The 68264-nt window shown below is 32.4% G+C and overlaps 9 protein-coding genes, 1 long non-coding RNA gene and 1 pseudogene across 15 annotated transcripts; 3 read left to right on the top strand and 8 right to left on the bottom strand.

Annotated features, from left to right (window-relative positions):
• Positions 1-9901: 9901 nt before the first annotated feature.
• LOC25485190 (folate-biopterin transporter 1, chloroplastic) lies at positions 9902-17564 on the bottom strand. Its single transcript, XM_024770209.2, has 9 exons — positions 17216-17564; positions 16295-16518; positions 15741-15805; positions 15459-15621; positions 14682-14830; positions 14332-14586; positions 14054-14222; positions 13865-13957; positions 9902-10929 (listed from the first exon to the last, which is right to left on the bottom strand). The coding sequence occupies exons 1-9, from the start codon at positions 17430-17432 to the stop codon at positions 10630-10632; spliced, it is 1635 nt and encodes a 544-aa protein (XP_024625977.1). The 5' UTR covers positions 17433-17564; the 3' UTR covers positions 9902-10629.
• Positions 10875-15623, top strand: LOC112416422 (uncharacterized). The gene is made up of 2 exons (XR_003006887.1): positions 10875-11011; positions 15417-15623. It is a non-coding gene; the product is annotated as an uncharacterized lncRNA (long non-coding RNA).
• Positions 17565-20035: 2471 nt separating the features above from the next.
• LOC120577902 (FCS-Like Zinc finger 13-like) lies at positions 20036-21091 on the bottom strand. The gene is made up of 2 exons (XM_039829807.1): positions 20881-21091; positions 20036-20248 (listed from the first exon to the last, which is right to left on the bottom strand). Exons 1-2 carry the CDS (start codon positions 21048-21050, stop codon positions 20161-20163), a joined length of 258 nt encoding a protein of 85 aa, XP_039685741.1. The 5' UTR covers positions 21051-21091; the 3' UTR covers positions 20036-20160.
• Positions 21092-23766: 2675 nt separating this feature from the next.
• LOC25485187 (FCS-Like Zinc finger 8) lies at positions 23767-26322 on the bottom strand. Of its 4 annotated transcripts, none has more exons than XM_024770203.2 (3): positions 26179-26322; positions 24777-25596; positions 23767-24223 (listed from the first exon to the last, which is right to left on the bottom strand). In XM_024770203.2, exons 2-3 carry the CDS (start codon positions 25571-25573, stop codon positions 24151-24153), a joined length of 870 nt encoding a protein of 289 aa, XP_024625971.1. In that variant the 5' UTR covers positions 25574-25596; positions 26179-26322; the 3' UTR covers positions 23767-24150. The 4 variants fall into 4 exon arrangements, with proteins under 4 accessions (XP_024625971.1, XP_024625967.1, XP_013469818.1 ...); XM_024770199.2 differs by lacking the exon at positions 26179-26322 and adding an exon at positions 25714-26037; XM_013614364.3 differs by lacking the exon at positions 26179-26322 and adding an exon at positions 25797-26037.
• A 2804-nt stretch (positions 26323-29126) lies between these two features.
• On the bottom strand, positions 29127-31073 carry LOC25485186 (non-specific lipid transfer protein GPI-anchored 5). Its single transcript, XM_013614363.3, has 2 exons — positions 30643-31073; positions 29127-29456 (listed from the first exon to the last, which is right to left on the bottom strand). Exons 1-2 carry the CDS (start codon positions 30959-30961, stop codon positions 29305-29307), a joined length of 471 nt encoding a protein of 156 aa, XP_013469817.1. The 5' UTR covers positions 30962-31073; the 3' UTR covers positions 29127-29304.
• A 2879-nt stretch (positions 31074-33952) lies between these two features.
• Positions 33953-34394, top strand: LOC25485185 (uncharacterized; annotated as a pseudogene).
• A 4727-nt stretch (positions 34395-39121) lies between these two features.
• LOC25485184 (non-specific lipid transfer protein GPI-anchored 5) lies at positions 39122-40280 on the bottom strand. 2 transcript variants are annotated; one of them, XM_039829803.1, is made up of 2 exons: positions 39873-40280; positions 39122-39436 (listed from the first exon to the last, which is right to left on the bottom strand). In XM_039829803.1, exons 1-2 carry the CDS (start codon positions 40183-40185, stop codon positions 39258-39260), a joined length of 492 nt encoding a protein of 163 aa, XP_039685737.1. In that variant the 5' UTR covers positions 40186-40280; the 3' UTR covers positions 39122-39257. The 2 variants fall into 2 exon arrangements, with proteins under 2 accessions (XP_039685737.1, XP_013469815.1); XM_013614361.2 differs by having other exon boundaries at positions 39122-39439; positions 39873-40277.
• Positions 40281-43529: 3249 nt separating this feature from the next.
• LOC25485183 (non-specific lipid transfer protein GPI-anchored 5) lies at positions 43530-44511 on the bottom strand. 2 transcript variants are annotated; one of them, XM_013614360.3, is made up of 2 exons: positions 44146-44511; positions 43530-43851 (listed from the first exon to the last, which is right to left on the bottom strand). In XM_013614360.3, exons 1-2 carry the CDS (start codon positions 44459-44461, stop codon positions 43703-43705), a joined length of 465 nt encoding a protein of 154 aa, XP_013469814.1. In that variant the 5' UTR covers positions 44462-44511; the 3' UTR covers positions 43530-43702. The 2 variants fall into 2 exon arrangements, with proteins under 2 accessions (XP_013469814.1, XP_024632199.1); XM_024776431.2 differs by having other exon boundaries at positions 43530-43848; positions 44146-44510.
• Positions 44512-45553: 1042 nt separating this feature from the next.
• LOC112418665 (uncharacterized) lies at positions 45554-46198 on the bottom strand. Its single transcript, XM_024775129.1, has one exon. It carries the CDS (start codon positions 46196-46198, stop codon positions 45554-45556), a length of 645 nt encoding a protein of 214 aa, XP_024630897.1.
• A 5123-nt stretch (positions 46199-51321) lies between these two features.
• Positions 51322-52646, top strand: LOC25485182 (non-specific lipid transfer protein GPI-anchored 20). The gene is made up of 4 exons (XM_013614359.3): positions 51322-51762; positions 51885-51911; positions 52154-52228; positions 52348-52646. The coding sequence occupies exons 1-4, from the start codon at positions 51423-51425 to the stop codon at positions 52557-52559; spliced, it is 654 nt and encodes a 217-aa protein (XP_013469813.1). The 5' UTR covers positions 51322-51422; the 3' UTR covers positions 52560-52646.
• Positions 52647-58075: 5429 nt separating this feature from the next.
• Positions 58076-60967, bottom strand: LOC25485180 (provicilin). Its single transcript, XM_039829959.1, has 6 exons — positions 59985-60967; positions 59668-59843; positions 59476-59556; positions 59030-59350; positions 58541-58832; positions 58076-58425 (listed from the first exon to the last, which is right to left on the bottom strand). The coding sequence occupies exons 1-6, from the start codon at positions 60919-60921 to the stop codon at positions 58229-58231; spliced, it is 2004 nt and encodes a 667-aa protein (XP_039685893.1). The 5' UTR covers positions 60922-60967; the 3' UTR covers positions 58076-58228.
• Positions 60968-68264: the final 7297 nt, after the last annotated feature.

The following is a 68264-nucleotide window of genomic DNA, read 5'->3' as shown; positions in this document are numbered from 1 at the left end:
TTTTGTTATGCGGGCTAACGGGCTACCCGCAGCTCATTCGGGCTAGCCCTAACGGATATCGGGCTAAAAAGCCTTATTAAAATTCGGGCTCAATATTTTAGGCCCAAACCCTATATTTATTTGGGTTAAACGGGCCGACCCGTTTTGACAGCTCTATATTCTCCTACTCAAATTAGTTCTCTTCATTTTGCTAATTATGATGGGATTTTGTATCCCCGCTTTTTGCTTTGTAGTCTTTTTTTTTGGCTCATATTCTCTTTGTTTTAAAAAATGATAATCAAAATATCTAATTCATTATTTTTTGGCTAAAATATGGTTTTAATCCCTGCAAATATGTCTCGTTTTGGTTTTAGTCCCTGGAAAAAAAAAATTGTTTTTGCTCCTTGCAAAAATTTTTGTTTTTAAAAATAGTCCCTTTTCAAAAACAAAAAATTTTGCAGGGATCTTTTTAAAAAACAAAATATTTTGCAGGGACCAAAAACTACAAAATGGGTTCAGTCATCATGTGTCACGTATGCAAATCATCACAAAAATGGGGTCAGGGACTATTTTAAAAAACAAAAAAATTTGCTGGGACCAAAAACAATTTTTTTTTTTTACAGAGACTAAAACCAAAATGAAGCATATTTGCAGGGACTAAAATCATAATTTAGCCTTTTAGAAGAGTTTATGTGTTTCTAACCCTCCGATACCACGTTGACAGAAGTATCATTTCATTTTCATACATTCATGTTCACACTACATTATTGCATGCATCAGTTCATCTAGATATTTAATTTAGTGAGAAGTAGAAGCACCAAAAAGAACTTAAGCATTTTATTTTTGCAAAAGCAGTTAAAGTTAAAGCATGTTTTTTTTTTTAATTTGCAAAAGTTTAAGCATCAGTTAAGCATTTAAAATGGCTATTAGAGAGAGTTAAGACTTTGTACCCAAAAAAAAAAAAAGAGTTGAGACTTTCCGTGAACTTAACTCAGTTCATAGGGATATTGCATATTATATGCGGGGGTTGGAGTTCAAACCCCGGATATCAAACTTCTCTACAATTAAATTGTGTGAGCTCTAACCATTAGACTATTTGAAAAAAATAAAGAGTTGAGACTAATCAAATGCTGACTTTCGAGAATTGATTAAGGATATAAAATTGGAAAGTATGCATAAAAAATATTTCGGAAATTAATTAATTTAGAAGTTTTTTTTTTTGGAAGAATAATTAATTTAGTAGTATGACTCCCAAAAAAATAAAATCAAAAATACTATTATTAGACGATTGTTTAATCTCCATGATGATTTTTAACCCGCCAAAGTCCCCCCTCCCATTTTTCTATGTTTTTTCCACTTACTCATACTTTTTTTTTTCAAACATTCTCCTCCAAACTCGCAATCAAACCTAAAACTCTAAGTGTGTACTCTCAAGATAACTGTGTGCTATTAAAGGTCGCCCACTGATTGAAAACTTCACATGGATGCATTTGTTTTTGAGTCCCTGCCAAAAGTGTTGTTGTTGCAATATAAAAGTAATGTTATTTGCTTATTCTGATTGGATCGGTTTAGAGTGAAAAAATTACTTGATATAGTACCTTCGATTTTATGATTACATTCAATTGTTTTTTTTTAAAACAAAATCAATTTTTTTTCAATTTGGATTGAATTGGTTTTCGTTTTTTTTTTCTTTCAATTTTTGTTTTATTCGGTTTCCCATTTTTTAATCCGTTGTTGTAATCTGCATTATTTTGGATTGGATATGAATATTCCTACATAAAAGTGAAAAAAGAATGATATTATGTGGATATAAAAAGTTTTGTTTTATAAGAAACTATACCACTTTAAAATTATCATACGATAACAACAAATTGACGATTTGACTTCACTTTGCCAGATTTTTTCGTTGTGTTGAAAGCTGTAATAACACAAACTACTCATGGCATGATCTATTGGTTTATTTATATTTGCTTAAAATATGTATATTTTTTGTTTCTCTTTCGTAACCAAGAAATGTTTTTCATGTGATTCAAGTAAATACGTGAATGTTCTGTCTTGCTCAATAAGTTTTGCACTAACATGCAAACAAGTTTAGCAACTTCCACTTGGTTATCAATTTGGCAAACTGATCAACATGGCATTGTCATTCATGTCATGAGACAGCCCCACCCCAGTGCAAAATTTTGCACCTTTCTCGTATAAAGGGACGGAACCAAGAACTAAGTTTAGATGGATCGAGATGGAAGTATAATTTATTAAAAAAAAATTAATTAATATATACTAGTATAAAAAAAAAAAATTAAAAATGTTTAGGGGGACTGTGGTCTCTGTTTCTCCAATTTGCTTTGTTAACTTTTATTGATTTCTATTATTTTCTATGATGTCAAGCTGACTATATCTTAACATCATTGATGGAAATATAAATTGTTTATTTGTTATTTCTCAAAATTTTAATTTCAATTTTTTATTTGTATTTCATGTAGCTTTCACCTACAATGCTGCATCTAATAATGTGAACTCAATTTCAAAACCAATTAGATATGAACTTCTCATAATTAAGACTCGTGGAAGATCATAATTGGCTTGTCATTGTTAATGAGCTCAAAACCTTGAATTGATTTATCTACAAATGAAACACAAGTCAAAAGTCAAAGTTGGTGTGTATATATATAAATATAGGATTAGGTTCAATGTTATATAACATTGGTATTTCAATGGTACATAAGTGTTATTCCAATAGATTTGGTTAGGGTTAGGGACAAAGTAACCTGATTTTGAAGGCTCAGATGATTAATAAATAAGCCACAGAAAATGAATATAGTTAGGTTCATGCAATGAGAGAATCATAATTGAGATAGCTAACTTCGCAACAATAATTGCACACATTAGGTATGTTTTTATTTAGGACCACTATTGCCAGTGACCAAAACATAAAAATGGAATTATATTAATTTGCCAATCAATATAGTTTTCTACTTACCTCAAAAGAACTTTGGTTGGCCCTACACAGGAAAGTTATTGCAACGTAAAAACTATAGAGGAAGGACACACAAGTTTAAAGTTGCTTCAAAATAAAATTATGTAAATTCAGAAATTTTAAAAAAATGAATGTCCATGTATGACCTTATCCACAATTATCTCATTAGATATTATTAATATAAAAATTTGGATGATCTATCTTCAATTGCAAAACACTGTTGCCCGCAATCTCCCATGCAAACCTAATCCTTAACAAGTGTGTATGTAAGTCAATAATTAATAGAGTAATAATGTACATTCCTCCTAAACTACAATCACGAATTTAGCTTTTGTTTGGCAAAGTCAAATTGGGAGGAAAAACAATCGACAGGTTAGAGATTAATAATGTATCAAGTCTAATTAAGTTCATTATTAGTCTTGTTTCTTTTTCTAGAGGAAGTTCATTATTAGTCTTTGTTCACACTTTCTTTCCTTCAATCATATTGTTTTCCACCAAACATTTGGTTTCTTACAAAATATCATAAAAACACATAAGATGAACACTACTAGAAAAAGAAAAACTAGGGAGGGAAATTAGTGACGGAAAAAATAAAATCCCTCACAAATTTCTTGGCCGCAAAATTTAGTAATGGAATTAGAGAGGGATTTCACGTTCTCCCTCTCTGAATTTCCCTCACTAATTTTTGCTTTTTTAGTAGTGAAAAAATAAATAATTTTGTGACATGATGACTAAGGTCTAGCAAGACAAACCTTTACTTTAGGCCTTAGTCCACCTCAAATTAAACACGTAACTCGATAATTTTATGTGAACGTGGCGTTAAGATCTACTGTGGTATTGTGCGTAGTGCAGCCACTACAGAGCCGTTGGATCAAGAAAAAAAATCATAACTTTAATTCAACTATGGGATTGAAACCTATATCTTCATATTCTTGTCTATATTCATGACTTGTTCATTCAGAGACATCGATTGAATTAGGTCTTAATTTAATTTCCTTCGTTTCTAACTTTTTTTTTTCGGAGTCGTTCCTAACTTAAACTTATCAATAATTGGTGGATATGATAACGAATTCCTCTTATTAAGTGGTTAGCATTGTTTCTAAGAAAGAGTTGTATGTTGGATGAAAAAAATCATTCTTTTGCCTTCACTTGATTTTTTTTTTTTTTTTTTGGGGATATACAGAAGATAATTGACAAAAGACAAGTCATAGACATGATGTTAAAAATCAACCCTATGTCCAGATGTGCTCTGTTTCATACCAAAGAAAGACACACACAATACAAGGACCATGCATAGGAATTAATAAATTGTGTTGGGTTTACACTAAGCTTGTGATAGGTGAGTTTGGTTTTCTTTATTGAGGACCACCAAGTTTGATTAGCAAATATTGTCCTTTCATATAGATATCAATTACACATTTGATATCACCTATAGCTAACAGGTCCACAGACAAACCAAGGCTGTAAAGACACATTACCATTTTCATGGGTTCCAAACATGGGGCAGCTTGTCCGTTAGGTGTGATGCAATTAAAATCACCATAAAATGGTGTGTCTGAGTTATGTTTGTGAGTCACAAGCCAAACCAGACTACCATTGCCATTTTTTGCAAGTATGCTTAGTATTGGCAAATCAATGTGCACCAAGTTTTAAAACTATATATTATTTGGGTGTAAATCAGGTATCCTTTGCGCGCAACTGCAGAGACTAATCCCTCGAACATTGTGAAACCCAAATGGACGGCAAGTTCTCCCTAAGAATTTTAACGCTACTGCATGCCCAAAGCTGGATTTGAACCCAAAACTTTGATTAAGCTAGAAACGACTATGTTATAGTATAGATCAAATAAATTTTTTAGGATAACTTCTATGAAAAATACTTGGCTACTGTTCTATAGGAACTATGTGGCTGTTTTGAACTAATGAAAAAAAAAAAAAAAAAAATTGGCCAACTTTTATTTACCAAGAGGAGCTATTCCTTAAACTTTATGTGCGCCTACAAACTTGCACATTACATGCTTATCCTATCCATTTATTCCTTTTCAAAATCCAAAAATATATTTATTATTCTTTTTGTTTGTTTACACTGTTCTTCAATATTTATTGTCCTACATAATTTTTTTTTTTTTTTTGTGACGGGATTGTCCTACATATTATTGATTGAATTGAAGCTACAATATGAATCTAATCCTTCATGCAAAAGCAAAAGCAAAAGCAAAAGCGAAAACAATATTCTAACCCTTGAATTGTTCTAAGAGACACTCTACTGGGGTCCTTCTGATATTTCCTTTTCAATGATAATAATAATTTTCTTACTGATATTTCAATATGGAGGTAATGTGTTTACATAAAATTTAGAGGAAAATTAACCTATAATCTCATACCAGTGTAAAATACTAATGACCAAATTAATGTTCTTAGGATATTTTCATTTTGAAATTTGATGGAGGTAAATCATGAAGAAACTTGGCAATGAAAGTCAAATTCAAATATAATAATCACACATCATCAAAAAAAAGAAATATAATAATCACACGGCATGCCCATGTTTCACCTTAAATAGTATAAGTTTTTTCTCTGACTTTCTATTGAACAGTTTCCCTATATATGCTGAAAGTTTTTTTTGTAATTTCAGGAGTCATTGATTTCTCACATGCAAGCCCTATTTAGTGGTATTGTATATTTGTTCAAAAATTTAATACCTTTCACATGGCAACTCACATGTCACTTACCTTTCAAATGTGTCCTCTTCCTACCCAACTACTCCTCAATTCCATTTCGGTTACCAATCATTTAGCATTTGTTAACCGCTTTTTAGTCTTGAGAACTGAGAACTTAACATTATATTAACAAACACCATAGCACTGATAGTATAAAGAAACTAAGAGAGCCAATAAAATTATGGATAAAACTTTCATATAGGTCCAAGATACAAATCAATTATCATCATTGGTGCTATATTTTAATCACTTATCATCATCATTAGCAGTCTTTTTGTCTCTAATTAATTATAAAGTTAGTAACCACCTCTAATTATCAGAGGCTGCAAAGGTGCATGCATATGTGAATACTCCCTCCGTCCCTTAATAAGTGACCTATTTGACCATTTCACACAGATTAAGAAAAGTGTAAAGATAAAAGAAAGAGAGTGATACTTTTCCTGAGTTGCCCTTGTCATTATTTTGAAACTTTTTCACTTTTAAGTAATGATTACTTTCTTTGTTCCACTACAAACTTTAACATGGGGACCACAAAAAGTATTTATAAGGGGTAAATCTGTCAAATTTTGCTTAAAAATCTAAGAAGGTCAAGTATTGTGGGACAAATATTTTTTACAAATAGGTCACTTATTCAGGGACGGAGGGAGTAATATTTATCTATGTATATTTTCTCTTTTCTTTCTTTGTATTGGTCAATAAGTTTCAAGATACTTCGGTTTGTTTTTTCACATAATTTTCATGGCACATCATTTCACTGACAATTAGACATTTATTGAACCAATAGCTTCGTCGAATTCAGAACATAATCCAAGATCCTCTTAGACATTATTGGTTCTGTGTAACTGTATAGTAATTTCGGCTATATATTTTTTTATAAGCCAATAATTAAAATCACAATAAATACATGACCAGAATCTTGTATTGATGGATGAAACTTGCTTTGACCATTTTCCTATTCTTATTTATTCAGTGGGGCATCTCTCATATATTTCATGGCATTCATGAGTCTTGAGCTTTTTAAAACTATGCTTTAAACTATTACTCTCTATTCAATAGTCTCCAAAACATACAAAATAATAAATAGTTCCTAAAGAATATCCATCAATTTAGCCCTATAACATTTTAAAAACAATGACAATATAGAGATAATTTATATCTTTTGAGGACTAATTAGTATTTTATATATTTTAAAGATTAATTTGTAGAAAGGGTACCTTAGAGATTAAATTGAATGTTTATTCTTGTTTTTTTTTTTTTTTTGAACAAATGTTGATTCTTGTTATTATATCAACTTTGATCATTTGGACTCGAACAGCTAGATTTCAACTCGAGTCTGCCTTATAACTATTGGAAGCCACTCTGTCCTTGGGAGCAATATGTGAAGAATCGCAACTAACAAAGCATTTTGTATCTAAAATCCTATTCAAAATGAAGCAAAAAGTAGACAAAGAAAAAGCAGTAACAACAAAGATTAAAAAAATAAAAATAAAAAAAATCATGAAACAAACTATACTTAAATAAATTTGTTAAATGGTAGAGGAAAAGAAGTACATGTATATATACATAATGCAAGCAGAAGCTATGCTTCATTATTTACTAACAATTTAACTTAAACTTGTATAAGATGGAAAGATAATTACAAGTACAGCAACATAATTTAGATTAGATAAGACATTCTTTTGTGTTGGTAGTATATTGTTTCTTCTGATTCCATGGTGCAGAATGATTTGGACCATTGCATTGTGAGCAAATAGTGTCACATCGCAACTTGGCAAACTCCAGCTGGGATTATATGTCCTCTAAAGTTTCTTCAGCTGGCTTTTGTATCATTTGTGATGCTGATTATGCAGGAAAATAAGGCTATTCAATTATGAAATCTAATTGGGGTGGGGTGTGTTGTAAGAAAAGGATGGGATTAAAAGGAACATATTTCAATTAAGGTCGATCTAAGTAGTAAGAGAGTCGGACACTTTAAACAAGTGATCAGAAGTTTAAATTGTCTTTTGTGTATGGAAAAAACATGATCGGGTAGAGAGAACTCATCCAAACAAGTTCTCTAATGAAGATTAATAATTTAATACAATGTTAGATAGTTTCTACCGATAATATGATTTCAAAAACAAATTCTGTCAAATGACACAAATACAACATGTCACGTAAAATATATTATTGACCAACAAAAATTTCGATTTATATACTTAGTAGATATAAGGAAAATGACAGTGTTTATAAAAACACTATTCACAACACGATGAGAATTAGTCGTATTCTTCAATTTCTAGCCACAAATGCAGAGCTATTGTTGTTTCACCCTTAAAAGGTAATAATTCGTGTGTTTCTTACACTGAATCTATTGTAATAGCACTACCCCTCAAGTTACAAGCGTGCAATCAAAAGTCAATATTGGATATGGGAGCATAGCCATGTATGGTCCCATAATCCAACACAGTTAGCAATTCAGCTAAAACACCATAAAAATATGCACAGTATTTTCAGAAACACATCATGGATAGAAATGTAAACTTCCTTTGTAACACAGGCACATAACAAATTATTTGCAGAGTTTGGTAAATAAGGAAGCATTAGGATCTGAAACAAAACTACAAAAGAATCAAATGTCTTGTCGCTTTTATATTTCTGTACATTTAGACTGAAAATGTTATTTACAAGTATGTATTCAAGTAATTAAAGAAAGTAGACTCCAAATAATGATTAATGAGGATCTATGTCAATTCATCAAACAAGAGGGATATATGGTCTTAAGCAAGCATGGAATGTGAACTCTTTTGCCGGGGAACCCGGTCCTCAAATAATGTGGTAAGACTATGAAAGGCTCAACTGGTCACATATATGAGTGAGACTGTGTGTATGTGGCTTGGACCAGAGCAAGGTGGCTCCAAATGTTTGATCTGTGACCCACTTGTCAACTTTCTGTTGTTAAGAGGATGACTAAAAAAGCAGCGAGTGATGACAATGCATAGCATGACCCACCATGTGCACTCTGACTGTAACATCCACCTTCACCCACATATATCAAGCCGCAAAATCCCAAAGCTAGATCAGGTTAACCTACCTTTCTTACGGGTTGAGATTATCTTATTAAATTATTAGGCTTTTCTTATTAATTATTTGACTGCAATTTTAGTCTTCATTTTTTAACAGATTCATGAATTTAATCTCCTCATTTCTACATATAGTATTTTAGTCTTCTAGTTTTCAAAATTCAGACGTTTTTTCAACCACTGTATTTGGAGAAGATTTTTGTCAATGTGGCAATTTGGATGATGAGGTAGCAAGCGACTGAGTGACATGGCAATGCTCATGTTGATTAAAACTCACTTGTCCTCCTCATATATATATATGTGTATATGTGCGTGCTGCGTATATGAAAAATGAGTTATAGGTCATCGACATTGCCGCATCACTCGGTCACTTGCCACTTCAGTATTCTACTTGTCACATTAGCAAAATTAAGAATCTTTAGATATTCCTTTAATTGTACAACTTCCTAGATTGATTGTTGTTACTCCTAGAGTATACAACTTTCTAGCCTAGTGCTCACTAATTAAGGATTCAATGTATTTATTATAGAGTAATGATATTTAGACAACCAATTTCCAACAACTTTTAGTGACAGTCTTTTTCCTCTCTTTTTATTAGACAATAACAATAGAGAGAGAGAGAGAGAGAAAAAAAAATGAAGAGAGAGAATAAAATTACAATGAGAGTATGAGAGAGAGTTGTCACAAAAGTTGTTAAAAAATGGATGCTCAAATATCATTACTCTTTATTATAAGACCATTATAAATACAAGGTGTGAGAGATCTCATAAATACACAATTTACAGAGTTTACATATTTTTACAGAGACAATGTCTAGTATTTTGAAAACTAGGGGACTAGATTTATGAATTTAAGGACAAGAGGGCCAAATCCTTGAATTAGTAGAAATAAGGGATAAAAAAACAAAACCTAAAAAAAAGGGAAGCCCGGTGCACTAAAACTCCCACATACGCAAGGCCTGAAAATGAGTCCCACCATTTTGGTGTATTGTACGCAGTCTTACCCTGTTTTTTTTTTTTTTTTTTACAGAAGAGCACCACGAACCTTTCAGTCAAGTGACAACAACTTTACTGTTGCGCCAAGGCTCCCCCTTAAAACTAAATATTAATAATTCAGATATGGATAAAAAAGACGTAAAAATACTCAAAAAAGGTTGTTTTAAGATATTAGTAATTCAAATATGGATACAAACTAAAAAGATGTAAAAATACTCAAAGAAAATGTGTAAGAGATACACCCTAAAATAGGTAGATGAGATTGCTGAGCATAAGCAGTCCATGATAATTACTTACTCCTATATGGTACTAAAGCTTAATGAATTTTCCATACATACAGAAGAAAGAAACATCAAAGAAAAACATGTAGCCTGTTGTTTACTTTAGGTAAATGACAATTACAAAAGCTTGTATAAACAGGACAAGAGAAGTCTAAATTTCAGCTTTCATTGTCAAAAGACTATTATTGGCTATTAAATTCAGAGATTTAGTCCTTACAAAGAAGTAAAAGGCCACAAGATTAAATTAAACAAAGGTAAAAAGGTACTCTACAAACTTACAAAGCCCGTGAATGTTCTGGAGGGACAGATACCTTCTCCTTGGTGGCTACTGGCTAGCATTGTCTTCTGTCAATCCAGAGCATATTGTATAGCACTGTCTCAATGTTCTTAAAATGGCACTTTCACCACAAAACCAGATTTAAAGTGAATTTTGATCTTGTGTTATTAAAATCTATAATCGAGATGGTTTACAACAAGGCCCTGGCGGCAACTTTAGCATCGTACTATCTACAAAACTCTCTATCTGCATGTGTATGTGATGTATGTTGAATTTGCAAGCATCAAAAGCAAAACTTAGAACAGCTTGGATAAGAAAGGCGGAAAACAACTAATATCATCAATTAGACTTCATCTCAATTTCGGAATCGTCCTTTGGATTTGCATCAGGATTGTCCCCAGGGAGAAGACCAAGAAGTGGTAGAGGCAGTAATGAGCTAAGATTGCAGAGGATTATCAAAGCTGCCAAGTTATCAAATTTGTCCTTGGTAATTCCAAATACTTGAGTCAGGCCTGCACCTATCAATCCCCCAAGAACACTCCCTCCATTAGATACAGACATGAGAGTTGCAAAAAGAGTTGCCTCCATCCCCTCAGGACATAATCTTGCTGCTAGCACAAGAACGGGCATGAAAGAAGCCTGAAATACACTAGCATTCAGACGCAAGGCAAATTTTGCAGAAACAAATAATATCATAGTTGAATTAAAGCCCCAAAAGAAGGTAATTCATGCAGTGAATGATATTATTGCTTGGTACTAATTTTTTAGTAAATCATAAAAACTATCAACATTGACTTGCCAATTGCCATTATCAAAGCTACGATCAGAAATATATTCCCCTTATTAATTTACTTTTGCATGTGAAAATGAGCATCCTAGGGAAAATAGTTGAAGGATTCCATTTTATAAAAAAGGGAAGTAAAACCAAATATATTTTGGCATGAAGTACCCTAAAAATCCATGGAAAACCATGTATACTTGCAAATAAGCAGTCTACATAGAAAGCTTCTCGTTTTTCTGTGGTTTGTAAACATTACAACAACTACAAATGTTGAATTAAATTTCTTACAGATTACTAGAGGCCACTATATGAGTTGCAAAAAGTATGAAGAGAGTGAAATCTTAGTCATCAAATGATATCAAGAAAAGGTGGAGGGGTAATTTTCACAACCTAAGACTTCAATAGGCTGATCCTGATTTATTGAACTTTAATAGGCTTAAATAAACATTATGGAGGATGATCAAAATAATACTTTTGATTTATTTTTTTATCAAAAAAAATAATACCTTTTTATAACATATGTGAATGAGATAAAAAACATTGAAGAGGATGGATAATGGCAAAGCAATTGCATACTTATTGAGATATAGATGGACCCAGAAATGAAAGGCTTTAGAAGGTGGTAGGGACCAAAACCAGAGAGAGAGAGGAAAGAAAAGTAAAATTGCTGAAATGGGAAATAATTACAAAGAAAGTAAACTCTGTTTCACTATCGAGAACTTAAGACTCCAGAGGGAAGGAATTGCCAACAACATTCACACTGATCATTGTACTCCTCCCCACTAGATTAACACCTGTGAATACAGTTTTCAGCGTAACTGACTTGCCAGGTCATTAAGCTATCCTAGCCTTCCCCATTTTGCCCTATTTTGTCTCTTCAGGTATGCACCTTCAAAAATCCTGGGCATTTCACATATTAACCGTATGACTTTGAATTCCCCAATAGCCCCCATTTTTACAACAACTAGCCTAACATCTGCCCAGAACAACCACAGCCTATGTTGGAAATTGACTTCTTATAGTGAAATCATCTTTCAATGAAGCATGTTCCAAGGTTTTGGCCTTCCACTTTATCGCTCATTAGGTAGTGATGTCACCTTCCCTTATTTGTCTAGTAGCCAACATAAACTGAGGATCAGCCTCATCATTGATCTCCACTTCCATTCCCTCTGGTAATTGCAGCTCAACAGGATAGGACCCCACACTGCTCTTTTAAGCTGAGAAACATGGAATATTGAATGGATCGTAGAAGTTTGTGTGAGCTGCAATTTACAAATTGAAAAGGACCAATAATTTAGGATCATTCTTTTTGCCATATAATGGTGTCAGTATGGCCTGAATTTCAAGAAGGACCAATAATTTAGGATCATTCTTTTTGCCATATAATGGTGTCAGTATGGCCTGAATTTCAAGAAAACTCTCCAACTGCAAATGATTGTCACATCTATGAACTTCTTCATTCTAGACCAATGTCGCTCTAAATTACACTTTAGTTGATGAAGAGTCTCATCCCAAATCAATTAAATATCACGCCGCTACTTCCACTCGAATTTCCCCTTGCAGATAACAATTAACAAGTAATTGTGGTGATTTGCATGGACACCGCCTCAAACGGCGTCATACCAACAGGCATGTGGGAAGTGGTATTATACCATAGTCCAGCCTAATCAAGCCACATCGACCAGCTTGTTGGTTGTCCTGACGCAAAACACCTGAAGTAAATCCTGAGCATCTATATAACACTTCAGTCGGTCCATCAGATTCGGGATGATATGTTAAGCTTATTCTTTGTCCTGTGCCAATCAGCTGAAATTATTCCTTCCAAGAATTACTCACAAAAATAGGGTTTGTGACTCTTACAATGGATTATGGGATGCCATGTAGCCTCCAGAGTCCCAACCTCTTTACTAAACAGTTCCGCCACTAAGTTGGCTGTATAACGGTGTTCCAACAAAAAAACTGGTTGCACTTGAAAGCCCAACGGTCACCACTAAAATTGCTTTATATTCCTTCGACTTTGGCATGACAGCCATAAAATCTGTTGAAATATCTTCTCAGACCAAATATGGAACATTCAAAGATTGCAACAAACCAGTATGGGACCACAGCTAAATATTTTTGCCTTTGACTAACAACGCAAAAGATGCAGCCGCCAATGCTGAACTGCTAAGGATACTGCTATAATCTCTTTCTCATATGACGATTTGACTAAAGATTTGTCAGAGAAAGCCATATTGTAGAAAGCAATTGGCCTGCCAAGTCAGCTAGTTACCCTAGCCTTCCCCTTTTTTCTTCTAGTAAACACCTTCCCCATTAATCTAACAAACTGGTTTTTCATATTAACGAGCCAAACATATGGCTTACGAAGTTTTGGATGAGATAAAAAGGTAGAAGATCATCCCAAATCAGTGAAAAAAGCGTCCGTTGTTGTTGTCGTTGTAAATAATACGAAAACATTTTCAAAGATGACAATGATATAAATTTTCTTAGTTTTGTTGTAACTTCTAAGTTTTAACATAGCATATAAAAGCTACACTTCAAAAAGTACTTGCAATATCAAAATTAGCCGCCTGAATTTCTGACATTAAAGAGAGCAATATTAAATTTTGACTTCATAGGCAGAATCATGAATGAAATTTTAGCTCAAACAGAGAAAGACAAATTAAATACTAGAAACCTCTTTATTTAATTTTTGTTAAACAAAAGAAACCTAGTTAATAACAATTGTACCAGAGGTAGTATGTTTTCTAGAACCAGCAGTGTATAACTAGTGTAAACAGAGATAATGATAACCTGACTCAAAACAGTGAGAATTAATGAATCGCCAATTGCAAACCACTCATCGCTTATTCCAAACTTCCGGTTTAGTCCAGTAACTAGTAAAACCTGATAAAATAAAATTAAACCATGATAAAGATATTAGAAACAGCCTTCTCCAACTAACACTACAAACATACTTAAAAGATACAACTAAATACTAGCCTGAGTCATCCCAAGAGCAGAACCTAAGATGGTAGTCCCAAGAAATATTTTCCGCAAAGGAACATTCTTCAGAAATCCATTATAAAGTCCAACACCAAGCAGAGATGCAATCGAGGTAACGAGCTTGACACGTCCTAAAAACTCGGGGGTAAAACCAAGAGAATTTGTGCTGAAATGGATAAGAGATTAAGATTGAAGTAAATGATGTGTATTGAGAGGAAAATATCAAGGGAACGTGGAACTCATTGAAAATGCTTGTATTCAATAAATAGACATACGTAAAGTAGAACATAGCGGAGTCAGAATGCGGAGTTGCTTGCCACAAGAAAATAAATAATGTGGGAAGAAAAATACTAGGCTGTCGTACAGAAACCCACAGCTGAATGATACTCTGTTTTGAATTTTCAAAAAACTCAGGCCTGGCAAATGAAAAGGTTTGCCCTCTTGCTGTACCAAGTGTAGGTTGTTCTTTTACAAGAACAGCAACAGCAGATGTTAGCAGTGGAAGCAATGCTGTGACACCAAAAACAAACCTGGACCATAGTGTAGTTAGGAAACATTAGAAGGGAGAAATATACTGCTATCAGTAATCAGAAGTACTTTGATTCACAAACTTCATCCCTAGTACCTTACTCCATATGCATCCAACAAAGACCCACTAAAGTAGGAGCTCACAATTCCACCAAAAGCTGAAGAACCCCAGCATAAGGACTGAAGAGATCCCGAAGTGCTTTGTGACTCACCACGTGCCCTTTCCACAACCATTGAATCTACAACCTAAAATATAGCTTAGTGTCTGACAGTTCCCTAAACAATTTTAATCTATAGATGATAAAACACTAGAGGCATAATACCAGAGACAAAATAAAATGCTTCTAAAAGCAAGACAAAAGAAATTGAACCAACTCAAATGTTGGTTTGTGTCTGTGTCTGAAGCACAAAGGAAGAAGACAAAGCTGTAGAGGTCCTTCAATATATAATTCAGATTAAGTTGAGAATGGGTAAAAAATCCACTAATAAATAAGGAAACAGTCTACAATGTTATTTCCCTGAAAAGAAAAATGTTTATGGGAAAAAATAAAATAATTACTGCTGAAAATTCCAACAAAAATATTATGTGATCTACATCTTAATCGTTTGTGAGAAGCAGAGTTAACAAAACTCATCTTAGCATAATCAATGAAGATATACCAACAGAAGCAATTTATGCACGTATTTTGGTGAAAGAATTTTATACGCATCTCAAAAAGTAAATCTTGATTCAATGCACAAACACTCTAATTCAGCAACCTCACATAGGTGGTAGGTGTGAGTAATGCTCGGTATTATGTGACAAACATTATCCATGGTTAAATGATTCCAGGAGAAAAACAGTATGTGTGATTATTTAGTAGTAGACACTCACAACATCCGAGAAAGCAACAGAGAGAGATCCGAGAAGTATGCAAAAAGCAGCACTATATTTGCTGTCAACAGAAGTGGCCATCAGACTCCATGAGAGTGCACCAAGCAGCCCGGATAAAACTAGGTATGACCTTCTCCGATAACCAAAAAGGGGGATGGAGTCACTGCATGTCATAACAACAGCTTCAGTAATTAAACTTTTGTCCACAGGGGAGACATAAGATGGGAATATAATGAACAGCCCGCATGAGGAAGAGCGAAAAATGCTACAGTTTAAACTTACCTAATAAAACCATACAGAGGTTTCACAAGCCATGGAAACGCAGAAATACCAGAAATCACAGCTGCCTAGTCAATAATGTAGCGTGTCAGTCCTTCAAATAATAGTGTTAATTGACTCGATCCAAAAATAAAAAGGATTGGTGTTTCAAGGAAATTTTATCACTTTTTTAGGATTTTGTAGTTGACCCTGTTAGGATATGAGAGACATCTCGTGATATTACTATTGTATCTTAGACTATCAGTATCTTGGATGATCTTGCAGAATCTGTTCCCTTATCTATAGTTCCTGATTTGTTTCCACATTTGATAAGGGTTAGTGTTTGATCTAATGTGTGGCATTATACAATATAGAAGACAAGGTTATATTATGCATAATCTCTATTGTCTCAATTCATTTTTCCTTCACCAAGTCCCAACAACAAACACAAGCAAAGGCTCACATTAATTGATTACACCTTGGGTCATATACAAGAGCAAAATTTGCAAAATGAAAATGAAAAATAATCAAAAGATGTGTAAATCGCATGAACAACCACGAGTCTTAAGAATGGATACCTCAGCAGGATCCAGATGCAAATCATCCTTTAAATAAAAACTGACAGCCAACCTTGCAAGTCCTAAAACACCTTGAACAAAGTATACCATCGCAACAGCAACAGTATCTGGGGATAGATCAACCCCAAACAATGTACTATATCTGTTTTTACGAAGCACATTTTTACTAGTAGAGGAAGCCTCTAGATCTGTCTCAGTTGTTACCGTATCGCCTTTTCCTGCACCTGTCAGAAAATCAAAACAATGCTGACAATAAATACTTAATATCTTCAAACAAACAATCTTGTCAGCTGATCCCCATATTTCACATCATTAAGACTTAACAATTTGCGAATACAATTATGTTTTCCCAAAATTATAAACGATAAGTCATTCTTAGTTTAAGCGCCTATTTGGATTGACTTATTTAAACTTATCTAGTGGCATAAACACTCCTGAGACTGTTTGGTGTAACTTATGAAAATAGCTATGACGTATCATAAGTTGTTTTGAAGTTATTTTAATAAACTTTGTAGGATAGCTTATGAAAACAACTAATGACTTGTATTAAAACAGTTTAAACAGTTTGACCAAAAATAAATAAAATAAACATAGGCTACTTGACCAAAAATAAATAAATAATAATAAACAGTTAATTAAGTTGTTTATCAAAACAGGGCCTTAATACGATATTACTAGCGAAACTGGTTACTGCATTGTGCATTTATTAATCACTAAGAAAGAAAATCCTTGTTAAATTTTTGAAGTTCTTAACAGCGGCGAGAAAAACATAGGTATCAATTCATCACCTCAAAAAATTGAAACATTGTAAACAAGTTCAACCTGAATTTCTACTCAAAATCAATAATTAAACATAAAAAGCGCAATGAAAGACACGGAATTTGACAAGTTCTTCGGAGGAGAATTATCAATTTTACTTACCGGTTCGAGATCCTAGTAATGAGTCGCTATCATCGATGTTGAGTCGGAAAGCGGATGCCGACCTCGGAATGATACCGGACATTTCAGTTTCCGGCGGATTCCGATGAGTTCTTCCCCGGCGGTATTGCGGTGAACGAACAACGAACGGCGAGGTGTAGAAATTGGGAAATTTTGAGGGCAATAACGGTATTAAAGACAAAATATACACACAAGTCATTTTATTTACGTATTGATTATTTAAATTGAATTAAGGAGCTAAAAAAATTAAAAAGTTTCAAACATGGTGATTATTTATTGCTCACTGTTCAGTATCGTGTCTCTATGTTTTGGTACAGATTTTATTTATCCTTTTTTTTTTTTTTAGGGAAGATTTTATTTATCCTTTTATTATTTATGTTTATCTTCCTGTATAATAATAATCATGGCGGTGCTTCAAATTGGACACGTCAATATAATTTCAACTCCTTTGTGTTTCAAATTCAAACTAATGGTAAACCTTCCGCTCGCATTTTTTTATTAGAAATTCTATTGTAAATCTTTGATGAAATAGTTAACTAATTTTTTTTTTTTTATAAATAGATGAAATGGCAAAACCATTATAAACTCACACACAAGTGGAGATACCGGAGTTCGAACCCGGATCATGGCATCCGACCTAACAATTTCGACATTTTGCTAGTTGAACTATGACTTGTGGATTAGTTAATTAATTTCTTAAAATTGCAATTTTTGTTAAAATTTCTCTTAAATTTTGCAAAATTTCAAAAACTTCTCTAAAATTGTCAAATGTCTGATAAATACCCTTATTCATTTAGTTTCCTCAATCTTGTTAACTGTCATATAGTCAGAAAAGATCAGATGATTTGAAAACTTATTTTAAATGTACTATTATCCAAACAAATTCCTTCCATTGCATTGATTCTACTCCATATTGAAGTTTTTAAGATTAAATTAAGGTATTTTTATGATTCATGGTGCAATTATATTTACGCATAAGTTTTAAATTTAAATGTGTTAATTGCACATAAGTTTTAATTTTAAGGGATATTTGCTACATAAGCAATAAATTTAAGGGGGTGTTTGCATGTACGTGTTAAATTTGAGGGAGGTAATTGACACACAGAAGAGTTATCACGTAAGACGGTGTGTGCAAATGTTACATTTGATAAAAAAATAAAACAAGTTTTTTTTTTAAATACTTTTAGTCAATTGAATGACATAATTTTGTCCATGTGATAGGGTCTTGTAGACAGTTGACGACAACGTCAGAATGTTAGATGGAAGAAACTAAAGGAGAGGGATATTTGAGACGTTTGACAATTTCAGAGAATTTTTTAAGTTTCGCAAAATTCAGAAAGATTTTTGACGAAAGTTGCAATTTTAGAAGAAGAGGTAGTTGACTATTTACTCATAAATCATTAATAAGATTGATCATTCTAGCTCACCTAGCATGAAACTATGACTCCTCATATCTAATAAATCTCTTTAATCTGAATGCGTTTTTAATAAATCTCTTCAATCAAAATATCTAAAACATTGTTTGGTTTAGACTGAGTAGTCGAAACAATTAAGTGGATTTGCACATTTGTAATTCTACTTTGTGGAAATCAGATAGATTTGGCTTAAATAGGTCTTTCGTCCCTGCAAATATAGGTCATTTGAATTTTCGTCCCTGAAGTTACTGATCCTTCCAATTTGCCCCTGCAAATATTAATCATTTGACTTTTGGTCCTAATTACATCTGATTAGTAACTTCAGGGACGAAAATTCAAATGACATATATTTGCAAGGATGAAAGACCTATTTAAGCAAACCACATCGCTCAATCATCACTTGCCACATGGGCACCACGTCGCTAATGATAGCCCACCTCAGCAAAAAAACCTAATTATGACCAAAAGTCAAATGACTAATATTTACAGGGGCAGATTGAAAGAATTAATAACTTCAGGGACGAAAATTCAAATGACCTATATTTACAGGGACGAGAGACATACTTAAATCGATAGATTTTAAGGCAAGATGAAAATGATGAAATCGAAAGAACTAGATAATTTGAATGAAAAAGAAAATGTTTGACATATTATACTCTTAAACTACCAAAACGATAATTAGATAGCAACAAAAAAAAATACGCTTACATGAAATATTATTATATTGTAATTTATTTTCAAATAATAATAATAATTGAAGAATTTCCCGACCCTGTCTCACCAGAACTATTTTTGGCAGAAGATCATCCAATGGCTGCTCCAAAGGTTAGGTTCTTGAACAAAAATATATCATCATCATCATCCTATACTAACATTGATAAGCTTGGTAGGATACGTCTTGATATTCTGAAAGATACTTTTGAGTGCAGCAAACCCATATGATCCTTTTATGAGAACATTTACAAGCGGTGTGCTTGACAATTGGGTGGATACTTTTGGTCTCAAATAACAACAATAGTGGAATTGTGTCTATGCTATCGACTATCAAATTGAAATGGAAACATTTAGAGGAATTGTCTAAACTATAGTGGAGTCCATATATTCCTCATACCTTCAAGTTAGATGTTTATTGCTTTCTATCTCTTGGAAGCTTTCTATAGGAACTTGTATGAATCTATATATTTATATGGATGTTTTATGTGTCAAAATTTTAAAACATGCTCCATCTTCAACCGCTGAATTTAATTTGGGATTCTAAAATAAAAGGGTAATGAAAGTGAACATGCTAAAAGGAGATAAATAATCAAACATTATAAAAAGTAAAACTGTAAAAGATAAAATTAGTTGCCTAAAAAAAAGACAAAATTAGTATATTATTAACGTGGGGTATTTTTATCAAAAATAGTAGTGTAAGCTCGAGTCATATAATTATCATCCCCATCAAAAAATACAAAACCTTCAAAAAAACATAAAATGTGGACAAAATATCTCAGTCTTTCAATTCTTCGCTTTCTATGTCTTGGTTTTCAATTTGGGTATCTCCTCCTCGTCCAACCGTATCCTCTGGTTACGGCATTCATTGTTGCAAAATGGCATACTCCTGCAAGACAACATCATGCAACTAGGTTTAAGATATCTTATTGTTCCCCATTCTTTCGAGGAATGTTTCTAATTTTAATTAGACACAAATTACCGAAGCATATGTTTGTCACATATATAAACCCTAGACAAAGACATGGACAAGTTGGCACAGCTAATAAATAAAAAAATGAAGGACCGAATGTAAACATATGTGTTGTGTCGAACTCGGATTGCCTGCAGTAAAAAAAACTGCACACAGTTAAGGAGATCGTGATTGTCCAATCAAAATCAAACTATTCGGATTTCAAGCATATTTTAGTTTAAAAATAAAATAATATCACTGAACTAATGCTTAAGATCTGGACCGCTCTGGTCACTATATCTCCGACTACAAGCAATCCGCGTTCATGTCATTGTTTTTTTTTTTTTTTTTTTGTTATAATACTCTTTTATGATCAGGGAAAAATAAAATCTACACCAACACATACCGGGAAAAATTTCAAACAATTAGTTTCCTAAACCCTAATATAAAAAACATAACAATCAACAAACGTAAATCAAATACTTATTTCAAAAATTAAAATGTAAAACTTAAACTAATTATCGGTGCCTAAATCTTATCATTGATGGGGTTAAAGAATAAGCAATTACCTGTACATGTAGATATCTTTTCCCTGAAGACTCTTCTTGCATTGGAAACATATACTCAAAAAGATTTCAGAGGGATATCTAATAGGATGAGGAAACCTAAGCTCGTTCTCTTTAACTGAAGAAGAGCATCCGACATCAAAACAACGAGTATAACTCTTTGAAGACTCCATTTTCACTTGCAGACAGACACCAACAATCAACAATATATAGATATAATTACCTATACATAATTACATGAGAAAATGTAGGAAATATATTTGGTAACTTATAATCACAGGTTGTACCACTATAAATTCTTTCCCTTTACTTGTATGTTAGAATTTAATGTTATTTAATTGTCTCAATTGTCTCCTTGATTGGCAACATTCCAAGGCCATCGATATATATATATATATATATTTTTGGTTTAATTACTGATAATAATTTTTTTTTTTGGTGTTACATTACTGATAATAAATTTAGTTATTTAAAAAAAATATGAATAAAGAGCATTAAATAGAATCTATTTAGTACAACAATAACATGATACATAATTCTAAAAATAGAAAATAAAAATAATACATTGAATGTAAATGGGTAACAAAGGTAAATGGGTAATAAAGAGCATTAAATATAGATATAATTTTTACCTCTGTAACCAAAAAAAAAAAAAGGTGTGAGAAACCGTATCTAGTAGTATAAAGAAGATTTTTTTTTTTTTTTTCAGTGCTAGCCCATCAGTAGGGTTGGGAATAGGCCAGGCCGGCCTACAGGGGCCTATGGCCTGGCCTGTTTAAGCCTGGTCTGGCCTGACCTGTTTATTAAAAAGGCTAGGCTTAGGCTTTTTAAAAAGCCTATTTAAGTAAATAGGCCAGGCTTAGGCTATCAAAAAAGCCTATGAAGCCTAATAGGCCGGCCTGTTTATGCATATTAGGCTTCATAGTGGACTTTTTTAATAGGCTTTAAAGCTTTATAGTGAAATAGGCTTTTAAGGCCTTATAGTAGTGATAGACAAGTTCTACACTGAAATAGGCTTGGAGGCCTATTAAGCCTATTTAAAAGTAGCTAAAATGGAATGTTTAGTGACTTTAATAGTAAGTAGGCCTGTAAATAGGCTTTCAGGCCAGGCTAGGCTTTTAAATAGGCCAGGCCAGGCCAAAAAAATAGGCCTATGAAAGGCCATAGGCCAGGCTCAGGCCTGCAAAATTTTTCGTAGGCCAGGCTCAGGCCTATCAAAGCCTGGCCTATTCCCAACCCTGCCCATCAGTTGTTTTGGTAATTTGGAGTTCGTATGTAAAATAAGTATAACATGACAAAAAATTGTTACAAATGAATCAAACTCAAATTCTTATAAACAATTTGTCTCGGTGACCAATGCATGTTGTCAAAATCAATTGCTTTATTTAAGATTTTTTTTTTTTCAAACAAAAGTTTTCTTAGAAAAAAAAAAACATTCACCAAAAAAAATGAGAAAATATAAAATGTTGAGTAAAAATATATATTCTAATTAATAACTAATAATTAGTATCCGTCAAAAAAAAAACTAATAATTAGTAATAATACTAAATTTTCCTTTAAAAAAAGTAGAGGGCTCACAAGTGACTACATCCCTTTTGTCAAAAAAATAAATAAAAAAATTCGACATCCGTGAAAAATTATTAACTCTCCAGGAAAAGATAAAAAATATCTAAATAAAGAAGTATTTTATATTGTCCAAATACTTAAGAAAAAATCAAATAAAGATTTTAAAAGTTTTTTTCTTTTACGTCTTTATTTAAGTAAAAAGACGAATTGCACTTCTTTAACCTTAGAATTACTAGTTTATCCATCAAATAATAAATTATAAGTGATAAATAAACTAATAATTTTAAATTTAAAGCAGTGCCCTCTCCGAAAAAAAAAGTTTAAAGCGGTGCAATTCATATTTTTTCGTCAAATTGGCATGGTACTAAACAACAGTTATCTTTTATCATAAAAAAGAAAAACATTTGTCTATTATTATACTCCCTTTTGGAATACAAGACGTAAAATTTAAAGGAAAAAAAAAAAAACATTTTCAATAATAAATATATTACTCGTAAAAGTCTAAATATAAATATAATATCCAAAATTATATTATATTGGTGTAACACATAATCCATTAATAATTTACTTGAAGGTCACTCAAGTAAACTCTTAACAAAAATAAGAGTAGTGATACATAGACCACCTTAGATGGCATGTACCACTTATACACCCATACACAATTGTGACATGTGTCCATGTGGTCCCCACATACACAAGAAACTCACATTCACACACTCTCACATGGGAGTGGTACATAATGTGTATGCAGAAAAGGGTGTTCATGAAACATTATCCCAAAAATAAACTCTTCAATTTTCTCTGTGTTGGTTTCCCGTTTACAACATACAATCACACGTTTGCACGTTTCTCATTGCTTGTTGTTGCCATGATTTCCGAAAGCTAGCTGTAAATATTGTTTCTACACTAATGTGATTTTTTGCCGTGATTTCTATGAGATTTCGTCCTTTGAAACATATAATCAAGAGGAAGACAAAGATAAAGATGTGATGTAATCTAGCATACCCCAAAATAAAAATAAAAATTATCAACAAAAGAATAAGGGTGTAGCTACATCAACTTTACCAATTACCTATGATAGTTATTATCAATTTTTATCCTTGAAATCCTAATCCCAAATTGGTCCTCTTGATCTAATTCTCCTATTATTAGAGCAAAACTTACATCAAGTGTCGTGCTCAATGCCATGTACAATGAGCTGCTTGCTATAGCCAGGTACTGGAGGAAACATGCTAAAAGGACAAACAATCAAACAATATACAAAGTAAAAGAATCTACTTCAAATAATGTCATGGGTCCTACTCCTATAGGCGTGAAGCGTGATTATGGCATTATTAATGTAGAGTACTAGTACTTTTTATAAAAAAAAATAATGCAAGTTCAAGTCATACATTTTTATCACCATCAAAATGACAACAAAAATAATAATTGTGGACTAACCCCAACATCAATCCCCTAATTCATTTCAAAAAATAAAAATCATCTCTACAATATCTCAGCATTTTAATTCCTCTCAAAATTTTGTGCAGCTACCTTAGAGAGGTCGAGTTGAGAAGCAGAGAGATCAAAATCAAGCACTTTGATATAAGATTTCTGAGGATTATTTCATATTCTAAGTCCATTGAAGCAAAGGTCAAATTGTTTTTGTTTAGGTGGAATTATGTCACATACTCAATCATCCTTAGCTTCCAATTTAGGCATCTTGTGCTATATAGGCATCACGTCCTCCAACAACATCCTCTGGTCACGGCATTCATGGCTGCAAAATGCCATCTCACCCCTGCAATGCAATAATGCAACTAGGTTCAAGATCTCATGGTATTCACTATCATTCCTTCAAGGAATCGGTCTAATTCTAATCGGACACAAATTAGCAAATTATACTTTCCTTTGATGTAATAAGACAGACACGGCACATCAAGATTGTTACTAGTTTAAAAAATTTGAATAACGTTATCACATATGTCCATGTTGTGTTAGTGTCTGACGTCAACATTTTTCGACCCACGGTTGGACCACAAGAGATGCCTTGTAACATTACTTTCTCTTTGACTTCACCAACACCATAAGCCAAATTTTTCTAATAAACTACATCTCTAAATATTGAAAATTTGACACTTAAATAAATTAATATGTACGAAGCACTTATACTTCAAAGTGTATCACATATGTTGGTGTCCGACACAACACTCATAGAAGTGGTTATATTCAATCACTTCTATTCTCTTAAGTCTTGACATATTATCAATATCTACATGTCAGTGTTAGTGCCGTGTCCAGTTTTGCCTCGGTGCATGTTATCATCCCTAGGGGGTAAAAGAATAAGCAATTACCTGTACATGTAGATGTCTTTACCCTGCTCAAGATTCTTCTTGCAGTGAAAACATACACTCAGAAAGCTCTCAGAGGGATAGCTGGTAGGGTGAGGAAAACAATACCCATTCTCTTTAACAGCAGAGCATCCAATATCAAAACAACTACTCTCAATTATGCAATTATCAAATATATGAGTTGTTCTTGGGTTTGGACCATGAGAAATCACACGAGTATAATCCTCAGAAAGCTCCATTTCACTAGCAGAGAGACACCCTTTGAAGACTCCATGAGTAGAATTTGAAGTTTCAATTTCATTAGCACACCCAAATGAAGATTTTCCCACAGGAGAGAGTGAAAAGCTTCCAGAAGAAGAACCCAAATGAGAATTTCTTGTGTTGATGCTGAAATCACCTCTAGATAAAGGTGATGATTCAGATGAAGAAGAAAAAGTTGAAATTGTTGGTAAAAAGGGAGGAATCTGAATCTTCAACTGAGATCCAAACAGAACAGTTTTGTTCTCTGGTTTTGAATTCACTTCACTGTTTTTTTCATCTACAAGAACATCAACAAGACCAAGACCAACAACTTTTGACTCCAATTTATCCCAACAACGTTTGTGTTCACCACAAACATGTTGTGTTATAGGGCTATTTGTTTCAGACCAAAAAGGATTCTTGAAACAAGAAAAAGGCTTGGTATCAAGTATTGAAGTAGGACTCATCATGGTTTCAGTTTCATGAAAACCTTTTGATGTGAACAACTTTGGAGAATTGAAGAAGGATGAAGTGATTTTCTTTGAACTAGAATCTTCCATTATAGTAGTAGCTTAGTCACAAACTGTGAAACAAAAACAACACATAAAACAAGAATATAGCAGAAATTTAGAAACATGCATTCTACTGAAAGCTAGAAAACATGAACTGAAAATAAGTTTCCATGAATAGAAACAGAAACCTATCTATTTCTCTGATCTAAAACCTCTGTAATATTCTTTACTAAACCACTACGAAAATTGAAAAATAAAATAGTAGTGTTACTTTTCCCCCGGCTTTTTTGCACTGTTTCTGAGAATAGAATCAAGATGGTGATGAAAAACGACATGGAAAGAGAGTCTCAGTAGTCATCATCAAAGGACCAAGACGTGCATGTAACAGAGAAAACAGAACAAAAGCAGAGTTTGTAGTTTTGTTCCTTTTTTTGGCTACCTTTATTTCTTACTTTCAATTTCTATTTACATTTGAGTCTTGGATTCCTATTTCACCACAAATTATTACTGTGTCTAACAAATAAAAGTTAAAAAAATAAAATAAAATGGTCCCTATAAATCAAATTTCAAAAGTAAAATTAAAAAAAAAATGAAAGAAAGTCTCTTTTATGAGTAGAGTGGGGTTATTTATTTATGTTTCATTTTCAATGTACCTTTAATTGGGCACTAGTTTCAGTCTTCCATCATTAGGCCTGAAGTTGCAGAGAAAGAAAGAAGAAAGTGGTTTGTGATTGGAGTAATTGGTTGGTGGGTTTTTTTTTTTTTTTTTCTTATAAAAACTTTGTACTACGTGTTAATGATTGAGAATTGGTGGTTTTTATATATTTTTTATTTAATTTTAAATATAAAAAAATTATGGGTTTGTTTCAGGTGAATCATTGAGTGGTTTTAATAAGGCCACACCACCATGATCTCAGCAACAATGGCAGTTTTTACTAAGGTTACTACAAAGTAGTACCATGTTCAATTGTTTATGTTATGTTAGTAGTATATGTTACTCTCTCTTTCTTTGCTGGCTAGGATGTGTGAGTGGAATTTATGATCGGCTATCTCTTTCTATCTTTCACTCTCAACACACTTAGCATCAATGAATGAATCAGAGGTACTGTGTTATTATGGGAGTAGTATAGTATCATAGCATGCTCACATCATACATTACTACCTAAGCCACTCACGAGACTTTAAATTAGTTGCAAGAGATTAAGTATATCGTTATCCATCTTTAATATATTATGCTAGGCTTTATGAATCTAAAGACCTCATCAAAATTCTTTTTTTTTTTCTTTCTTACTTTTTATCTTATGAACTTTATTTGAAGTGTAGGTACTATGAAATGCAATTCAAGACTAGAATCATTAATGAAATCTTGTTCAAAACTCTTAAAATTGAGAGTTTAAACAAACTGACTATGGATTAGCAAGTGCAAATTCTTCAAAAGAAAACTGAAGTGTTGAATGAACGACTCTCTACCTAGCACAAGAAAGAGCACAAAGAGCCAAGAGTATTTTACAACATTACAAAAAATTCCAAAAAGAAAAAAAAAATCATTACCAAGAAGGCTACCCCCATATACAACACAGGGTTAACCCACCAATGATTTAGATCAAATGCATGCCCTAAATTATTTTGCTTTCATCCAAAAAAATAATAATTAATTCTATCAAGCATTTTTGGTAACATTTCAATTTTTTTGTCCAAAACACCAAGACTTGTGTTCTTTTCAAACAATCCAAATTGAAGCTAATTAAACAAGATGTATGATATTCCTCAATCTTCTTACAAAACCACACAACGAACTAAAATGGAGAACAAAATATGATAAGTGAAAGGGAATCGTCATAGAAACACCCAATCTATTACAAAACTAGAATTCAAATGGTGCCAAAAAAAATTGCACCACTAAAACAAATGATACATTTATTCTTGGTGGCCACAACCAACAATACAACATTTAAATTATGTTGGAGGATTTCACACGTAACAAGATTATCTTGTGTATCAATATGCATGGTTTCTAAAAAGTCGCCGCGCAAGAGTTATACCCTTTAACGAAACTGTTTTATTCCAAATTATATCTTGAATGTCATCATGATTGGGAGCCACCACTGCCGTCAACAATTGATACACCCCTCAAACATTATAAATTTTGTCAGGCGACAATTGCCACCTCTAATAGTCTTCCACAACATCTTGCAAAACCACATTAGCCAAAAGAGTACAACAATCTTAGTTCCTAAATCTTCTCATCCCAAGCAAATAAGCGACGCCGCCACTTCCAACCATCACCCCCTAGAGTTGCCATATCCCCCACCAACACCTCTTTATTTTCTGCTAATTCAAATAATCTCCTATACCTCACACATAGTGTTTCATCCCCAAGCTACACATTGGACCAGAAAAACGTTATGGTCCCATCACCAACGACCCGCACAAGATTATCATAAAACCATTTGGTCATCGCCAACTCATCCCTACGTCTAATCTCATCCAATTGATTCCACCAAATTAAGCCTAATTTGCCCCCTTCTTTCACCCTACCTCTTCAATTCCGTATCTAGCAGACAAAACCTTAAACCATAAACTATCTTGATCGACAACTAACCTCCAACACTCCTTACCATACAATGCCAAATTAAGTTCTCTAATCTTATGCACCTCCAAACCTCCATTCTCTTTTTCTAGACAAACCGTATCTCAATTGATCCATTGTATTTTCCTAATTTTCTCTCACAAAAAAATAAATAAATAAAGATTCGACCGAAGAAATGATACATGTGGGAGCCTTGAAGAAAGAGAGAAAATAGATCGGTAAAGAGGACATGACAGATTTCAACAACACAAAATGACCCCTTGTAGATAAATGTCTACTTTTCCACGATGATAGTCTCTTTTTAATCCGATCAATCAAGGGATACCAAAACTGTAAACGCCGCGAATCACCACTAATTGGTAGGTCCAAGTACACAAAGGGCAAACTACCAGTTCTACAATTGAAGATTGACTACCTCGACTAATCAAGAATTTGATACATTCAACACCACCATCATACTGTTATCAAAATTCACTTTTAGTCCCAAAAGAAGTTCAAACAAAATAAGCACAGTTTTCATTGCTATTCATTTGTCCAACTTTTTCCCCAACAAAAGTTTATCAACTACAAAATGTAAATGGATATGTTGACAGCCTCATTGCCGCCTACAGTGTAACCATAAAATAACCATGCGGCCACAGTCCTGATGTGTTTTTATTACCTTGAATAACTCTTTGATAGTTTTTACATTTTTTAGTGAATAAATAATTAAACACTTTATTTTTAAATTTTGACGGATATCATGTTAGCCCGCCATAAAAGGAGAAGTATGAGATTTACAACACTTCAACTATAACTAAAAGTGATTGTTTTTTCTAAGCGATAGATATGATTAGTTAGTTAGTTGTTATATTATTTTTATTTTTCATGACCTTCAATTTCTTATCACTTAGTTCAAAATAGTTGTGTTACACTTACCTAACCCCATAGTTATGATGAATATATATAATCAGTATAAAGTCTATCCTATACTAATATAGTAAATGTAATCAAACAGACCAAAATAAAATGTAATCAACCTTTTTAACTCTCTTAAATTTAAATATATAATCAATATTTCTTTCGATTTATTTTTCTCTTTACAGAACTCAATCATGTTTCACACCACACAACATTGCATAAATATCTAGTATCACAAATTCAACAAGTGAAAATAACAATCTAAATGGAAGATCTAGGAATTAAATAATCAATATGCCAGTATGTCCTGAAAGTTGTAGCATAAATATGTAGCTGCAAAAACAACGAACAACCTAGGAATTGATAACTTGATGGAATTTCCATCGGACGACCCATCATCTGTTGATGGCACGGTTCTGGCTCCAGCTGGTGAATTTGCCGCTGATATGCACACAAGATGATAATTAGCATAAAGATATATAGATTAATTATAATAACATGCATGCTTTTAGGTTAGTGATGTTATAGTTATTTTCAGTTCTAAGTCAACATTAAACTTTTTATTTTTGATCAAAATGCCCACATTAGGTTTAGTTTAGAGTTAGATATAAAGGCAAGTGATAAAACAAAAACATCAATCATTTTCATTATGTAAAATATTGAAGATTAAAAAAAATGCATTGAATAAATAAAAATTAAAGACACCTTAACATTCTAAGAATTATAGTTGTTTTAGATGTTTCTTCATTTTTTTTTTAAAGAGTTGTAAGATTTTTATTTTTAATATTATCAAATATATCACTCTCTATCAACTAGAAGGGATACAACCATCGTGAACTTAGCTTAATTGGTATAACAATGCATAAAATATGCAATGATCGGGGTTCAAACTCCGATCACCACAAAAAAAAAAAACTAGAAGGGAGACAAATAGAAGGGGGTTAGTGTTAATTTCTTATTGTGGGTGTGGTGTATGTGAGAAGTTCGTTTTTTAATTGTATTTGCTACCAATTGGAACCTCTTTCATTGACCTATTTCTCTCTCCTTTTTCACAAAGAAACAACAATAGGTTCGGTTGAAATTTGAAAACATTTTAATCCCATTGGGCAAGTTCGTTAATTTTTCAAAGTATACACAATACCAAAATTTAACCACATGGTATTAGTTTGTTTAGGCTTTTATTAGGGTTTTGTGGGAACATAACACTATTTGAGCTGGGGCTTATAACATCAAAATATCATAATATTGGTTAACAAGAGATTGAAGTTGTGGGGTCAGCTCTCCTCAATATCTATAGAGTAGATCCATCTCTAAGTTACACTATTGATAGATAACCTCACAAATTTATGGAGATAAAAGCATTACACCGGACTACATGATCCAACTCAAGTAACCAAAATGTAAATGAACAACAAAAGTCAGACGTGTTAAAAGTAAGTTTGATATAAAATGATTTGTATTTGAATTTATTAATTAATGTAAAATTGTGTTGAACAAAAGATTGGCATTTACATTAAAAAAAAAGATTGAAACTTAAAATCAATGGTTAAAGCAAAAACTTCAAATTTAATTTTTCGTCTATCAAATTCGAAGAAAAATCAGTTTACAAGAAATGTTGGTGACTTACTTTTGCACTGAGATGTTGGTGGAGTTTGCACATTGCAAGCAGAAGGCAAGGCAAGAGCTTGAGTTTGATTAACCTTGATCCCCAATGATGATCCTCCACCATCAAGAACTTGACATAAGCATTGTGGTTGTGATTTCACAACACTTGCAAGTTGTGTGCAACACCCTGAAGTTGGTGTTGAAGACTTCCCCGTGATGTAGTCGAGACATGGTGATAGGTTTACTAACACATTCGTGCAACTTGATTGTGCCATAGCATCTGCACATAGCATGGCCAATATAACCAAAACAAGACCCTTACTTATTTTTACTTGAGCCATTGGAATTTTTTGTGTGAAATCTTTTGGAATCGATCCTATGAAATGGTAGGAAGACTTTGTGATTGCTTTATTAGCTTGGGTGGTTTGGAAGGATGGGATTTAATGGCTTTTTATAGGGAAATAAAACAAATAGTTAATGTAGAAAGGGAAGGAAGGCTGTTATGTGGGTGAACTACTAAAATTTAAACGTGGAAGCTGGGACTGGGACCTTAGGTCTATAAAATTAAATTGCACAATTAAATATTCCAAATGAGTCGGTTATGTGGATGACCAACCTTTACATGAGGTTGAGGGCCAGTTCCAACTAGAATGAGATTTTGAAAAGTTGACCACTATTGAATAATGATAGTACTTAAAGGTCTCACATTGGAGTTTTTTTTTTTTTTTTTTTTTTTTTAAGAATGAAGAATTCACATGTTTAACACCATTTGTTAAGATACTTAATCGGATGTACGTGTAAACATCATTTATTTATATTTTTTTAATAATGATACTTAATAAACAATTTACATATTCAACCCATTATCTCTAAAAAAATTATTAAATGAATCTCGTTAAAAATGATGTTCAATGAGATTCAAACCCAAGTCATGTTGGTTACTTCAAAGCATTTTAACCACCAAGCCACTTCCTATTTTTGTGATATCATTTGGCTTCCACTAATGATATCCAATACTAAACTCCCTTTTCAAAAAATCAATTAATTCCTTTTCTTTCTTTTTTTTCCGAACGGTTTCGAACTCTTTTTTCTCCTTTCTCCTTTGCAGTCTAAACCCAAAAGTCTGCGGTTTTCAACCATTTCTTCCCCCTTTTTGCTACAACATATGTCTTGAAAAATAAAAATGTAGGTGACCTTATAAGCTTATATGGTTGAATCACTTGATATGTTTCTCATACTAACTTTATACAATAACTTTTTTCCTTTGATGTGTATTTTGAACTATTTAATTAGCTCATTATTTAAATTTTGTATGACAAGTTCCAACTTCGGTGCATTTTATTCATTGTAGTCTTTATTGAAATGTTATATATAATATATTTAAACATGTCGCCAACTAATAATATAGTAAATCTAATGCTTATATATGAAAATCGAAACAAACCCGTGCATCGCACGGGTCAGGATCTAGTCTTGTTATAAGTGTTATTGTTGTGTTCTCCACAATGGGGGCAAATTTTTGACCTATTAAATACTAAAGTTTATGAGGGTAAATTTCCTTCGGTGTGATGGTCTGACTAAATGCTCCTAAGTTTAATCCAACTGAATTTCACTTGTCTAGTTGTCTTTCAAAATCAATGTGAATGGAAGAAACAGTTGGGACCGAAACAATGTGATGTCACATCGAATTCGATAGATTCACATTTTTCGTTCGATTTAATGATGATTTTAAAGTTATTTTGAATTAATGGTTGTTATGGAATTCTTGTATTCAATAAGTTGTCTATGATTTTATTTCGTTGATTTACCTAATACTCCTTCCGTCCCTATATCTAAGCACCCTTTTATTAGAGGCAAAATGTGCTTACATATAAGGACGGAGAGAGGGAGTATATTTATTGTTGTTTTATTTTGTTTCTTGGATCTTGCTAACTATTGCTCCAAAGGTAATAATTAAGATATCTGCAAATAAAAATTTTGTCTTGAAAATATAGGTTTTGACTTATGATTAAGTAATAATTATATCAATGTTTATAAAAAAATTATTTGTTTTGATTGTTTAATCAATGCCCCAAAGCACTTATAGCGCAAGGTTGAAATTTGGTAAAAAAGTAACATGTTACATTGTAGTGTTTTTTTTTTTTGTTGACATCATCCATTGTAGTGTTTTACTCCTATCAAAAGTTGTAAATATCCAAATAGAATCATACCCGGTGTAAATGATATCCATAACTACAACTTTTATGACGACATCAAACTCGATTCAGACTATATTAGAATGCAAAAGGCTTAATTACAGTTTTGACCCATAAGTATCAGAAAGTTGCAATTTTGACTCCCTAACAAAAACAATAACAACCGAGCCCCCTATGTTAAGCCTTTTGTAGTTTTGTCCCCCTAGACCAATTTTGATCCATTCAACAGATTCAACGCACACGTCGACGCCACATTTTTAATTTATAATTTATAAATAAATTAAAATGCCACGTGCAATGCATTAATTAAAAAAAAAAGAAAAAATAATAATTTTTTATGTTTAATAAACATAAATAAAAATAATAAAAATATTTATTTTTAAATTTAAAAACAAAAATAATCAAAATAAAAAACCGATTAAAAAATGACTAAAAATAATAATAATTAAGAAAAAAATTAAAAAATTATTTTTTAATTATTTATTTTTTTAATTAAAGCATTACACGTGACATTTTTATTTATTTTTATATTAAAAATTACACACATGACGTCTACGTGTGCGTTGAATGTATCAAAATTGACCTGAGGTCCAAAACTGCAAAAGGGGTTTAACATCGAGGGCTCTGTTGTTATTGTTAGGTTTGTGTCAACTTGTCATTATCACGTTTATTTTTTTAAGAAAAATGTTAACAAAGCTTTTAGGGTATTGTTTAAAGGGGCTAATTTACACACACCTAAAAACATTAAGGTGTAAATTAGCAAGCTACATCCACCTAAAAATATTAAGGTGTAAGTTAGCAAATAACACCCACTTGATTATATACACTCATTTTTATAAATTTTATCAAATTGTTTACACCCAACTCACTAATTTACACCCACTTTCATCATTTCAAATATTATTTGTTTAAAAGTTTGTCTCTATTACATGTTTTGTACGTACATCTGAATATGATAATCTTATGTTTCTTCGCTTGAAAAAAGAAGTCATGATAACTTCGTTATTAATTAAAAGTTAGTTTTAATTTGTTTAAGTTGTTATTGGTTGGTTTATATATGAATTTAATTCAGGTAATTGTAGTAATTAATTAAATTTCATATTTTTTACGTAAGAATTAAGATGAACTCTAATTTTGTAGGATGAATATGAAAGATGGATTTTTGAAAGGAATTCACAACAAGCAGAGGGGGATGATGTGTCTAATGACCATCAGTCAGACAACTTCATCTTCTTAGACGTAGTTGGAGGAGTGAACAAGAAAGGACGCATATATGGTTTGGGAGCAGAGGCAGGAAAATACAGGTCTTCTTCATCCATATCATATGACGGCATCTCACCATCTGAATATGAGCATGAGGACTGCAGTATCTAAAATGTCAGCTGAAAACATGGAACTCAATGAACGGTTGAAGACTAATGAGGAGTTGATTCGTGCATCACAGGAGGAGTCACGTTTAGTTCAAGAGCAGTCACAAGAGGATTCGCGTTTGCTCCGAGAGCAGTTCCAGAAATTCATGGAGTATTTTTCACAAGGCCATTCACATCTACCTCCATATCAACCTCATCCTTCGAGTTAGGATAAATATCTGTGTCCACCTACTTGGTTATTTATATTATTTTTGTGTTCACCTACTTGATCATTTATCATATTATTTTCAGAATTTGATTATAACTTTTAGTTTCAAGTAAATGTTATAATACAATTTAGTAATTATTTCAATATATTTTGATGCAAAAGATAAGTAGTGTGATTCTTGTGAACGCAACCAAAAAGGTTTTTTTTTTATCAAATATTAATGTGATTTTTATCGTATTTTGCTTTATTAAAAGTTTTGATATTTGTGGTTCATCTTGTCTTATATTCCAAAAGAGTTTTGAGACGGAAAATCTATTTTGAGACTGATTTTTAGGCAAAAAAAAATTGCTATTTGCAAAGGAAAATCATCATGTTACAAAAATTGTCATGCGAAGCAGCGTCGAACATCAAAGCAACGCTAATCAAATTCCCAAAATTTTGCGATGGGTATTCTCTCAAAAATATGTAACGGAATTTTTCCCTAAGTCCGTTTGGTTCGTGGGTTTTGAAGGGAAGGGGAGGGGAAGGGAGGGAATATTTTAAATTTTTTGTGTTTGGTTCAATTTTTAGAAGGGGAGGGGAGGGGGAGGAAAATCCATCATAAGCTCATTTATTCCTCCCCCTCAAATTGGAGTTTTTTGGAGGGGAGGGGAGGGAAAGAGAGATAAGTTAATGCAATTTTAATTACATTGACACAATTATCCTCATGTTTATTTTTAAATGACAAAATTGTCCTTATTAAAAATTTAAGTGTTTTCAACATATTGCTTATTACAATCTTTTTTGTAACATGTCAATGTCAATTTTTTTTTTATCGAGAACTGCATATTCTTGTCTTCTAATTCTTTTTACGTGAATTCAGTTTTTTGACTAACATTGCTTTTATTTTTTTATTTTGATATATTTATTTTATAGTTTTGAATTGTATTACATATTAAAACATAATTAATAAAATTTTTAGAAGATTTTTTTATAAATATTTTATATTGTACTAGATTATTTTAGAATTGTTCTAATATTTATGAATACCTAATATTTTGTTAGAACTTTTGTGTTTGATTATTTATTGAGTTTTTGGTTACGAGTTTTTATGTTTAAATTTTTATAAAGTGAATAATTTTATTTTTTTTAGGGATATAAAGTGAATAATAGAAAAATCATGATATTGTTTTAAGGTTAGAGGGATAAAAAAAAGTAATTTGGTTTTAAAATCCTTCCCCTCCCCTTATGAACCAAACACATATTTAATTAAAATCCCTTCCCTCCCATCATTTGAACCAAATATATATTTAATTGATATATCTCCCCTTCCCATCCCTCCCTTTTCCTCCCCTCTATTAAAACCCCTCCCCTCCCCTCCGTTGAACCAAAGTAATTTATGACGGATATTTATTGCGTCGATAATTTGTGACTGAAATCTGGGTTTCAGATTTCAATACTACGAGGTTTAGCATCAGATTTTTGTTGGTTGCGACCGAATGAAAACTGCCGCTAAGAGTGAGGATTTCATTTTCCTTCCTAACTTTCTCCAACCCCCAATATTACGACGAATTTCTACTGCGTCGCTATTCCGTCAAAAAAAGTTTGCGACGGAATTGAGCCTATTTTGCGACAGATGTCGACCGTCGCTAAAACTGAATTTTCTAGTAATATACCTTAAGCATGTCATTGTCTTTTTTGTTTCTTCTTTTTAAGAATCTTCTTTAAGATAGTTACAAAACTGCATTTCTATTTTAAATTTAATTAGAATAGAAACAAAATGGTGTTTTAGTAAAATATAAGTAGGTGTACCTTACACATTCAAATGGGTGTAAATTAACTGCACCCTTGTTTAAACATTCAAATGTAGTACTATTAATTTTTACATAAAAAATTATGTAGTTATAACATTTATGTGTGTTTGACTTGTAATATAAGACATATTTTCTTTCGTGGATTTCTTAAACAATGTCTTTAAGAGTACTAGTTAACATTCTACTTTTTTTTTTTTTTTTTTTTAATATAGAGCTGAATTTTTGCAGCACAAAATTTAAGTTGTGTCATTAATCAATTTCACTACTACATTAAAACAAAAGTACGTGATTAACCACTTTTTTAGCAAAAGTCTCATTAATCAATTTTACTACTTCATTAACCACAAAATGCAAGATATTGTCCGCTTATTTTACCTAAATTTATGTACCGTCAATTTTTTGAAATATTAAAAATAAGTTGTTAATGCCTTGCATTTTTGTATTTATTGAATAAATAAAATTAGTTAATGAGAGTAGTGCTATGTAGCACGACTCTAAAAGCCCACGAATTTCAACGACACGGCAATCAGGTCGATGGCAAGATAAATGTGGAAAAGAGAAAATAATAAATAAAAGGAAAAAAAAGGTTATCCAATGATCTGAAATAGTCGTGTGCCTTCGTGCTTATATGACCATCGTGCCATAAAGCATTTTCCTTAAAGAGTAGTGCTATGTAGCACGACTCTAAAAGCCCACGAATTTCGACGACACGGCAATCAGGTTGATGGCAAGATAAATGTGGGAAAGAGAAAATAATAAATAAAAGAAAAAAAAGGTTATCCAATAGTCTGAAATAGTCGTGTGCCTTCGTGCTTATATGACCATCGTGCCATAAAGCATTTTCCTATGTTAAAATATTAGTTAACAATTCACACTTATTTAGTCAATGATGGGTTGACATTGGCTAATAACACAGCTCAATTTTGTGCTATAATTTTTACGTTCCAATAACATTGATGTTTTTAAACATCCACAAAGTTGAATAGAAGTACATCATTTCTCTAAGATAATATTATTTTATATTAATATTTTTAACAAGTGTTTCTAAGTGGACTCTTTAGTATATATATTTATTAGTTTCTCTATTTTTCACGTACTTGTGTCTAGCTTTTTGACATCATTGTTCACATAATAATCGTTGAAGCTGATTATTCAGTGGCTTATTTATGTCTAGCTTCTTGATATGTCATTGTACGCCTTTGTCTTTGTAATGACTAATCACTTCTCATATTTAGTGTTTCTTGAATGCATTGACGGAGCTTCCTTGTGACAAATGGAGACATGCATGGCATCACAACGTTTGTATACCCAGAAAATAAATTTAAAACTTTGGCTTAAAAAAAAATTATTTATCCAAAAGAAAAAAACTTAAATTATAAAAGGAGGTGTTAGATGCTGATGCAAATGATATATATATTTTTTTTAATCGAAAGTGTTGAAAATATATTAGCCAAATAAGTTGATTTCAACATTTGAAATTCACGAGTCTGTTAAAGCCGTATATTGTTATCAAAATATTTTAATTGTTTGTCGAATTCTCTTAACTATGTTGGTGAGTTTTGCATCTAAAGAAAGAAAAAATTTCTAAGTTAAAATTATGAAAAACTACCTTAAATCATCATTAATGTCACAAAACGAGGTTGAATGATCTAGAACATATTAAATGGTCCGGACACAATTTATTAGTGACTTTGTATTTAGAAATGATTTAGCTTGAACATTTGAATATTAAATAAATAAAAAAATTCAATGTTTTTGTATGCAAAATATTTTCACACATTGGAAATTCAAATTTTTTCGTATACTTATTGATTAGCATCCAAATTGTATGTTCGTCTTAGCCAAGTGACATCATTGTACGACTTTGTCCTACAATTAATCACTTCTCATTTCCAGTGATTTTTGCATGCAATGGCTGAGCTTCCTTATGACAAATGGAGATCATGCATGGTATACACAAAGTTTGTATTTACTCCTCCGTTTTACACTGACTTACTATTAATACTTGTTAGAAAATGAATGATCTCATTTTTCATTTTTAAGATAAGATAATATTAATTACTTGATTTTAAATTATAAGTTACTTTTTCAAGTTTCAATGTGTTGAATGCATTAATTCTAAACAAATTGCTTTCTTTAGTCTTTTTAACAACTGTCCTTAAGGGCACTTGTTAGCATTTCCCTTAATATTACTCTCTTCTTGTCTTGAATATAATAACAGAACAAAAAAATTAATGGGCTTAAATATAAGCAAATATCAACTACTTGTATCATATTTAATATTATTATTCCAAAATTACACATCAATTAATGTGATTTTTCTTTTCTTTTCATGGAACAAGTTCTCATGAAGGATCATTTAAAAAGTATAATTGTATCCTTTATAATTTTGAAAGAAATAAATGATATCAACTAATTTTTTTAAAGGGTTTTTGTTAACGAGTGCTCCTGAGATACTCTTTAAGCATTATAAAATAAACAATTATTTTTAAAAAAGTTAAATGTTTTAATTTTCACCGCATTGATTACACGTTTTTTCATAAATACTTACTACTTATAGTCTTTAAAGAGTGTCCAGGGAACATTAGTTAATATTTTTCCTTTATAAAAGGTGTTATTTTTTGTTGTTGCTTATATTCAAAACCGGAGAGAGTACCTTCGTCATATCAAGTTAATATATACACCATCCGGTCACTATTATTAGCAAAAAACTACATTTTAGATTTATTCATTAAATGATGTACGTGGTTTATAATAAAGACCACATAGATCATTTAATGAATAAATCTAAAATGTAGTTTTTTACTTATAAATAGTGATTTTATTATATATTTACTGTAGCCGTGATTACATCAATACATGATGATGAAGAAGATAATTAATATTTTATGTGTAGTAAATTTTCTCACTCTCTTAATTTTAAATATAATTGATATTTTTCTCGCTCGATTCAATAGTATTATTGAGAAGAAACTGCACAGTTCTACATCAATGTTTCTCACAAGACCACACAATGCAACACTGCACAACCAAATATCTTGCGGTCACAAAACTGAATATATTAGAAGAAACTAAATGGGAGATCTATATGAACGAAAAAAACAATAAGCCAGTATGTCCTGGAAGTTGAAGCATATATATGTTGCTGCAAAAGTAACGAACAACATAGGGGTTGATAGCTTGACGGAATTTCCCCCGGATGAGCCACTGTCTGTTAGTGGCACGGTTCTGGATCCAGCTGGTGGATTGGCTACTGATATACACACAAGAAGGGGTAAATTAATTAGCAGAAAAATATGAATGAAGTGCATGCACTTATGTTAATGATGTTAGAGCTATTTTTCATTTTCTTCAATGTTCATGTATTGGCCATGGTTAGACCGAAAAGAGTTAATATTATTTGCCTAATATGTTTTGGTGTTTGTTTTACTTTTTCCGGTGACAAAAACTTACTTTTGATAATAATAATAATAATAATATATTTTGTTAAACATCAAATTCTAACTTCAAATTATAATCAATTTAGAAGGCAATATTACTTCAATTCATCGAAGATTTTGTTGAAGCAATCAATTTAAAATCAACCAATTTTGGCAAAATCAAACAACATACTAGTAATTTAAATATAAAGAAAACATGTCAAAATCAATTATACATTATAAACAAATTCAGTCTTAATGACATACTTTTGCATAGACTGACGGGTGGGGTCTGCACATTGCAAGCAGCAGGTAAGGCAAGAGCTAGGGTTTGGTTAATCCCCAGTGATGATCCTTTCCCGCCAATAATCAAGCAAAGACATTCTGGTTGTGATTTCACAACATTAGCAAGTTGTGTGCAACACCCTATAGTTGGTGCTGATGAGTTCCCGGTGACGTAATCTAGGCACGATAAGAGACTCGCTATCTCATTCGTGCAACTTGATTGTGCCGTACCACTTGCATAGAGCAAGGTTAATGTAACCAAAACAAGACCTATATTGAATTTTACTTGTGCCATTGGAAATCTTTCAGTGAAACTTTGCTTTGTGATTTATTTCCTGTCGTTATAACTATGCTTGCTTTTTATAGGGAAATAAAATAAAATAAGGGAAATGTTAAAGCACTCTTTAAGATCTTTAAATGGTAATTTTTTGTGAAAATTTGTATAATCAACATATTGGAAATTGAAATAATTGATTTTTTTACGATTTTTTTTTTTATAGAATCCTTAAAAAGTGTTATGGGGACCGTCGTTAACCATACCTATGAAATAAATAGATAAATACGTTGAAAGAGAAGGAAGGTTATTACGTGGGTGAACGTGGAAGTTGGCTAGAACCACAGGTCTATGAAATTAAATTGCACATGAAAAATTTCACTCGAGTTGATTATGTGGATGACTCAACCTTTAGCATGAAATTGAGGGAACTGTGTCTTCCAGCTAGAACGAGAGTTTGAAAAATTTAATTAAGACAAGAAGAAATACGTGTTGCTAAACTTGATATGTTGTCTTTGGAAATTGGAAATCAATGCATGATAAATTTTTGGGATGGAAACAATATTGTGATGTCACACTTTTTCAGCCCATTGATTACAGCTAGATATAATATTGATATATAGGTGAGGGATGTTCAACAATTTAAACTTGCTGATAATGTTTCAATTCAAAGAGGAGAGGTGGTGGAAGAAGGTATGAAAAAGCTAACTTACAGTGCTACATAAATTGAGAAAACGATGTTGGTGAAAGAAGGTATGGAAACAAATCTTGTGGTGTGGATGTATGATAAAAATGTGTTCTTTATTTAATCTAATGGTTAAAATTAGTTTTTCTATGGTAGGAAAGTTTTCACCTTTCCCATGGTAAATTCAACCCTATGTGAAAACAAAGAAAGGCAGAACACGGGAGAAAACAACTTCTCCAACATGGCCTTACCGGAAACAACAAAAATGACGACAGTGAAAACAACAACACCGTCAAATATTATTCACTACCGTCAACCATGAGCTTCTCCAGGGATAAACGACGACAAGAAGTTGTTTCGGCGTTGGCAGGAAGAACGGGAGAAAGGAAATGATGTCGTCGATAAAAGTTTAGCCAAAGAGTGGGTATGTCTTCATCATCGCAGGTGCTGTCTTCATCATCGTCATTGGATAATCTCCATAGAGGAACATGTGGAACACACAAAGTAGATTCCCCACTTCTAACCTTATATATTTTTATATCCAAAAAGATAAGAATTGAACTCCTAACCATTCCTTTAAGGGGTTCAAGTACCGCTTGTACCAATTCATTGTCGGTAGAGAATCACCTAAACCTACCGTGCATAACACTTAGTGTTGCCCTTTTTCTATAAACTCATAAAATATAGTTTCGTCATCAGTTGAATACATTTAAAGAATATAATTTTATCTAAATAATGAAAGAAAGAAACTAAAATTAAAATATCATGAACTACCGTACTTCTTTCGAAATGAAATGAGTAAAAATGATCGTTGAAAAGTGGTGTATATGTAGACAAATTTTTTAATCGCATACATTAATTTTTCAACTGCGACTTTTACTTATACTTTATTTTGAAAGGAGTATATATGTAAAGACATTTTCGTTTTACTTGTATTTTTATAACTTTTAGGAGTTGTTTGTTTCATAGGAATGTGCCACGACGAAAAGTAGCTTAAGGGAATGTTTATCAAAATATGTGTCATCAGGTTCTCCTATATGATGAAAGGAAAGATCGGTTGAGGTGGCCCTCCTAGAAAAATGCTTTCCATCAACAATGCGAGGAAACAAGAGAATGAACTTATTATCTTATAAAAGGACCAAAGTGCCCTTGCTTTTATTTTTTTTCTTCACGTACAAGTGTTTTTCTTTACTCCAATTATTACTTGCTTCTCACACCTCATTAAATATTTTGTCAAATAACTTAGTGGTGGGTGTAATTCACACATTTTAAATGCGGAGAAGTTTGAAGTCTGGAGTTCAATCTCCAACCCATGTCTAATATTATCTTTTTAGCTATCAACTAAGTTGTACTTACATGATTAGTACTCTCACCACATTTATCATTGTAGGGGTATTTATGTCATTTATTAAATATACATCTTTATTTTCTTTCAATTTCTTTTCACTTTTGCTCATCGCAAACAATAAAAAAATCATTGCACCTTCTTTCTATCTTTTACTCACTTTTATTCCTTTTACATTCATTCCTTTCACATTCTTTTATCAACCATACAAAACATTAGTCTCATTTAACCATATTATATTATGTGTCCCATTTGAGATGCTAATTTTCAATGTAAATAATGGCAGTTTTAATAAAAAGTAATTAATGATTAATAATAAACAATTTGAGTTATAGTTTAGGGGCTCTGGGGAATAACCATGGGGTGGGGTTTGGTAATAGTTACCAATGATGGAAAACGGTGGTGTTGGTTGGTATCAAGTTGGGTTGATTGTTGGCTGGCTAGGGCAAGAGTGTATGAGGGTATTGGGAAGAGAAACTCGAAGTGAGGTGAGGTTTGGGTTTGTTGTGGTAACGGAGTCTTAAGTTGGTCTAGGTGATGGTGTTATGGTTGTTGTTGATGATGTGGGGTTGTTTTGAGCGGCGAGAGTTGCGAATCGTTCATTGAGCATGCTTGTGAGGTTGGCAAACCGTGAATCCATGATGAATCTTGGTTATCAAGTCGGGTGTTGAAGGTGTGTGTGGTTGCACCGATCACAACTTGTATATTCTGCTATTTTGTTTGGATAAGTTCATCAAGGCGTTGGTTTGTAGAGTGGATTGCATCGTCCAAGTCTCAAGGGGTGGTGGGGTTGGTTAGTTTGGGAGGCATTGGGAAAGGGAATGAAAGCACCAATGATGATAAGTTCGGTAACTACCTATCAATCAAGTTATACTAGGAAGAAAAGAAAGAAAACGACAGAAAGAGAAAATATAAAATAAAAAGGTCAAATACATCTAAAGGTCCTTTAAGTTTTTCCTTTTTCCCAAACTCGTCCTTTAAGTTTCAAAAGTCCCAAACAAGTCTTTTTAGTTTTTGAATCGTTTCAAACAAGTCCTATTGTAGATAGCATAATTGGTAATTGCTTCCTTGAACTCATCTTTGGTACCAAATCTGGCTCCTAACACCCACTTAAAATTAGTCATCTTTTTAGGCATGACAAATGGTGGATAATGCTCTTTGTTGCTATCATCTAAATCATCACCATCATCCTCTAAAAGGACTTGTTTGAAACGATTCAAAAACTAAAAGGACTTGTTTGAAACGATTCAAAAATTAAAAGGACTTGTTTGAGTCTTTTGAAACTTAAAGGACGACTTTGAGAAAAACGAAAAACTTAAAGGACCTTTAGATGCATTTAACCAAATAAAAATGCACTAGGTTTATCATTACCACACATGTGAGTGAGAAGTTACATCCTTTAAATACTTAAGTTTACCCTTCATATGGGCCATAGTCTTATTACATATGGGCCTTGGCCACTTGATTGCTAAAGAGTCCACTAAAAAGACAACATAAAGATACTTGGTTTATTTTAAATGGAAATCCTTTAGCCAAAATGGCTTATGGATCTTCCTCCTTGGTTCAGGTTGCCCCATCTTGCTATCAGAATTTACCCCCGACGAGCCACCAGCTGTTGGTGGCACGGTTCTGGATCCAGCTGGTGGATTGGCTACTGCTATACACACAAGAAGGGGTAAATTAATTAGCAGAAAAATATGAATGTCGTGCATGCACTTATGTTAGAGCTATTTTTCATTTTCTTCAATTGTCCATTTATTGAAGCAATCAATTATAAAATCAACCAATTTTAGCAAAATCAAACAACATAGTAATTTTGTTGAAGATATAAATAGTAGTTTTAACCAAAGTTTCAATGACTTGGAGTGAACTGACATCGCAAATTTAAATATACATTAAACATGTCAAAATCAATTATATATTATAGTCAAATTCAATTTTGATGACATACTTTCGCATTGACTGACGGGTGGGGTCTCCACATTGCAAGCGGCAGGTAAGGCAAGAGCTAGAGTTTTGTTGATCCCTAGTGATGATCCTAAATCGCTGCCAATAATCAGGCAGAGGCATTCTGGTTGTGATTTCACAACATTAGCAAGTTGTGTGCAGCACCCTGCAGTTGGTGTTGGTGAGTTCCCCCTGACGTAGCCTAGGCATGGCATCAAACTCATTAACGCATCCGTGCAATTTGATTGTGCCGTAACACCTGCACAGAGCAAAGTTAATGTAACAAAAACAAGACCCATAGTCAATTTTACTAGTGCCATTGGAAATTTTTTAATGAAATTTTGCCTTGTGATTGATTTACTATAGCTATAGCTAAGATTGCTTTTTATAGGGAAATAAAATAAAATAAGGCTTAATTGCACTTTTTCCTCCTATAGTTTGCCAATTGTGCAATTTTGCACCCCATAGTTTTAAACGAGCGATTTTGCCCCCTATAGTTTTCCCCCTTTTTGATTTTATGGTCCCCATGACATTTAGTGCTGAAATGTCTGTTTTTTATCAATTAATGTGTGTCACGTGTGTAATTCCATTTTTAAAAAAATAAAAAAAATTGTATTTTTCAGATTTTGAGAGAAGGAGGCACGTGATATTTCTTCTTAAAATCTGAAAAATCACGTGCCCCCTTCTCTCAAAATCTAAAAATACCATTTTTTTATTTTTAAAAAAATGGAATTACACACGTGGCACACATTAATTGATAAAAAATCAACACTAAATGTCATGGGTACCATAAAATCAGAAAGGGGGAAAACTATAGGGGGCAAAATCGCTCGTTTAAAACTATGGAGTGCAAAATCGCACAATTGGCAAACTATAGGGGGGAAAAGTGCAATTAAACCATAAAATAAATAGATAAATATGGAGAAAGAGAAGGAAGGTTATTACGTGGGTGAAGTACAAAAAATTTAAAAGTGGAAGCTGGTTAGAGCACCCACATCCATGCCACTCTACATGGGTGGTATAAATGGGTCCCAGTAATACTTTATATTACTTCACACTTTTCAATTATTTAAACCACTCAACTACATTTTCTAAACATCCATACCATTCTTACAAAACTTATAATGGGTCCCACTAATCTTACAATATATTTCAAATTATATTTTACATTAATATATAAAATGTATAATCAAAATATATAAAATGTATCTCACAATATACTCAAAATGAATTAAAATATCCAAAAAATAAATAAAATCAAATAAAAATATATTAAATAACGTACTACTTGACACAAATAAGTTATATGAAAATACGCTAAAAAACACATAAACGTTAAAATAAACTACTAGCACAAAATTAAAAAAAAAAACATAAACGTTAAAAAAATACATCAACATTTAAAATAATTTCTAGATGTGAATATTCTCATGCCCAAAATGTTTCCATATATGTTCTATTAAGTCTTGTTGAAGTTGTCGATGAATTTGCTTATCGCGAACATTGTGTCTTCTACGCAAGAACTCTTGAAAATCATTATTAGAATCATCTGGTGGTGCAGTCGGGCCATTGCCTAGATGATCATAAGAATAATCAAAGGTTCCACCATATGTTGCACGTTTATCTTCAACAATCATGTTGTGTAATATGATGCACCTACCCATTATACGTTTAAGTGCATCCAAGTGCCAAGATCGAGCTGGGTTACGTATGATCGCAAATCGGGATTGGAGAACTCCAAACGCTCGTTCGATATCCTTTCGAGCACCTTCTTGGTGTTGGGCAAATAATTTTCTCTTATCCCCTTGTGGCATTGGGATGCTTTTCACAAATGTTGCCCATTCAGGATAAATGCCATCTGATAGATAATACCCCATGTTGTATTCTGTACGATTAACTGAAAAATGGACCTCAGGAGCTCGCCCCTGCATAACATTGTTGAAGACATCAGATTGGTTCAACACATTGATATCGTTGTTTGAACCCGCTACCCCAAAGAATGCGTGCCAAATCCATAGGTCTTGTGCAAGGTTGCGGTGTTTCAATCTCTTGATCATTTAATTGGACACCACTATTATTCATTTGAACTTCATGAGACATGGTGGGACTAGTTGATTGAGATGAAAAATGTTGATAGTGGTATGAATAAGGTGGTGTATGATATGGATAATTTCCAATGTGTGGATTTGGGATAAAAGTATGATTTTGAAAATTTGATTTATGATGTGAGTTTGGGTTATTGGATGCATTTTCAAAGTAGGAGACATTTTGTTGATTTTGGATGCATGGAGGAATGCCACCATTTTGCAAGTAGTTGGACCAAGAATTATTGTGGTTGGGGTTCATTGGCAAATGAAATGTTTAGATGAAAAAGTGTGTTTTTTTGACTAAAGAAGAAAAAGTGTGTTGGTAACAATTATAATGGTAAATAAAATCTTCAGAGATATGTGCAACGGTAAGAAAAAGTTGCAACGGTTATAAAAATATTCAAAGAACGGTAATATGAAGTAGTTGGTAACAATTATAATGGTAAATAATATCTTCATTTATTGTTTAATTGATTTATTTCAAAATGTGTGTGAGGAAGAGAAAGAATTGCTTTAAGACACAGTGGTAGAATTTGGAACCGTAGCCAAGAAAAGATACCAACTTGTGCTCTTAGAACCATAAGTCTATGAAATTAAATTGCACATAAAAAGTTCCACTCGAGTTGATTATGTGGATGACTCAACCTTTAGCTTGAAATCGAGGGAACTGTGTCTTCTAGCTAAAATAAGATTTTGAAAATTTTACTTAAGACAAGAAGAACTACGTGTTCCTAAACTTGATATGTTGTCTTTGGAAATTGGAAATCAATGTATGAGAAATTTTTGGGATGAGAACAATATTGTGATGTCACACTTATTCACGGTTTTGAGTATATCCACATATTTAAATTTATCAAGTGCAGCTGGATTTTACTTACTCTAGTGAGAGTAGAGTAATTCTTGGTTGGTCACGTGACCAACAATCAACATCTAGCCACATCCAACAAAATCATGCCACCTCTCAGAAGGAAATCAAATTTGTCATAAAAAAAAAACAAAAACAGTGTCATCTCAGTAAAGATGGTAAAGGTGAAAACTTTCTCATCATAAAAAAGCTAATTTTAACTATTAAATTAAATAAAAAACACACTTTTATCATACATCTATACCACTAGATTTTTTTTTTTCCATACCTTCTTCCACCACCATTCTCTTTAATCTCTTAACCTTTTCTCAAAAACCATGGACTGTAACTTATCTTTTTTCCCCTCATGTTGATCTTGTTACACCTTTCATCTCACAAAAAATATTGTTATATTGAAAACATGAATACTAAAATCAACAATTTCCTTACAAAACAAACAACTTAAAAACCAATTCCGATTTAGTATAAAATAAACATCTATTGATAATTTGATAGTGTAACATATATGAAATTCACACTAAAACCCCCCAATTTGAACTCAAATCTTAAAATTCATGGCAAAGTTAACAATTAAAATAGAAATCAAATCATGATTTTATTTTCTTCCAGAATTCAACTTTCCTTTTCCAGCAAGCAGATTTCATCTAGATATAATATTGATATATAGGTGAGAGATGTTCAACGATTTAAACTTGCTAATAATGTTTCAATTCAAAGAGGAGAGGCGGTGGAAGAAGGTATGAAAAAACTAAGTTACAATGCTACATAAATTGAGAAAATGATGACGGTGGAAGAAGGCATTGAAAAAAATCTTGTGGTGTGGATGTACGATAAAAGTGTGTTCTTTATTTAATCTAATAGTTAAAATAATTTTTTTGATGGTGGAAAAGTTGAAACTTTCCAACAGTAAATTTCACCCTCTATGAAAACAAAGAAAATCCAAACACACATACTATTCACTACTGTCAACCATGAGCTTCTCTAGGGATAAACGACGACAAGAAATTGGTTCGGTGTTGACAGGAAGAACGGGAGAAAGGAAACAATGCCGTCGAGAAAAGTTTGGCCAAAGAGTGGGTACGTCTTCATCATCTCAAGTGATGTCTTCACGATCGTCGTTGGATAATCTTCATAGAGGAACATGTGGAACACACAAAGTGGATTCCCCGCATCTAACCTTATAGATTTTTATACCCAAAAAGACAAGAATTGAACTCCTAACCATTCCTTTAAGGGGTTTAAGTACCACTTGTACAAATTCATTGTCGGTAGAATCACCTAAACCTACCGTGCATAACGCTTAATGTTGCCCTTTTTCTATAAACTCATAAAATATAGTTTCGTCATCAGTTGAATGCATTTAAAGAATATAATTTTATCTAAATAATGAAAGAAAGAAACTACAATTAAAATATTATCAACTACCGTACTTCTTTCGGAATGAAATGAGTAAAAATGATAGTTGAAAAGTTGGTGTATATGTAGATTAAATTTTTAATCGAATACCTTAATTTTTCAACTACGACTTTTACTTATATTTTATTTCGAAATGAGTATATTGGTGAGGACATTTTTGTCTGACTCATATTTTTTCATAATACCATCGACTTCGTATTTTTTTATCACTTTTAGGCGTTGTTTATTTCAAAAGAATGTGCCACAACGAAAAGTAGCATAAGGGAAAGTTTATCAAAATATGTGTCATTAGGTTCTCCTATATGATGAAAGGAAAGATTGGTTGAGGTGGCCCTCCTAGCAAAATGCTTTCCATCAACAATGCAAAGAAACAAGAGAATGAACTTGTTATCTTATAAAAGGACCAAAGTGCCCTTGCTTTTTTTTTTTTTTTCTTCTTCATGTACACATGTTTTCCTTTACTCCAATTATTACTTGTTTCTCACAGCTCATTAAATATTTTGTCAAATAGACTAGTAGTGATTGTAATTCACACATTGTAAATATGGTGAAGTTTTAAGTTTGGAGTTTAAACTTCAACCCATATATAATATTGTATTTTCAATTAAATAAGTTGTACTTACATGACTATTACTCGTACCACATTTGTCATTGTAGGGTATTTATGACCTTTACTTAATATATCTTTATTTTTTTTTCAAATACTCAAAAGTGACGCTGGAATAGAATGGGTTAGCTTTGCCTCTTGGATGAGTTTAAAAATAACATCTTTTTCTTTGCCACCTTTTTTAGTTTATTTAAATTTGGTAGTGGATTTATTTTGTTTGTTTGAGATAGTTGGACTATTTTAATATTATGTTGAATTTAATTCAACCTATACTGTTTTGAGGTTATTGTTAGAGCACTAATTTATTTTTATGTATTTTTTGATTTTAAATATTTGATCAGGGTATAGATAATGTATCATGCCTGATTTGGTTATTTGGTAGCCACCGTAAATGTATGTTTATGTTATAGGGGATAATTTTTTGTTACACTTTTTGTGGTTGATTGTTGATGCTATTTTTATGAAACGCGAATGCCTATTTTTTTACGGGTCAATCTTATGTCCCACCAAGGGGCTGAGCATGATAGGCGTTTCAACGCGATCAATTAAATTGGGTTGTCCGCCCCATTTTAAACTCAATAATATCGAAGTAGACGAAAATGAGGCGGGATGACTTGTTTTGCCACCTATTCGTAATGTGAGACAAAGGGGAATGAATTTCCTGCTAGAACATCTCTACAATTTTGTGCAGTGTCAACATCAATATTATTAGATACTTTATCTCTTCTGATTTTCGTATTAATTCTCTACACTTTAATTTTTTTCAATGGCCATGAAATTTACTGGACCTGCAGTCACCGTAGAGAATCCAGTACCGAGACCAAGAAATTAATAATTATGTTACTTATCTTTAACTAATACCTTGAAGTTACAACTAACTTTTTACCATTGTTGTAGCACCTCAAATTTCATTATCATGAGTTTAATTTTGATATTATCAACAAAACACAATTAGTTATTCCCTCCGTCCTAAAATGTGAGCAAAAAAAATTCATTTTCTTTATCCTAAAATGTAAGTAAAAAAGACAAACTTTAATCATATTTAATATGTTTTCTTTTTTAAAAAAAAATCATCTTTTCCAAGAATTTTTATTTTATTTATTCTCATAAAATTAAATACAAATTACGTTCAGTTTTCTCTCAATTTCATTTTCTCCATAACTATTAGCCAATGAAAATTGTTTTTATATCTTCCTATAAAACTTTTTTCAAAGAAAATACAAAAAACTATACTTTAAATTCTTATGTTTTTCTTTTCTTAATAAGTGTAATTATTTTTAGAAGTAATTAATTATGATTGAAGTCAAACATTTAACAATTTAACGGTTATATAAACCGACAATGTAAAAACCTTCATCCCAGCCATGTCTATATGAATTGAATACTTATCTAAATGACAGTGATATATTCACAGATTTTTTTTTTGGATAAAATAATTATGTGGAAGGTTAAAAAACACAGAAAAACAAACATAGAAAATCTTACATTTTGAAAGTTTCAAAAAATTTAATTTTTCTATAATGCTTTTTTCCAAAAAGAAATTCACATGCTTCAAATTTCAGTTACTTAGTATTTTTTGTCTTGAAAAATTCATACGTTCCCCAACACTCCAAATTGAGTTTTCCCAATACTGAAAAGAAAAACTATAGAAATCAAATAGTTAAAACTAAAAAGGGTAAAAAAATTATATACTACAATGAATATATATTTTTTTTAAAATGGGGAGGTAAGGGACGAATCCTGGGAAGGCAAGCATGGGAAATACAATGAAAGCCCAATATAAAAACATAGCAATCAAAGAAAGAAAGAAAGAAAGAAAGAAAGGGAATTAGAACTCTAGTGTAAATTGAACTATTCAGTAATCCTCCTGGGCAGCTGAACTAATAAAATAATCATTTGACTTTGACCAATGTTTAAGTAATCTAATAATTTGAGCAAATACCAAAAATATGTGATGCTAAATCAAAGTAGGTCATTTTGGATGCCACTTTATAAACATTTAATTTAATTTAAAAATGCTTAGCCAAAGCCCAAATTGTGTTCTGCAGATGCCACATCATGCAAATCCTACCTACTTAAATCAGTTAAACTCTTACATTTCGCATTGATTAGATATGGTAGTTGAACTTCTTAACCAACCATCATACATACTAATAATCTTCACTTCTTTTTATCAATGTCTTCTATCTATAAATCCCCTTTTCATCTTCCTGTTCTAACACAACCTTAACACTTCCAATTCCAAACCCAATTTTACAACTTCTCTTGATTCTACAAAAGTACAAATTCCTAGTACACAATTAGACATGGCAAATTCTGTTGCTTTATGTCACCTAGCTATAATATTGGTCATTAATATTGTCATGGCTGGACCAGCCAATGCACAAATCAACACCCCATGTAATCCTTCTACAATAAGCACTCTCTTCACACCTTGTATGGGTTTTCTTACAGGTAGTAGTGCTAATGGCACCTCACCAACCACTGAATGTTGTGGTGCTCTTAAGTCCCTAACAAGTAGTGGCATGAATTGTTTGTGTCTCCTTGTAACTGCAAGTGTTCCCTTCAAAATTCCAATCAATAGAACCTTGGCTATCTCTCTCCCCCGTGCTTGTAACATGCCTGGTGTTCCAGTTCAATGCAAAGGTAAAAACAAAAAGAAAACTACTTAAATCTTTTTCTTGTGTTTGTATGTAACTTTGTAGAGTAAATTTTGTTATTTTATTCTCAATAATAAAGCTAATATGTTACTTTTCATTACTTTGCAGCCTCAGCTTCACCACTTCCTGCTCCTGGTAATGCCAAATTTCAATTTCAATCATTTTTGTACACAAATTCTTACATAAACCCTTCTAAAATGCCTAACAAAAATATTTTCTAACAAATGTGAATTCCATTTCTTACTTAGAAATCGAATCATGCTAAATAAGAAATGAAACTAGCATGATCTATCATCTAGTAACATTGTAGGTTTAATTCCTCTAAACTATTTTTCGTTTGAATTAATCTTTATAATGATTTTGATGTATATTCACAGGTCCAGTGGCTCTAGGACCATCTCATTCACCTGCATCTTCTCCCTCAGGATTTATTCCAACCCCTAGTCCTCAAGGTTATTAGCATTACACTATTCTATTATAATACAAGCTTATACATGTTTAAACTTTTCATACTGCTAAGAGCTTCTTAATGTGTTACTAACATCCAACTCTTACATTTTTCTTTGAGCAGCATCTTCTGACCTACCAGCTTCACCAACTTCATCTCCTCTGGCACCACAACAAGACACAAATGTTCCTCTTTTGACTCCGCCATCGCCATCGGTGTCAACAACGGGAAGTGGCCGCTCATCTTTGACTCCATCATCTGCCATTACATCTTACAATGTCTCACCTACTGTTCTATTGATTGCACTGGGATTTGTTGCTCTCAAATATTACTAGATTCTGTGTTCGGCATATATCATGTGCAGATGTACTTAGATAAATTGTTGCTATATATTTTTTTTGCAGTGTGGCTATTACATTGAATTTGCACTTATAGATTATTTCATACCCCACATTTAGGTAGTATCTGTAATAATATATGTAAGAGAATGGAATAAAGTTTTTGTTATTTTATTCAGTTTTGAAGTTTAAAGAAATATTTTGGTGAACAGATTAAACTTATTGACATTATTTGAAGAAATATTCTACAAATATAAAGACTAAGTCTAAATGGATCAATCTATACAAATAATACAATTTCAATGACCAAAATCACGTTCATTCCGGTTAGCTTATAGGATTTGAATTTCACAAGCTATTCATCCCAATCAACTACTTTCATTTTGTGATCAAGATCAACAACAAAAAACTACTTTAGACGGTTTTTGGCGGACAAAATGTTATTTTGGTATTTTAGACAACTAGTACGTGGGAAAAAAGGTTGTGATATGGTTTAGTGAGGGAAATTTTTTTAGTTTGTGTTATGTCCCTTGCGTCTGATTTGTCTTATCTTTGAAACAATTTTACAAACCAAACTCCGTATTATTAGAGTTATCATGTCTTGTCCTTCATTTTTTAGCAGATCAAACGCACCCTAAATGTAAAGAAGATCACAAAGGAATCAAATCCGCGGAAGTATCTATGTAGAATAGAATCTACTACCAGGCTATAGTGCTTGCTATGTGATTTAAGTTGCAACATTAGTATAATTAAAAGTCTGTACAACACACATAGACTATTCTCGAACACCCATTGGCTCCAATACATTCACACCCTCCAAAGCAAATACTTAAGTACATTTCACAACACTCTAACATAAGAGTACAATAGAAAAGAAGAAAGTCAGATATAAAGTTTAAAGTGCTTCCAACAGATGTATCTTGTAATGAAGAACTAGAACTCATATATTTAGTCTTAATCTTTCCTCCTTTACAATTCTAAGGAATGTAACACTTATTCAATGTGTATATTTTCAACCAACACCAACAATATAAGATTCTACGATAAGCACGTGCACATTTTTAAAAATAAATCCAAACCGTTAATTTTGTTAATCATAATCAGAAGGCTGTTATCAATTGTCCTTATTTGTCATAATAACAAACTTCACATTGCAGGAAACATATTATATCCATTCAATAATAATAATATGACAACAAACCCACACCGAACTCCCGGATCGTTTGTTGTCGTAAGGATCGTGGTGGTTGTGGTTGTTAGTGCCGGTGGCTGTGTAGAGTCAGATTTTGCTTGATTTGGTGGCAAACCATCTCAAGGGTCACTGTGTGTCTGTTATTTGAGGTGGTGTCAGTGGCTGAGAGTGGGGGTTAGTGTTGAGTCGGATTGGTTTGCAAACCGGAGCTACCTAAGGGGGTGGCAGACGTTGTTTAGGTGAGGAAGTAGGTGCTTGTTGGTTTTTTTTTCCCTTTGGAGACAACCTCTATTTCACGGGTCCATGTTTGTCGTCACTTGCTCTTGTTGGCGCTTTTGGGTTGTTTAGGTGTTTAGGGTGTTTGGAGGGTGCGTGTCCCGTTGTGGTTGAGCCTTTTCCTTGTGACTATTTTGTTGTTTGCACCAATCACATATCATGTCTACCATCTTATATTTGTTTGCTGGTGTCCGATGGGCCGGTTATTTTTGATTCGAGATCGAGAGTTGGTGTCTAGTTGCAATCCTGTTTGACTTGATATGGTGTTCTCTGGTGTACCGGGGGCAAGGGGTGCCCTGCTGATTTGGTTCTAAAGTCTGGTGGGCCGATCACTTTTGATTCGAGATCGGGAGTCAGCTTTTTGGCTCAAGTTGGTTTTTTGGCTTTTGTTTTGTGCTCTTTCGGTGGATCGGATGTCGAGAGGTTGCAGAAGCTGCAAGTTCATTCGATTAGGAGCTTTTCGAATGTGGCTCGGCGTGGGTGTTGAAGTATGGGAGTTTTATTTCGAGGGGTGTTATTTGGAGGTGAGTAGTGACGATGGACGGTTGTGGATACTGTGTTTACAGGGTTTGTTTCTGTTAAGGTGTCTGTCTTAGGTGGTGATGTGTTTTGGTAGGTTTATCTTCAGGGGCTTTGTTTGGTGGTTATGGTGTACCGTCTATATGCGGCACCATTTGTATCTTGTTTCGTCCATACCTTACGTCTTGCGAGGATGGCGTTTAATAATATTTACTGATTAAAAAAAAAAAAAAAAATGTCCTAGCTAAAGAATAAGCACAAACCAATCTCAAACAAACGAATGGTGTGAGAACAAAATTCATTCTATTTTTAAGTGATTAAAAATAGACAGGCAAAGAAGAAGCCAATAATTTAGCAACGTACATTGACATTATTTGTGGCTCACGAGCCTCACATACACATGTATATATACTTGCCATAGTGCACAAGAAATAATCGGGAAGGAGGAAAGCATACATAAAATTTCCAACAAACAACAAAGCAAAGTTTTACATAATTTGAAAAAGAAATGAAAAACCAATGTGTTGCTTTGTTGTTGTTGGCATGCCTTGTAACTGCTCATGGTTGGAAATGGGAAGACATTGGCATGAAAGGGAAAAGAAAGACCCCACAACAGTGCTACGATTATTGCTATAGAGCAAGTGTATTTCCCCACGTCATTAAAGATCCTTTATGTAAAAAAGGATGTCAATATATTCCAATGTGGGAAAGTAACTTAAGTAAGTACTATCATTTTTTTCATGTCTATATTACGTTATATAATTGAATGTGTGTTTCATTTTCTTACATTGTCCATAGTTATTTAACTAATAAAATGTTTGCTTCTATTGAATATATTTTTGGGTTGGGAGGATCGATTGACTCAAATGATTTGCTAATTAATAACGAGTTCTTTCTAAGTACTTACTGGATAACATATCATCCATGGTTTGTACCATTTACAAAAAAAAGTTGTAACATGGAAATTTTACCAAACCATGAGACTCATACACATCCGCAACTATAGTTCCAAATAAAGCACTCAATTATAAACACTTACATGTTAATTAATAGAGGAGTGCTATTCATCATGAGGTGTTGTTTTTCAAGAAGTTCTCGCGAAATCGTTGGTAACCAATGAAAATATGCTCATGGCCACAATTCACGGAAGTTGGTGGATGGAAATAAAATTGATGGGCCCAACTATAGTTATAATTGTGCTATCGGTGATCTTTTCTGGAAAATATATTCGCTGCATGCAACATTTCTCTGATCAATAGTATAACATATATGATTGCCTAAATATGATACTCCCTCCGTTTGTAAATATAAACAAATTTTATTTTTTAAATTCATTCAATTAATGATGTATGTGGTAGTAAACTTATGGAAGTGAATCTCGTATTTTTCAGTGTCGACAACGGGAAGGAGGCACGGTTCATTTGGATCTCCAGCAAGTTCTCCCGGCCAAGCACCCAAATTTGATCATATGCGACCAAAAATGGAAAACTGGGCAAGTTCTCCTCGCCAAGCACCCAAAATTGATCATATGCAACCAAAAATGGAGGCCTTGACAATTTCTCCTCGCCGAGCACCCAAAGGTGATGATATCCGATCAAGAATGGAAAACCTAAGGAGATGAGGCAACATGATGAGCATAATAGATTAAATGAATCACAAGGCATTCACAAGAATTACTATGTATCAACATCAATCCATGTCTTCTTCCTCTTTCCCCTTCACTGTAATTTGTTACCACAATAAATAAATTACATTGTAATTCTTTTCATTTTTATTATCTTCTTATTCACGTTCTCCTTTTTCATTGTTATAATTTAAAAAATAAGAAATAAAATCCTCCAAAAAAATGAAAATGAAAAAGTATTCCTTAGTTTCCCCCCTCTAATTATAAAAAAAAAAAAGTTTTGCTGCAGTTCGGTTGATAGTTCCATAGATATTGATTAATATGTGTATACGCTCTTTAAACTCTAAACTTGCCACTTCTCCTTAATTTACGGTGTGTCAGTATAACCACTAAATTATATGAGAAATATATATATATATATATATATATATATATATATAGAGAGAGAGAGAGAGAGAGAGAGAGAGAGATAAGATTCGTTAACACCAGGTGTCAACGGATTCGTTGACACCAAATCTCAACCGTCTATCTATTTAATCTAAAGGCACAGATTATTGGTGTAGTGAACTAGCGTGAGTTTTTCCTCTACCTATCGTTCTGTCGTTGAGTGTGTTATGAGAAACAAGGGAAACAAAGTAGCAAACGGTGGAAGCATTTGTTTTATGTTCATGGATTTCAATTACACAATAACCAAGTTCTGCCACAACATGTGTTGTCCTTTGTAAATTCCTTTGTAAATTCAGTTTTAGATCTATGCCAATAAAAAAGTGCATCGTGTATCAAGATTATAGCTATGTAAATTCATCAAGGGATGAATGAGGTTGCAATGAAGCCATGCTGTGAATCTAGGAAAGCTTCTGTTTTACTGTCATCCTCTTCCATGGTTTTTCAATTTTTTGATTCTCCATATTCAGAAGAACACTGACGAATTTCAAAATCACGTTTCCATAAAATTGCTCATAGAGATTTTCCATGTCGATTGGAGAATAAGAGGTTATTGATAAAATTGATCTCCAATCTATAAATTAATGATTTTAAAAAGATAAAATTGATACCCATAAAATTAATATCCAATCGATTGGAGAAAGAATGAGAACAAGGAGGTTATTGCTCATAAATAATGGTTACGGTACGGTGAGAGAAAGGATGAGAAAAAAAAAATACAGGAGGTACTAAGGTGTATAAAATAAATTTGATCTCACCGTGCACTATTAAGTGAATAATTATTAGCCTTTAGATTAAACCAATTTAATGGTTGAGATTTGGTGTCAACGGATCGTGACATATATATATATATATATATATGGTTTTGCTAGAAAAGATCTATCTTTAGTAGTTCCCTTTCACTTACTGACACAAATATCGTCCCAAGGTACTACAAATATGGTCGCCTTCTTAATAAAATTTGTTTGGCATTAAAAAACAATACTTTACTCACACAAATCACAGCCCCCTGCCTCTATAGTGGTTCTAGTCATTCAATGTCTTTTTTCTCTTCACATTTAATTATTGTTTCAGTTTGAGTGTATGATTATGCTTGATCAATGTATGATTAGTTATAGGTTTCATAATTGAGTTGAAGCTGGGAAATATGATTAATTAATCTAAAATTGGAAATAGGTAACCAATTGATAATCTATCTTTAATTAAATTGAGTTTAGTTTGATCTTTGAAAAAGATCAGTTGGGCTTTCAGCCGAACAAATTATACGATGTGGCGAAGGAGACATAACAAATTGGTTGTAATTGTTACTATTGATTGTTCATATAGCAATGTGTTCTTAAATGGATCATCCCCTATACAGAGAGAGATCGGACACTAGGTACTGGTACCCAACATCTTGAAATAGTAGTTGGAAATAGTTTATGAACACACAATTATGCTGAGTTATTCATTCTCACATAATGAAACACAAGACTTTTTTATTCATAGCAGAAAGTGGAGCTCAAGTTATTATAGTTACTAGAGCCTGCATGTACATTCTTCACTCATTATGAGATACCTAGCTCTTACATCTTACATGCATATTATTATTATACATACATATTATTATACTCAGTACAAAGTGCTCAAAATTGATAACAGAGGACCCTTTCTTTTCTGGCTTCCTTCCTCCCTTTGTTGAGGTTGAGCATTTGCAAAGTAAGATTGTCTTTGGTTCTTTATTAGCCTATCAACCTCTTCAGCAGATCCAGGGAATGCAACCTCTTTTACTGGCCTTTCTATTTGACTTATCACATTGTCATCCTCACCTTTAAAATTTCATTCACCAAATAAAAAAGTACCATAGTTAAATATTTTCTATATCTTCAACTAAGCATAACATAATCAATCAATATTTAAATTTAGTTATGTTACATAGTATACCTGCAAGAAAGTTTCTCTGATTGTTCTCAGCATTGATACCAAAGCCAAGGAAATTGAGATTCGAGGAAGCATTTATGGCTACTGGGTGACCTGCCGGAATTATAACAACGTCGCCTGGAGACAGCCTAGCGTTGTACCTCTGCACTTCAGGGTTTCTCAACTCTTTTTCATCCTGCTCTCGTTGCTCTTGTTGCTCACTTTTGTGACCCACAAGTTCAAGGTGTCCCTTTCCTTCATTCATCACCAATACTACAGTGGACCTAGAATTGTAGTGTGGCAGAATCAAAGCGCCCTAAATTTTCAACAGAAATTTGTTTACATAATTAGATAAAAAAAAGAAAATTAGGGTCTCGATAATTCAGAGTTCAATTAAAATGTAAGCAATGTTTGACCAAAAACTTTTCAATTTAAAAAACGAACTCAGGTTTTCCAAGCATGATTAGTCCTCTACTAGAGCTGTCGAATTTTGTTGTTTATATATGTTATTACCTCATTGATCTCCACAGAACTGACAAATATATCCAAATCTTGAAGTTGTGGATTTTTCTCTGGGGTAATCTCAAAGAACTTGCCAAACTTGTTGGAATAGAGGGGGTTGCGGTTTCTCAAGTTGAAGGGTCCAGACTCAGAGGATATGCTTCTCTTTGAGCTTGATTTGGCATGTCTCCTCAGTTCCTCAATCTGTTCTCTTGACACTTTGACTATTGCATTAGCTTCTTGGCTCTGTTGTCTCCCTTTACGACCTCTCCTTTGCTGCTGCTCATGCTCGTGCTCTTCTAAGAGAACTCTCTCTATGGTCTCGTAGTCGGTCTATATTTGCACCCATAGAAACAAGAACACAATTTATTTTAGTTATATATTATAAATATATATGAAAGAGTTGATGACAATTTATACAAATTAAGTCAAATAACATGTGCTGCTTGCATGCTTACATTAAAGGAGGCCTCTAGAATACTCTTGCTGAATCCGCGAAAGTATGATGGGTTGTTTTGATTTCCAGATAGGTCGAAAGACTACAAGAAGAAGGATAATGATCAACTGTTAGAAATAGAAAAACTAGTATTGGTGTAAACTATTTATATATGTGGTGCATGTGAGGAAAAGTTTAGCATTATATATATTACCTGAAATTTACCAGGCCTATTAACAGGTATGACGAGATCTACTACCCTAAGATCCTCATCATTGTCTTGGTTAACTAGATAAGCAGTCGAGCCCGCAGGGAGTTTAATAGTATCACCTTGCTCAAGGTTAAACGAGTTTCTATTGTTGGAATTTAACACAGTAAGTATGGCTTTCCCTGCATACACATATAATAACAAACAAATTAGTTATGTATGTAAAATGAAGAAGAAAAACTACCATTAATGGATGTTGAACTCAAATTCTTCCAACAATGCAAGATGTTATAGTAATATAACATAATAAAATAATTACGCACCACTGAGGACTACAAGGATAAAGTCGGCATCAGTGTGGTGGGGGAGGAAGATGGTGTGGGGTTTGGCTCTGTACTCCAAAAGACGGTAGTTTTTTAAATTTTGAAATAAGTTTGAACGTTTGTCAAACCTTTGGATGAGACGAATGTGACCATTTTCGTTCTCAAAGAGTGTTTGGAACCTGTTAGACCTGAACAAAAAAGGGTTTCTTCTTCCTTCTGACTCTGAAGAACCTTCTTCCTCCTCTCCACGCTCACGACGTGAAGGTGTGCGTGAAGGTCTATCCCCTTTCTGATGTTCTTCTTCCTTTTGCCTTCTCTCCTCTCTATGCCTCAACCTCGCCCTCTCATCTGGATCTTCATGACGTTGGCGACCTCTCCACTCTTCATCTTCTCGTTTCTCCCATTTCTCCCTTTCACGTCCAGGTTGATGTTTTTGTCGCTCCTCTTTCTCACGTTCCTCCTTTCCACGTGAAGGTCTCCATTGTTCAGGGCGTTGTTCTTGGCCTTTCCAACGACCTTCGCGTGTAGGTCTCTGTTGTCCAGGACGACGTTCCCGACGGTCGTCTTCGTCATATTCCTCCCTTTCACTTGGAAATCGTCCCGGGCGTTGTTCTTGGCCTTCCTGGCGACCTCCACGTGTAGGTCTCCATTGTCCAGGACGACGTTTCTGATGCTCGTCTTCCTCATCTTCCTCCCTTTCATGTGAAGGTCTCCATTGTCCAGGGCGTTGTTCTTGGCCTTCTTGACGACCTCCACGTGGAGGTCTCCATTCTCCAGGACGACGTTCGTCTTCCTCCCTCTCATGTGGAGGTTTCCATTGTCCAGGGTGTCGCTCCTCTTGCTCACCCACAATGCCATAAGAGACACAAACTGAGCCCAGGAAAATAATTCCCAGCAACAACAAAAGTGGAAATCGTGATTTGATTGTGGTAGCCATGATTTGAATTTTTCACTTTGGATGATGAAATAAAGAATGAGATAAGGAATATTTATAGTCAGAGAAGATAGAGCTAGAAGAATAACTTGCATAGACATTTGGACACAATGTGTCATGTAGGTTGACGAGTGTTGAAATGAACAAAATTGAGGAATTTGGCTAGTTTCATTAGGTTATGAACAGTTTGGGCTGCATGGATGACACATTGGGTGCGTACGTGTTTTAACGCATGGAATTTGGGGTCCAATCCATTTGAATTTACATGGATGCGGCGATCATGATCTGTGTACTGAACTTTTGAGTTTGTGAAGTTTTGTTTTAATTTGATGAACCTGGACATTCTTTCAGAAAAGTGAGTTTTCGCTACTGGTTGAATTTTTATCATTTTATGCATGTGAGTGAAGCAACTAGAAATTCTTCTTGTCACTGATTTTATGTATCGATTATCTTGATTGAATAACTCATTTTATTTATTTCTTTTTCCATCTAAAATTAACTCTTTCATAATTTTATTTAGAAAAATGACAACAATTATTTTTCCTATTTTTTTTCTGTAACTTTTATCAAAATATAATAATTCGTCCTTTCATCCTATTTTATCCTTTTTTTTTTTTTTTTAATTTAAAATAAAGCCTTGAATATATTTAACCAACCATGATTTTTTTTTTTTTTTTGAGAAAACAAACATGATACTTGAACACCTCATATTTTGTAACAAAAAAAAAAACCTCTATCCTCATTCATTCATCCATCCATTCAAATAGCAAGTGTCTGACTCACATATTTTTAAACGTGAAGAAGTGGGAAGTCGGGTTTGAAATCCAAATTCTTATATAATTAAGGGCATCTGGTTTGTGCTTACAAGACACGCCTCATTTTATCTCTATCTCTCTTTTTATCGCAATACCAACCTATCCATACATTTTTTTTCATTTTCAAAATATGAGAAAAGACTCAACGGAAAAATTAAGGGCAATTTGCCAACAAACAAAGAAAATGAGCAATGAGCAAATAAGATTAATTTTTACTTTACTAGTAAATTTATTTATGTGATTAATTTTTATTATTTAATGAAAAGTTATTAACAATTCTTCAAAAGTGTTTGGAAAAAACCGTCAACTTATCGCCACAACTGATATATTGTTGTATGGAGTAGTGCTAATATTGCTCTCTTTTGAACACTCTCTAATATTCACTCTCTTATTAATTTAAATCATTGGATCTCATCAAATAAAAACGTGAATATTACAGAGAATGAGTGTTTAAAAGGGAGTGTTGCTAACATTTCTCTTGTTGTATGACTAATAACTAAGGATGTAGAGTACTTCCTCTATTTCTTTTCTCGATTCCATTATTTTTTGATAGGCAAACAGAGAGGTGAGGTATCAAGGAGAAGCTGAAACATCCCAACTAGATTGGCACCCAACAGCAGCTCCCATCCTGAACCGCCTCTCATTACGTAGTAATATTAATAAAAAAGGGAAAACTGTACAAAGGAGGGGGGAACTAGACCAATACCCTCAAAACAAAGCAAAAAACAAAACAGAAAAACAGACAGAAAAGGCTACGGAAATCTAAAGTTAGGCAGCCCATTTCTATCTCGAGTGAAATCAATTGACAAAGAAATTCCATTATCATTTTCAAAGTTTAAAACAATGTCGATCAGTTATTTTTTCTTTCATGAATAACACTTTTACTTATCTATTGTACAGCAAAACTATTCCCTCTCTTAAATACATTTTTGTTCCTTTTTTTACTCGTATTTTTAGATTTTAAAATTATTTTATGCAATTCTGTCCTAATCTCTCACTAATTATCTTAAAAAAAATCTAAAATGATTAATAAAGATTTGAAAAGTTTAAAAATAAATTTATCATAATCCACTCCTAAAAAAATCAATTTACTCTCAATCTAAAATTATATATGTAAACAATATTTTTTAAGGACTTTAGTGGAGATATAAAAATTTGAATTTAGAAATCAAATTTTAATTTTATTTTTTTTGTTGAAGAACTTTATGTAATGTTCTAATCATGTATGCAAAACAACCATTCTAAAATATATGTTGACTTAAAAGTAGGACAAAACTACTTGCATAGTAATTTTATAAGATTAAAAAGTGTTTTTTTTTTTTTCTAGACGAAAAACAAAACTTGATAATTTTGTAGATACAATAAATATATTTTTGACTAATAAGTATCGAAGGTAGTATTTTGTACAAAGGATGCTCTTTAAATTAAAATCATAAAATGACTTTTAGGCAAATTTTGACATTGGACATTATATAAATATACGATTTTGATTTTTGTTATGTTAATCAGTATCCTTGAGACATTTGATAAAAAAACAAAAAAAATAATATTGACTACACAAGTTTTGAGATAGTTGTCTTTGTTAGCATATATACAACATTGTGATATATAAAGGCCGATATTTAAATTTTGAGTTCTTCACTATTCATCTTAAAGAATAAATTTCTACCAACGAGTTCTTGAAGAAGAAAAAAGTTTCAAGATAGTTTAGCTATATTTAGTTCTTTAACAAATGTCATCTTAATGAGAAAAAGACACTTGCTTGAGAAGTATTTTTTACTATATCAACATACGTACGATATCCATTTTTCATACATTAGATTGCACTCTCTTTGTCCTAATTATTAGTTATTTTGAGAGAAATAGTTGTCTCAAATTATAAGTTACTTTACAATGTCAATAAAAATTAATATTATTTTTTCTATTATATACTTAATTATTACTTCTCTTCCTTCAATTATTTAATAACTTATAATATAATTTCTCTTTATAATACAAAATTAGTTAATTTTTTAATTTGTTTAAAATGACTTACTTTCTCAATCCCAAAACAAACGGCGTTGTTTGATTATGTGCATTATTCACATAATATATCTTGATCAATTTTTTTACTATTATATGAAGACAAATTAAATTATATAAGATGTTAGATTTGTCTTGATGAATATTTTAAAAGGTCTTGTTAATGAATCCCCTGAGACACTCTTTAAGCATTCTAAATTAATTAATAATTTTTTAAAAATGATAAACTTTCTAATTTCCAATGCACTGATTACATTAACTTTCATAATAGTTTACCATTTAAGGTCATTAACTAATACTCCTTCCGTCCCAAATTATAAGCAAAAAAAAAAAAAAACTCATTTTCTTTGTCCCAAATTATAAACAGAAAAGACTAACGTTTATCATATTTAATAATATTTTTTCAAAAAATCTTCTTTTCCAAGGAGAAATTAAATGCAATTTGCATTCATTATGCTTTCTCTTTCATTTTCTCTATAACTAATAACCAGTAAAAATTGTTGAGTAAATAGTCAATTTCCCCCATGAAATTGTAAGTTTCATCAATTACCCCCCTGAAATTAACAAAACTTCAATTACCCCCCTGAAATTTCACAACGTTAGTCAATTTACCCCCTCCGTCAAATTTTTCTGTTAGTGAACATGACGTTTTGCAAATACCCCCCTGAAGTTTTGCACTTATGTGCAAAATGCCCCCCAAACTTAAAAATTTATATTATTTTTTTCTTAAAAACAAACAATTAATAGTTAAATATTAAAGCTAACTATTAATTTTGGAGTTTGGAAAAACTACATACATATATACATCAAAATAGGGAAAAATGTGTATTTTTAAAGTGACAATAATGGTTATTTCTAATAGATAAATTATTATTTTTAGAGGTTTATAAACAAATTAATAATCAGATTTAAATTTATATTTTCTCCTTCACCATCTTAGTCTTTTAACTCCTCCAACTCCTTCAACAATTTGCTCAAACCATTTAAACTACACAACCCCCAATATTAATCCATAAATCATCTCATTATTGTCACTTTAAAAAATACATATTTTTCCCCATTTTGGAGCCTATTTTGATGTATATATGCATGTAATTTTTCCAAATTCCAAAATTAATAGTTAGTTTTAATATTTAACTATTAATTGTTTGTTTTTAAGAAAAAATAATATAAGTTTTTAAGTTTGGGGGGCATTTTGCACATAAGTGCAAAACTTCAGGGGGGTATTTGCAAAACGTCATGTTCACTAACAGAAAAATTTGACGGAGGGGTTAAATTGACTAACATTGTGAAATTTCAGGGGGGTAATTGAAGTTTTGTTAATTTCAGGGGGGTAATTGATGAAACTTACAATTTCAGGGAGGAAATTGACTATTTACTCAAAAATTGTTTTTACATCTTTCTATGAAACTTATTGCAAGGATAACACAAAAAACTATGTTGCAAACTACTATGTTTTGGTTTTCTTAATAAGTGATTTTTTTTTTTGGAAATGTTAACGAATATCCCGGAGCACTCTTTAAGCACCTTTAATAGTAACTTTTTAAGAAAATATGTGTAATCAATGCATTGAAATTAGTAACGTTTGACTTTTATAAAAAATACTTTCTAAATTAGGAATCCTTAAAGAGTGCCTCGGAGACACTCGTTTAACAAAACCTTTTTTTTTTTTGCTTATGGAACGGAGGGAGTACAACGAAGACACTAGTTAACATTTCCCTTTTTAAAATATCAAATATTCATAATTTTTGTTAATACATACTTATAGATATTTAAAGTTGAAAATGTGCATTAACATTTGTAAAACAACCGATAGCTTTGGGAAGAAGGGAGTATAATTTAGAATGGATGATTAGTAAACAGTAAGCACTGAACATCATCCAAAAGATCAAAATCAAGCCGTTGAGTTTCTTGGTTGACGATAGAATGGCAATTGTTACTTAGCTATCAAAGCAATTATTGCTACTATCTAGGCGGTCCACTACAAACATGTAGGGTTCATATCTCTTATTGTGCGCTTTGTTTTACCCAATACGGTCCAACCATTCCATTTTAAGTTAACTCTGCAAAATTCTCAAATAGAAATTTAATGGAGTTATTCCAACTTGAGTTCTTAAATGTTTCCGTAAGTAGTACATATTACTCCTTATCAATTTGAACTTGAGTTCTTAAACTCGTTGATGTTAATAGTTAGGCTTAAATATCTCTTTAGTGCCTTAATTAATTTTAAAAAACTAATTTGGTCTCTTATTATTAAAATTGGTCAATTTAATCTTTATATTTGGTCTCATAATCTAAAGGGTTAAATATGTTTTTGGTCCCTACATTTTATACAATTTTGAAAATAGTCCCTACATTTTAATAAATGTTTTTAAAATCCCTACATTTTTCCTTCGTTAGTGCAATTGGTCCTTGCCATCACTGCCATGTTGATGAAACACAAGCCATCATAACAAGTTCAACCCCACCCCACCAAATCTCCACCACAACACCTTCCACACCCGCAACAGCAAGCACTTTCAACGATAACATCATCGCTTTCGGCCTCCAAATCTTCATCTCTAAACCAACATATTTCAGTGGAAATGTGACGAAAACCGGCGATCCGCATCTACGACGATGCGGAGAAAGACCGTGGTGAAGTTCCCCGCCATTTTCCGGCGAGATTGAACCGCCAACATTGGCATCACGTTAAAAATTTGACAACAGGGACTATTTACGCTAACAGAGGAAAAATGTAGGGATTTTAAAAACGTTTATTGAAATGTAGGGACTATTCTCAAAATCGCGTAAAATGTGGGGACCAAAAACATATTTAACCCTAATCTAAAATAGGTCTCCTATCTATAATTGATTTGTCAAATTGAAATTGAAATAATCCTTCTGGATATGAACTTATAAATCTTACTAGTTGATGATAATTTAATGTACTTGCTAACCAACCATCACATCAGGTTAGGTTCTTCTAATCCATTGGAAGTCAACCTCACCATAGCTCAGAAAGTTGCTCACAACACCAATTCTGAAAACAAGTTTATTATGGAAGTTCAAAAGCGTTGTCATTGAGGAACATGCAAAGAGAGATACAATCATCTGATCACCATCTATTTTCTTTAATTACCTTGCTAGTGAGATTTTGTGCCAAATTATTCCATTGATTATAATTTTATTTTTTTTAGCATATGAGTGTATCCATGCTTGATGTTTAGTTTCTATAACAGTGTTAATTACAATATTCTATGCATCTGTGCTCAATTTCATTAAAAGAAATATAAAAATTAACTTAAAAATAGGGACTAAAAGTAGTGATTGAAAATTTTATAGGGAATAAAAGTTGAAGAAATTTTTTAGAGGGATTAAAACGAAAAGTTGGTATATTTATAAGGACAAAAAATTTAAACATGTCTCATTGGAGTTAGCTTGATCTTAAGTTTGAAATTGCTCTTTGGAGATTACAACATTCTAAGTTTAGAGTGGGCATACTAGAGAAAATGTAGACTAAACCATCTAAGATTAGTTTACAAGAAAAGAACCAAAAGTAAAAAAAATTGTCTCTTAAAAAAAAGTTCTCTACTACCCATGTTGTTTTGCCAAAAATTAAGAAGGTTGGTCAATTGTTTTGCCAAAAATTAAGAAGGTTGGTCAATTAATTGATAGATATAACTCAACTTTTAACTTACATTTTCAATTATATCTCACATTTATCTAAGTCACATTATAACCTTGAAAGATTTAAAAAGTATGTGTTATTGTGTTGACTTTAAGCGACTGTTTAAACTCTTTTCATGTCTATGGTAAAATGGCATACCTAAAATAGCGATTTTTAACTCTTGGCGACATTATAAAAAACATGCATCACTCTATTCGTATGTGTAACTCTTTAACCTTTTGATTATGTGTTTTGTTACAACTATGAGTAGTTATAAAGATTATGATTAAATGATGAAACTATATGATATTGTTTTTTTTTTTGACGGACTATATGATATTGTTTGAATCATATAATCTAGGATGTCATTTATTAATGTAGTTTGAACTATCTTTATTCATTATGCCTTTTGTTTAATGTTTTGCACTGTTTGATCAACTTTGAATCGATTCTATGTTGTAATTTGCTATTAACATTATGTTTTGTAACTTAAAATAGGTATAATGTTATCTAATTAATTTATCTAGACATAGATAATTAATTAGTTGGTTGAAAGCTTTACAATCAATAAAGCTTTTTATAAAATTAATTTCATTTAAGATATTAAGTGTTCTATTTTAGATAAACGGGAGTTTGAGCCAAGAAATTGGTCTTGGTCCATTTTGTTAAACGGACCTGAACATATATCTCAAATTGTTATTGTTTAGGACCTAATATTACCAAACAAGAGCATAAATGGGATTCATAAAATCCTAATCGTCTGTCATCATTTTAAATTAAACTCTTTTATTTTCTTTTGCAAGCCAACTCTTGAAAATTCCTTCCTTAAAAAAAAAAACTCTTAAAAACCCCCCAAATTT

The sequence above is a fragment of the Medicago truncatula genome, chromosome 1 (assembly GCF_003473485.1).
Source record: "Medicago truncatula cultivar Jemalong A17 chromosome 1, MtrunA17r5.0-ANR, whole genome shotgun sequence".
Taxonomy (NCBI): domain Eukaryota; kingdom Viridiplantae; phylum Streptophyta; class Magnoliopsida; order Fabales; family Fabaceae; genus Medicago; species Medicago truncatula.
This window is presented reverse-complemented; position numbering and strand designations above follow the sequence as displayed.

Excerpts from the sequence above, each read along its gene's own strand:
- LOC25485190 (XM_024770209.2), bottom strand. The coding sequence starts at position 17,432 with ATGACTTGTGTGTATATTTTGTCTTTAATACCGTTATTGCCCTCAAAA. Across the intron at positions 16,519-17,215 it reads ATTACTAGGATCTCGAACCG|GTGCAGGAAAAGGCGATACG; the intron begins GTAAGTAAAATT and ends ATTTTCTGACAG. Across the intron at positions 10,930-13,864 it reads TTCTCACTGTTTTGAGTCAG|GCTTCTTTCATGCCCGTTCT; the intron begins GTTATCATTATC and ends AGTGTATTTCAG.
- LOC120577902 (XM_039829807.1), bottom strand. The coding sequence starts at position 21,050 with ATGGAGTCTTCAAAGAGTTATACTCGTTGTTTTGATGTCGGATGCTCT. Across the intron at positions 20,249-20,880 it reads AAAGATATCTACATGTACAG|GAGTATGCCATTTTGCAACA; the intron begins GTAATTGCTTAT and ends GTTGTCTTGCAG.
- LOC25485187 (XM_024770203.2), bottom strand. The coding sequence starts at position 25,573 with ATGGAAGATTCTAGTTCAAAGAAAATCACTTCATCCTTCTTCAATTCT. Across the intron at positions 24,224-24,776 it reads AAAGACATCTACATGTACAG|GGGTGAGATGGCATTTTGCA; the intron begins GTAATTGCTTAT and ends ATTGCATTGCAG.
- LOC25485186 (XM_013614363.3), bottom strand. The coding sequence starts at position 30,961 with ATGGCTCAAGTAAAAATAAGTAAGGGTCTTGTTTTGGTTATATTGGCC. Across the intron at positions 29,457-30,642 it reads ACCAACATCTCAGTGCAAAA|CGGCAAATTCACCAGCTGGA; the intron begins GTAAGTCACCAA and ends TGTGCATATCAG.
- LOC25485184 (XM_013614361.2), bottom strand. The coding sequence starts at position 40,185 with ATGGCACAAGTAAAATTCAATATAGGTCTTGTTTTGGTTACATTAACC. Across the intron at positions 39,440-39,872 it reads ACCCGTCAGTCTATGCAAAA|TAGCCAATCCACCAGCTGGA; the intron begins GTATGTCATTAA and ends TGTGTATATCAG.
- LOC25485183 (XM_013614360.3), bottom strand. The coding sequence starts at position 44,461 with ATGGCACTAGTAAAATTGACTATGGGTCTTGTTTTTGTTACATTAACT. Across the intron at positions 43,852-44,145 it reads ACCCGTCAGTCAATGCGAAA|CAGTAGCCAATCCACCAGCT; the intron begins GTATGTCATCAA and ends TTGTGTGTATAG.
- LOC112418665 (XM_024775129.1), bottom strand. The coding sequence starts at position 46,198 with ATGATCAAGAGATTGAAACACCGCAACCTTGCACAAGACCTATGGATT.
- LOC25485182 (XM_013614359.3), top strand. The coding sequence starts at position 51,423 with ATGGCAAATTCTGTTGCTTTATGTCACCTAGCTATAATATTGGTCATT. Across the intron at positions 51,912-52,153 it reads TTCACCACTTCCTGCTCCTG|GTCCAGTGGCTCTAGGACCA; the intron begins GTAATGCCAAAT and ends GTATATTCACAG. Across the intron at positions 52,229-52,347 it reads TCCAACCCCTAGTCCTCAAG|CATCTTCTGACCTACCAGCT; the intron begins GTTATTAGCATT and ends TTCTTTGAGCAG.
- LOC25485180 (XM_039829959.1), bottom strand. The coding sequence starts at position 60,921 with ATGGCTACCACAATCAAATCACGATTTCCACTTTTGTTGTTGCTGGGA. Across the intron at positions 59,557-59,667 it reads ATAGGCCTGGTAAATTTCAG|TCTTTCGACCTATCTGGAAA; the intron begins GTAATATATATA and ends TTCTTCTTGTAG. Across the intron at positions 58,426-58,540 it reads TCAGAGAAACTTTCTTGCAG|GTGAGGATGACAATGTGATA; the intron begins GTATACTATGTA and ends GAAATTTTAAAG.